Source organism: Sprattus sprattus, assembly GCF_963457725.1.
Source record: "Sprattus sprattus genome assembly, chromosome: 4".
NCBI classification, from domain to species: Eukaryota; Metazoa; Chordata; class Actinopteri; order Clupeiformes; family Clupeidae; genus Sprattus; species Sprattus sprattus.
The window spans coordinates 39,979,211-40,040,158 of record NC_137923.1 but is presented as its reverse complement, the minus strand read 5'-3'; the positions used below and the strand labels follow the sequence as shown (position 1 = coordinate 40,040,158).

General features: G+C 41.8%; 3 protein-coding genes across 3 annotated transcripts; 2 read left to right on the top strand and 1 right to left on the bottom strand.

Moving 5' to 3' along the window:
- The first annotated feature begins 15,801 nt into the window (after positions 1-15,801).
- On the top strand, positions 15,802-27,490 carry ndrg1a (N-myc downstream regulated 1a). Its single transcript, XM_080838032.1, has 16 exons — positions 15,802-15,920; positions 18,944-19,018; positions 19,164-19,199; positions 22,183-22,288; positions 22,693-22,813; positions 23,331-23,393; positions 23,507-23,567; positions 23,897-23,983; positions 24,123-24,179; positions 24,282-24,385; positions 24,495-24,557; positions 24,648-24,699; positions 24,892-24,939; positions 25,339-25,374; positions 25,670-25,721; positions 26,017-27,490. The coding sequence occupies exons 2-16, from the start codon at positions 18,962-18,964 to the stop codon at positions 26,271-26,273; spliced, it is 1,200 nt and encodes a 399-aa protein (XP_080694158.1). The 5' UTR covers positions 15,802-15,920; positions 18,944-18,961; the 3' UTR covers positions 26,274-27,490.
- Positions 27,491-28,479: 989 nt separating this feature from the next.
- ccn4a (cellular communication network factor 4a) lies at positions 28,480-33,842 on the bottom strand (the record flags this gene model as incomplete). Its single annotated transcript, XM_080838152.1, has 5 exons — positions 28,480-28,780; positions 29,042-29,235; positions 30,866-31,120; positions 31,657-31,939; positions 33,795-33,842. 5 exons carry the CDS (start codon positions 33,840-33,842, stop codon positions 28,481-28,483), a joined length of 1,080 nt encoding a protein of 359 aa, XP_080694278.1. The 3' UTR covers position 28,480.
- A 19,662-nt stretch (positions 33,843-53,504) lies between these two features.
- sla1a (Src like adaptor 1a) lies at positions 53,505-58,043 on the top strand (the record flags this gene model as incomplete). The annotated part of the gene is made up of 7 exons (XM_080837518.1): positions 53,505-53,577; positions 53,991-54,090; positions 54,246-54,332; positions 54,654-54,757; positions 55,260-55,391; positions 57,422-57,551; positions 57,839-58,043. 7 exons carry the CDS (start codon positions 53,505-53,507, stop codon positions 58,041-58,043), a joined length of 831 nt encoding a protein of 276 aa, XP_080693644.1.
- Positions 58,044-60,948: the final 2,905 nt, after the last annotated feature.

Genomic DNA, 60,948 nt, shown 5'->3' with positions numbered 1-60,948 from the left:
GCCGGCTGTTCGCAGAGTGCTGTATCCGAGCATATTCATGGAAAGTTGACTAGAAGGGGGAAAGTGTTGTAGGAAAAGGTGCCCAAGCAACAGGGATGACACCGCCTTGAGAGGATTGTCAGGAAAAGCCAATTCAAGAACTTGGGGGAGCTTCACAAGGAGTGGACTGAGGCTGGAGTCAGTGCATCTAGAGCCACCACAAACAGACGTGTCCAGGAAATGGACAAAAGGTGTCGCATTCCTAGTGTCAAGCAACTATTGAACCAGAGACAACATCAGAAGCGTCTTACCTGATCAAAGGAGAAAAAGAACTGGACAGTTGCTCAGTGGAAATTATGCATTTAATTTGCAAATCAAGGTCCCATAGTCTGAAGGAAGAGTGCAGAGGCAAAGAATACTAGTTGATTGAAGTCCAGTGTGAAGTTAGTCAGTGATGATTTGCGCTACAGTGTCATCTGATGGTCTTGGTCCACTGTGTTTTATCAAGACCATAGCCAAGGTAGCCGTCTACCAGAAGATTTTAGAGCACTTCATGCTTCTGTCTGCATGACAAGCTTTATGGAGAGGCTGATTTCCCTTTCCAGCAGGGCTTGTCACCTGCCCACAGTGCCAAAACGACTGGCAACTGATTTTCTGCCCATGGTATTACTGTGTTTGGTTGGCCAGCCAACTGGCCTGACCTGAACCCGATACAGAATCTATGGGCTATTGTCAAGAGCAAACTGAGATCCACCAGACCCAGCAGTACAGACAAGCTGAAGGCCACTTTTAATGCAACTTGGGCTTCCATACCACCTCAGCAGTGCCACAGTCTGATTGCCTCCCTGTCATGCCGGATTGATTCAGTAATTTGTGCAAAAGGAGACCTGACCAAGTATTGAGTGCATAAATGAACATGTTTTTTTGTGTTTTTAGTTAATTAGCTGATCAGAGCTCGGCATTTCTGTATAGTGAATGTTTTATTCTAATATTTTGAGATACTGGATTTTTTATTTCCATGAGCTATACGCGGTAATAATCAACATTTAAACAAAAAAGACTTGAAACATGCCACTTTTTTGTGAAAGTATTTTTAGAATATTGAAGGTGTCCCCTTTTGAATAAAATTACAGAAATGTTTTAGATGCATCTTTAGGCTATATCTGTGTTGGCACACCTTAACTAGCCGTATAAAAATAATCTGGACTCAGGAAACTGGCCAGTTCTGTTTTCCGATGGGTTCCTCAGGTTACCCTAATGGCATAACGAATAACTGATTGACACACTAAGCAACATAATAAATACCTTTATTTTTCTTGGTATTGCCTGAACAAACAGGGTGGTAACAACAGGGTGGTACATCTCTTGTTAGGTTCACAGCCTAGGAAAGTCCCAGATGCACATTTGTTTCTCACAGCATCTGTGCTGATGCAATCAAACTGTAAAGACAGGTTGCTTAAGTAATCCAATAGACTAACACTTGTATCCCAGTTATGAGGTTGTAAAACAGTAAACCACTAGATGGCGCCCACATCATAGGACACAAAACCATTGTTTCTCAAATTCAGATATGGCACTGTCAGCTAGTGAACACTAGATGGCCGAAAATGCACTATTCACAGAGCAAAATGGTTCATGACACCTTGCCAACTGTCCTGGGAAAAAACTTGCTTCCTTTTGAACTGGTCAAAAAGGCGAGCTCAGTGGTGGGGCAGAACCTGGACTCACTGGGGACTGTGGTTGAGAGACGGATGCGGGGCAAGCTCTTGGCCATCATGGGCAATGTTAATCACCCCCTCTACCATGTCCTGGCAGGACAGTCCAGCAGCCTCCGTAGCGGGCGGCTCAACACGCTACGTTCAAGGACTGAGCGACACAGGAGGTCCTTTGTCCCAGCTGCCATTAAACTTGAATTATTATGCACTTTACACCATACATCAGGGCTCTTCAATAGGCGGCCCGCGGGCCGGATCCGGCCCTTGTGATGCTTTGGACTGGCCCCCAGAGTGAGCTCCGGTAGCTTCATTCAGTTTGTGACTATTGGTAATTGTACACTCTCACTTGCAGTGGGTGGTGGGATGCACCCATATAGGTAGTGGTATATTTTCTCTGATATACAGTATATGGCCAGAAAACCTTTGCCTGTAAGTATTTTCTTAAACAGTTGATCAGTTATTACTTAGAAACATTACTTCTTGTGGAAACCACTTGTAATTAACCGTAGTTTGTTCGAATTGTTAACTTTGATGAATATGCTAAACGCTAGCGCGGGCTCTATGGATTTCCCCCTATAAGTTAGCATTAAGCTAACGTAATTTCTATCACAGTTAAACATGCAATGCTAAGTGATTGTTTTTAGAAACGAATTTTACGAGATGATTTTACCAAGATTACTCTGTATGTCTGCTCAGTTTTACAGTGCTTCTTAAGTAAAGGTTTGAAAAGAACTTCAAGTTTCAGACTTTCTCTTGGGAAAACTGTTATCTATCTGCCAAGCCAATTTAGCAGGCTAGAGGGACCATGCCACAAACAGAGAAGCACGGGCAGAATAGTAAAAACAAAAGAATTGGTGCACTTGGAAGTTGTTTGCCAGTTAAATGAATGAAATTCTAAAGAACTGATACAATTCGCCTGAACTGAGTGAAATTTGAAACACTTTTCCTTGATATAATACCCTGCACTTTTAAGTTGTTGCAATTCTATTCAGTTCCATGCAATGCACTTTGTTGGTGGAGATACATTTGATCCAGCCTGTCACTCAAATCAAATCTTAAATATTGAGGATAATGACCAGTAAAGTTGTATTGGTGCATCTATGTACAATGAAGTGCATGTTTTTTGTTAGTTATTTGCATTTCTTCAATTGTCTGTTAATATGGCTTGGTTGTTGCTCACCTGGTTTGATTTTTGAATCCTTGGGCCTATGCGCCTCTAGCACTTACAAAATAGAATATATTGACTCCTTCAGTATGTTGTTGTAATTTCTTTATAAATTACCGTGATAACTCATATCCTCCGGCCCCTGACTTTGCCTCAGTTTCAAGAACCGGCCCCAGCTCCAAACTAATTGAAGAGCCCTGCCATACATCCTTCATCCTACACTGCACATAGCTGAATTGTATTGTTTGTATTGTATCATATTGTCTGTATATATTGTTTGTAATTATTGTAAATATGAGAGAGCTGCAAGATACCAGAATTTCCCCACGGGATTAATAAAGTATCAGGATCCTGTAATGGCCAGTGTGGTGGAAAATATGTAAATGAAACCTCACTAATCTGTGTATATTATTAACCAACACTATGATAATCAGCATGTGTATGATCTGAATAATTAGAGTAATCAATAGGATGTTCATGATAGTAAGCTGATAAAAGTACAACCACAGCATGAGCCACTCCACTGACATAGCCTAGATTGCAGAAGCCCTACACACACACACACTAGGTAGGGAAAGTTCCGTAGACTGTGTAGATTTTGCTATAGGTCATTGTCTCCCAATCTCCTGGGTTACTGCCAAAAAACAATTTCAAACCGAGGTTGAGTTAGTTCAAACGAGGTTGAGTTAGTGTGCATGTGTCAACCAGAGTCAGGTAGACATCTACTGTATATAAGCCATTGCAATCTTTGTTTGGTCAGTATTGTCTCGAGATATGCTCAAGTTTGTGTGGTTGGTTTTGCACTGACTGAATAAACCTTTTTGCTTCACACTCTGCCGGTCTGCTGGACTTTGTGAGTATTTTCACCACACATAACAAGAACTTGGAGTTTTAACCAGATCAGAAGACTGTATATTTTTCCTACTTTCAAACTATAAATCTGACACGACACCAGCCCAATCTCCAGACCTGAATCCCATTGAAAATCTCTGGAATGAGATCAAGAGGAAGATGGATGTTCACAAGCAATCAAACAAAGCGAGCTGTTTGAATTTTTGCGCCAGGAGTCAATCTTAAGAGCATGCCAAGATAGCATGAAAGCTGTGATTGTAAATCAAGGGTTTTCCACCAAATATTGATTTCTGAACTCTTCCTAAGTTAAAAACTTAGCATTGTGTTGTTTAAAAATGAGGATGAACTCTCTGCATTATTCGAGATCTGAAAATACTGCATCTTTTTTGTTATTTTGACCAGTAGTCATATTTCTGCAAATAAATGCTCTAAATGACAATATTTTTTATTTTAAATTAGGTATAAATGTTAAAAGAAGTAGTTAATAGAATAAAACTGTTCATTTTACTCAAACACATCTGATAATTTTGAAGTGGAGGATTTTATGTCTTGGGGTGATTTGTAGCACTGTTTGTTCTCAGAGATTCAGATTCATAAAGATGCAAATAGCTGGCAAGAAATGCTGAAATCCCATGTGCTGAATGTGTCTGTGCCGGTCTTTGGCAACAAAACATAATCAGCTAAAGTACAAGCTGTTTGAGCAGTGTAACTGACTGAATGCCACACAAAAGCATCAGGCAGTGCTTGTTCTTCAGAATCCAACTGCCACTGCATACTTTAAGCAGGCCTCTGCATGTGTTGACAATACTAAAATAATTAAAAGTCAGACATTCCATTCCAACTACTTGTTCATTTCAAATTCAAAGTCAGACATTCCATGCCAACCACTTGTTCATTTCAAATTGTAGTTTTGAGATCCGGTGCAAGAAGTACCACTGTCGCGTGTCGGTCGTTGTGCCACTGTTGTGATATGATCGCCAGGCTCTTGGACCTAAGGGGCCACCAGGGCAGCAACAGTCTTAGTGCAGAGCTCGTCAGGAGACATGTGTGGGAGCTCAGGCTGCCGTGGTCAGCATTCACTGCCTACAGCATTCTTGCATTGGACAGGATTACTGACGACTGCCCTAGATTAAGACACCCCTCCAGCCCCCCCCCCCCCCCCCGCACACAAACAAACACAAACACACACTGACTGATCAGTAGAGATTACAGAAAGAGCCAGCCTGGCAAACATTCAGATAGACTGGCCCATGTGAGTCTTTGACGGGGGAGCAACACTGACCACACAATTCCTCATCCTGCATTCTCCATTCTTGGTGCTGATCTACAGCTTTTACAATAGATCATTATTTTACTGTTCCCCCTCTTGCACATGATGTGGTACAGTCCATTGTATCACAGGCATGCAATACAAGTGTGTGGTATGTTTTTGAGTCGAAAAAGCATGGTATTACTGATTACATTTCTGTTGTTGCCAGATGGGGGCATCAAACAGGGGTTTTGTTTGGGCCCCAAATGTTTACAGACATGTTTACAGAAATGAATTACATGAAATAGCGTAACTCATATGTAATATGCTCATGTGCATTCCTGAAAAACTGATTCATTTATTTGACTTTCATAATCCATAACAATACATTTCATAAGCGTTACAGTGACTGCAGTTCTAGGTAGTGTCTCCATTATCAAACTTCAAAGGATAATCTTATAATGCATGAGTAGACAAATTCACAAATTCACCAGCTAATCTCCTGTAATTTGTAAATGAGAGGCAAGCCTGTGTAAACAGTAAACAAATGATCATTATAACTAAACAGATACATGGAAAAGGATCTATGTAGTAAACCTGCAGTAAATAACCTAATCTTGCAGTGCTGTACACATGCCTTCGCCAACCCATGGGAATGGCTCAGGCTAATGTCAACACAGCTGCATCAGAGCTACTCCAGCCAGAAGGACTGTCTGAGACATACACAGACTCCCCTTCAACAGTGGTGTCAATTCGTAGCCAGACACAAACTATCAAAAGCTAAACCGACCCGAAAGTAGGCCATGTGCCCCAAGGCAACGGGAACGAAACCGCTTTTGTGAGATTCGGTCGCTGTCTTCACAACGGTAGGCTATACAGTATTACACATGGTTGACACGAGTGCAACTGCCCATTTGGATTGTAACACTTTCGTTTCACTCTGCTTCCAGCATAAACAGATAGGACATCATTCTCGGATATCATACCTAAACAACACTATTATTTTTTCTAAAGGAGAAGAAACCTTTAAATTTGACAGCATGTTTTCCCATATACATGACATTTCTGGTACGTGAAGGTTGGTGTGATATTTGTATTTTTGTATTTGTATTATTTCTATTATACACCTGAGTAATAAGTTACTTTCATGTTTTAATACTCTATGGGAGACATAAAGACTAATGTGATTGATATTGATCTATTTCTTATAGCACCCATTTGCTATGGCTGTTTTCACCACAGTTTTTCAAATGGCTCATCATGGTGGGCAGGGCCAGCGTGGCCCTCCTGTGCAAGGGTGCCAGATATGGCAAAAGATGCTAATCAGACGATGAGCTGTTTAATAAGAAACTTTTCTATTCTGCCTCTCGGTTGGTAAACACCAATAGTTTGTCCTCTAGACGATTCCCTTCTCAGTCATTGGAATAAAGCCAGTCTTTTAGAAAAGCTTGACTATGTTACATTCGTATTAGTCAGGTTTCTGCTTTTGAATTGAATCGAATAGAAGTTAGATCTCTACCTCAAAACCAATGCAACGGGTAAAAGAAGGCTTCCGTGAGTTCTAATTTCTGACCATTAAAAACCTTTGCATATGCGGGATGCGGCATAAAGGGCCAAAATGTTATTCAGAACAACGCAATGTGGGACACCAAGCCACATTATTCATGCTGGAACAAACTGAATTTGTCTGTTGTGCGTGTCACGACTTGATCACGATGCGAGGTTATTCATTTTTGGGCCCACTTTAAGACTGAGCCCGGGTGCGTCTGCTCCTGATTGTGAGCAACCTGTACGAATGTGTCCAGCTTTGAGAAAAGCAGGTAATATGTAGACACTGTTGCAAGTTAATGACAAGTGTCAAATTATGAGCCTGTGTCACTTTCATCAATCACTTATTCCATATAACTCCGGCTTGTGTACTGTTATCACAGCTTTCTCAACATCAAATACAGTTACGCATGAGTTTAGTTTCCTTGTCAAAGTAACATGGCATTAGCCAAACTGTGCGCATTGTATTGTTCCCATGACCGGTGGGTACTGAAACGTAGTTTGCCACAACAACACGATCAAAACACCATCAACGAAAAATTGGTCACTTGTGCACGAGGTGTTTTACACGTATTCACTTCAACACCAAAACCACAAAGTCGGGAAGGTCAGACAGCCTTGGGACAAAAACACGACAGACCGCATTGTAAAATGATCAACTCTTCTTCACACACTGGCGCTGGAGCAAGACGGAGAGTTGAAGTCTGCCCCGCCCCATAACACTACAGTCACGTTGTGCACGTCTTCATCAAGCTACGACGTGTAGAAAGTCATGTCCGGGAGACGCCTTTAGCACATGACCATACGAGGAAGATGACAATAACAAGCGTGGGTAGGGCGTAGGTATGGGCCATTTCAGAAGAAACGTTGGTAGTTATTCTTACTTAATGTTTGTGTTGTTGTCGTCCCTGTTCAGATCAGTGTCAGATGCATTCAACAGAACTTCCTCGTCATATTTGATTGGTAGGCGCTGGCTGATGACCTTCATGTATTATCAGAAATCTCAGTGTGATCTATATTTATTAAAATTCATGTTGCTACGCTTGAAACTGTAAAAGAAAGAATTTGAATTAGGCTGGGAAACTTCACGTCACTTCACTAACACTTCTGCACCGTGCAAAATAATAGGCCTCGTATTTAAAAAAATAAATTGTATGACTAGAGTATGGCCATTCTTAATTATCTCTAACACACTCATGCATTCAAACTTCCTAACGGACCATTTCTGTGTTATAAGTGTCGGTATGTTCCACCAATGTAGAATTGGTTAATCCAATACATTGTACTTCGGTTTATCATTTACATAATTTTTTTTTAATTCCATGTATGGTCGCCTCACTGTAAACCTGCACAAGTTCAGAGTACTTAAAACTTTTGATGTAACCGATTACACAATAACATTTGAGTACATATATATTTTTAAGTAAACTTACCTTAAAAATTATACATTGGTTATCCTGATCTATTTTGTTATCGTTTTCATAATTTTTAAGTTCTCTGAACTCATATTATTCCAAAATCAGGATTTTGCCTCGACGGATATTTGTGTTTCTCTGGGTCTTTCACAAACTAGTTATTACGCCTTAAGTTTTTGAAAGGGTATCTCCCTTACGTTCCAAATTCTTGCGCAAGCTCTTACTGTAGAGAGAACTGTCATTGGTGGACCGCCTCCCCAGTGTTGACAGATGTACATTTACATTTACATCTGTGATTGAGATGCTTTTATCCAAAGTGATTTACGAGAAATTTTGCATTTATAGATCAGGAACAGTTTAGGGGTTCACACTTATACACTTGGTAATGATGAGTGCGGAATCGAACTAGCAACCTTCTAACCTCTCGATTACTAAACGACTCATCTACCTTAAGTCTGCTGTCTCCGTGGCTCATCACAAGAACTCTGCAATGGTGTTCTCAAAGACGTTGATGAAGTCTGATACTAAATAAATATGAGTTATCAGGCAATGTTTACTCAAACAAATACATTCCAATACAATTAAAACGTCTTCACTTGCTCAGAAAACTAATACATTTAAAGTTGTGTCAACTAAATACCAGATTTTAAGTACTGTATACATAATGTTAATAAATTAGTAGAACTGTTTGGGTTTACAGTGCTGTGAAAGACCATATGTTGCTGTGCATTTTTGCTCGTCCCTGAGTGCAGAGAGCATCGAGTTCATTTCCAAGCCACCGAGGAATGTGATTGTGCGATATGGTCAAATGAGTCACCCTCAACTGTGGTCCTGTCACACTACACCAGAGTCCAGAACATTTTCTTTCCTGTAAGTATCATGCTCTGTTAAATTCATGTCCTCTTTGGATTGTTGGGCACATTTGTAGTAGGTACATGTAATTAAAAAAAAAAGATTTATTTATATAATGTATTTGAAGAATGAATGGTAACACTTTATTTGGATAGTCAACCCACAGATACTTCACAGATGTCTTGTTGGAAATTCAAGCTCAGTCTTTCTAATTGCTCAATGAACATCACAAACCCAATCCCTAACTCTAACCTTAATCATACATTGTAGTTAACAGAGTTTCAACAGATCCAAACAACAGTTTGTTTATAAACTGAGCATCTTTAGATGGTCTATAATGGACCATCCAAATAAAATGAGACCAAAATGACTTTTAACTCTGATTTACTCATGATAAATGATTGTATCTTGGTTCAATATTGTGATTGTAGTTGTCATTTGACTCATTATTGATTGATTGTTGACACTCGTTTGACACTATTTTTAACATTTTGTAACCTTGACATTGGATATTCTTTCTGCATTACCAATTTGTTATCCTATTTTTTTAATTTCTTTAAAAATCACCTTTATGTGTTACATTGAACTGCAACTTTGATGTTATGTGTTATGTCTGTCATGACTGAGTTTCTCCAGGTTAAATAAAGGCCAAATAAATAATAAAATAATAAGAAATGATTAGAAAAATTAATAAAAAAATATTGCTTGTCTCTTTATGATTAGATTAACTAAGCTAATGGCGCACCTCTGACAATGAGTAACATCTGATTTACAACCTTGGTGCCTGTAATGTAATGATGATATTACCTTGTTTCCTGAGGTGGAGTAAGAGGGAAAAATCGCCAAAACATCACATGTATCAGCTAAGATATCAACAGAATGATTAACAGACTCTAACCCTTTTTATAGGGCATCTTTGTTAAGTCTCTGGTGTTTTGTTATACATTACGCCAGTTTCTGGACTTAACATTAGCAACAGCCGTGTTTGTTTATCCCAGTCAATAGCAGCTCTGATGCTGCACAAGACTTGTTTTGAGATACTGAGCAATTTCTTATTCTCTGGTTCATGAAATAAGAGATCATACCCACTGCTTTCTTAAGCCTTTAGATCTCTTTCCACCCATCCATCCCTGCAGGCTATAGAGGACATCATCTTTTTAGATAGACTCCTCCTCCCCCTTGATGTGGGAGGTGAGTGGCCGTTTGACCAGACCAGGCCCTGGTGGTTGCATAATTGTCCCCTCACTGACCCTTCTTCTGGGGGCAGTTCTACAAGCCCTGGACCCTGATGCCCCCTGCTAGTGCAGAGAGACCTGCAATGGCTCTTGGTCCAGCTGTGCTGGAGAAGACGTGGTGTTTACACATGTGCTTGTTTTCATCTGAGATTCCGGCCTGGTTTTCCTGTGTGAGGAATAACAACGCTAGAACTCCACCTGTGACACAGTGGGAATGCGATTCTTTTATATTTGGCTCTGTAAGTCCAGCTCCCTCCTCAAGGGCATCCCCCTTTAATTGATACATGATGGTCTAAGGGGCAGATGAACATTTTATTTGTGGTTTTCTCCTTGTTAGTGACATCAGGGCTGAAGCCTAATTCTGCATTCCCTGGCATTCAACTTCTTCTCTTTCATGTGGCACAAACCACAAGGACTTGATGGTATATTCTCCAATAATAAGACAAGATACACAAGCAAGTTCAAGGCACTCTGCATTTTTATTATTTAAACATTTTGTTTATTTAGGCACACTTTCAAAAAGTTTCAGACAGTTTTTCTGCTGTCAATTACATATATCTTTTTTTACAGTATAAATGTTTGGTGTACTTTTTCCAAACATTTTCAAAGGCTTTTACTTAATGTTGTTTCCTGTCTCCATCTGATGGGATTGTGGCTGTTATGTAAGATCTCAGTTTGCATTGATGTCAGCTTAGTGCTGCGAAACCCTCCTAATGGAGTTACGGAAAGGCCAGTTGTGACTGAGCCCCCTCTTTCTGGTGAGGAGGTAGGCCACACCTGGAAAATCATGTACAGGCCTACCGTTAAAGGTCAAAACACTAGGTAACAACACAGCTAGGTAAGGTACATTTTCCATTTCAGTAAATGGCAGTGTCTTATCTAGCAACACAATGACCTGTAGTAACGATGCATAACTAGCAGCCAGGCCAGGTTTGTACGTGGGTGAAGGGGAGCTGTGTTCCTGGCTTAGTGTTCTCCCTAAAAGTAACACTATGCAGGAATTTGCCAGTTTTTGAGGTATGTTTTTATAAGCAATTGCTTTTGATATCATCTTCAAATTGATGTTGATGATACCTGGTCATGTGAAGGGCAGATAAATGCGCCGGATGCTCCCAATAGCCCTCCAGGCTATGTGCCGTCTAGTTATTTGGTGCCGGGGGGAACACCCCACCAAAATGTAAGAAAATGTTTCACAGTGCAACATTGCTAGCTATTTTACCAAAAGACACCGGTTAGCATGTAAGCAAGCTTTAATCAGTGCCAAATGGGCTGTTGGTCGTGTATGTATGGTTTTTGTAGGCTCTTTAGGTAGTGAGCTTACTTGTTTTAGACCAAACCTCCATAATGCTGCTTTAAATTCTCTGCACCATAACCCAGAATGGCTGGAGAAAGAGTCATCCATCCATCGTATGTAAAATCACTTGTCAAACCAAGTGTGGGTAACCACAGCCCTTAGGACTGAACAGATGGCAGCGTGCCATGAAACTCAAATTGTGAGCAGCAGAAGTTATGGGTGGGAATGGGAGCCCACAACTGTCAGACGCAAAACTGACTAGATTAAAAAAAATAAAAAATGAGTTTGTTCAGAGTTCAGAGTTGTATTGATTCTGCTTGGGAGCCCTACGTCCAAACTCCACTTGCTCTCCATGCTTACCATTGTCGAGGAATTGCAGGCAGTATTGTATTTCTGATCTTGTAATTTCTAGGTATTTTTGGATTTAAAATCTAAAGTGATTCCATTGTGACTGCAAAGACATTTTAAAAAAATATTTTTTTAGGTTAAACTCAAATTAAACTAAAAAGACCTACAATAGTTTCATATTTTCATACATACAATGTAAATAATTAATCAGTCAGAGCAACATGGTTTACAGTTTCAAAACAATTTGGTTTATAACTAAACTGATAAACTTTAAACACATTGAAGTGCAAGAAGTCATTCAGTAACTTAAGTGAATAAACATGAAAGTTGTAGCAAGATAGCAATTATTTACCATGTTATCACAGTTGTTTTTACACCAACAAAGAGGGCCAATTGTTGTTGTAGATTGGTTGGCAAGACTATGTTATTATCTTGAAACAGCCTTGTCCCATATCTATAGCCAATCTAATTACAGGTATTTCATCAATAAAATCTTTATTATATATGGGTTAATATAGATCATGACCCATGGGCAAACCATTAGAATTACCCACACGAATTTTACCAATTGCTCACCAATTTCTGGTCGACATTATCAATACTTAGACTTCAAATATAGTCAGAATTCTGCAGCCAATACATGCCTGTGTGAATGTACAATCTTAATGGAAAACTAAATTCATGTCAGGAGACAGCCCTGATACCTTTTCATTAAAAAGCATTTTTTTTTTTACATACCTTTGCAATCATCCTTTAGCATACAGACATGCAAATATACATGTAACATGCAGTGACATTCATCATACAGTATCACTTATCTACAAGCAACCCCAAACAAGCCTTGGTCTAACACAAACACTGCTCTTGATCCAAACTGACAGATGAGACTTTTTGTTGGCCTGATAAACAAAATATATACAGACAATATTGAAACGAACGACTAGCCTACTATATGAACTGTAGGTACAATATGCAAGGTCATACAGGATGATGTGAGAGGACGTATTTGACTCAGTCACTTAATGGCTCTGTCCCTGTCTCCCTAACAATATTGAAAACACAGAGAGGCCCTTGCAGCTCCTTCTAGAGAATGACTCATGGCAAGAACTGTGGACGTGAGGTGGGACAGTTTTGAACTGTTGCAAAATGTTAGCATAACTCATTACATGGCACCAGCTATGTTGGCAAATGTGTGTCAAGTGACAGTCTGCTGATTTTCACACAGCTTGCCCTAAATTTTCTGGTGAGGCGTTAATAGATTATCTAAACATCCTGAGGACGTCAATGAAAAAAACAGAATGCGGTTTTGGCTTTTCATTCTGTAGTTTATTATTCACCTTCCTTCAGCTATTTTACAATGCCCTTGATCTAACAACATTTACAACCCTGTCTGGCTCCAAAAAGATAACAACAACTTATTGCTTTTCTCCATGCCATACAATATGTTTTTGTTTTTGATGTCTCTTGAACCAATTTTTCATTAGATAGATTACCATGTAATTCTGGTGGGTGGTTCTAAATTGGAGAATGGTTTTGTAAAGTGAGTTGTACAGGCATTAATATAGGCCTTGATTTGGTTCCTCATTAAAAGTCATACTTTCTGAAACTCTGTTTATCAATGTATGCTACAGGAACATCAGAAAATCACTTCCTGTCAGTCTCTAGACGTGTAAACTCATGGCGGGGCTTTCCCATGCAAAATATTCTGACGACAGCCACATGAAATGGCACGTGCTGAAAATCACAAGAGGTATTTACCTATCAGTGACATACCACGGCCAAGGCTCACCCATTCAGTGCTTTATCCACCAAGTCTCACTGAAGTCATGTGTGTCTGAATCACTACAGCTCAGGATGTTACACCTACATTTCATCACATTTCTTCCGAACTCAAGCAGATTAAGCCAGTTCTTAACACTTCTCAGCCACCAGCAAATACGTGAGAAACATAGCGTTAAAGGGTATTCAATTTGGAACAACCAGACCAACAAGATAAGAGCACACAAACAAATAAACTTGCCTTAAGGAGAAAAAAAAGATAAAGGCATTCAAAAACAGTTGGCACTGATAAAAGTCTTTCTAGCATGCTTATTCATGTCTTATGGCAATGTAGTTGGCGATACAGTTGGTGATATAGTTAGCGATATAGTCGACAATATAGTCGTCCATATAGTCGGCCATATAGTTGCTGATATAGTTCATCCAGGCCACGAAACTGCACAGCGTATAGCCTCGGTGACTAGTTGGAACCACGGGTGTGTTTATCTGTCCTTCACATGACCATGGCATCTACCATGGAAGTTAATGTTAAGATAATACCTGTACTAGTTGCTCATTAAGACATGCTTCAAATCGTGGCCATTAATGCATACTGTTTCTTTAAGTATTGAGTCGGACACACTTCTGGTTAGCTCTACATAAAGTGTGTTTATGCTTCCTTTACTCTTTATTGTCATGCAATTCAAAACAGCCAAGTCTAAGGTCATGAGTTCTGATTTGCACTCATAGGTTTTTGGTAATTTGTCAAAAACCAGTGGAAGAGGGAAAGGTCGGTGTTTATCTCCTATCTTTGGGAACCCCTCTGTGCAACCACAAAACTTTGATGTCAGTGTTTGCGCTGGAAAAAATAGAACTGGGTGGTATTTGCGCTTGTAGGACAGTGCAAGCAGGAGATCACCTTTGACTTAACTATCCCAGTGCCGGCTATGCAATACAGATTTGCACTGAGACATTTTTTTAAAGATTTGTTCATGGGGAAAAAGCATGTGTTAAGCGTATTGAGTAGCTCAAATGTTAATGTAATCTTAAATCAACCATTTATTTCAACATCACAACAACGCAGTCAAAGTTTATTCAACGTTAGGTATGGTGATAGAAATGGTGCCAATTCAATGGTTGGCTGCTTCTAGAAACTTCTTCTTTACTGTCCTGAAATGACAGGTGTTGCTGCCAGGAGTATCTCATGTGAGAAAGAGACCCTGTGGTACGTGATGTATCGTGGGCTGAGAGAGGCCTTCCTGTTCACACAAACCAAATAATCAGTTCAGGGTAAAGTCTGCTTCTCTTATCTGCAAATTTTCACTCTTTGGCCCACATTCCAAGCTCTCATACACTGTAAACTTAGAAAAATAATGATAATATATGATAAATCATGAGGGTGCTACCTCTGAATCATAGTGTCCGACCTTTAGCAGACACAGGTACTGCAGGCATCGATGGGTCACGTCTATAGTCCATCATTACTATATGAAAATGTAAAAAAGATATTTTGCACAAGTCTGTTTCAGACATTTATGGTTCTCTTGTTACTTAAAGACTATTGTATTGCCTATGTGTGTGTGTGTGTGTGTGAATGTGTGTGTGTGTGCCTGCTTGCTAAACGCCTGCACTCTGAATGCGTTCCTTATCAGCACCTCACATTAGCAACCCACAGAGGCAGCATTGTATGGAAACAGAGGGTTTTCTCACAGACATTCTCATGCAAGAGTTTGATAATGGTGCCATGGAAGAAACAGCACTATATCCAATAGATGGCATATGAATTAATGAGTTTGAGCTCAGGCGTGAGAGGGCTTGCTCATGACTGCCAAGCCAGAGATAGAAATAAACCAGTGTGTGAAGCAGTTCAACGCGTAGAACACAACAGGTGGCTCCGCCACACAATCTGCTGGCTTCTCACTTAAATTAACAGTTTCAGAAAATATACCAGTTGAAGTGGGTGTATATGCACGCGATGCTCATTATCATTAAATTAATTTGCTCGGTTTGGATTCCCTTTCATTGTGTTCGATGTTTTGGTCAATCAATGTCTGACATTTGTTTAAAACTATATCACGGCAAGTTCACTATGGATAAAGCAGAACGTATTTTCTAAGAGAGAAAACATAAAACTGCTACAAACATGATACAAGCGCACTATAGTCTGAGAGGAGAGGGAGTTTTATAATCTCTGAGGAAAAAGGCGCAGTTGTCAGACATATTGCTACACACTGTTGTAGCTATGTCATCACTTGACATGCAACTCCTAGCAACGCAGCTATTACAAAATATAGCAGAATTGTCCAATAGCAGTGGGATAGGCGCCGAGTGGGTTGGGCTCCACAGAATCAAGCCTTTAAAATTACCAGTTGCGGCCTGTGGCAGTTAGTAGTGAAATCAGCACCACAGCTCTTCTGCCTCTTAAACGATAGTTTATATTTCGTTGGTGGCTTTACCGTCCGTTTGGCGAAAATTTAAGGACTTTCAGTGCGGATATTCCCGTATCTCTGGTAAGCAAACACATACCTGAAAAAAACAAAACGTAATTATGTTACATTGTGTTAATGTGGCAAACATGCATGCACTGACATGTTTCTCCTGCTGTAACTAGAAGACTAACAAGTTTTTGTTGTTTCATTTTGCGCGGAAATGACCCAAGTTCAGCCTGCTGTATACATGAGTTATGCCAGAGTATGTTCCTTAGAAGTAAAATAAAATGCGATGACTTGTCATGTTTAATCATTTCACCCAAATGCATCCTTCATACAGGCTCGCAATTTCAGTGGGGGGTTAATGACTTGTGAATATTTGTAATAGCCAATAACAAGTACGCCTAGGTTGGCACGTGTGCGCACTTGTAGCTGCGAAGTTGTTGTTTACACGCTTCGCCATTCACTGTGTATTCAACCCTTTGTTTTGTCTGTTAAACTGAGACCCCCTGCAGACTATTGTAATGCTTCTGGTCGCCATACCAACATTTTCTGTATTCTCCTCTGTTCAATGTAGGTCTCAACTAGCTAAGCTGTTTACTGATATTTTAGAATTGAGGATTTGCCAGATTAAAATGGACTTCTGTAAGATTAAGGAAGCCATCATTGTTCCTGCAGATGCTTTGCTTGCTTGGATTTAACCTATGCAACTGACTGCTGTGCAAGTCTGGCCAGAATTGAGATTTTGTTCAGGGGAGGTTTTGGTCTCAAATCCAGTCCCGGGGTAAACACGTTTGTCTTATAAGAGCAAAATGGGTGCATCTCAAATAACTGACACGCATCTTTTGAACTGCTGTAATGAGATTATACTAAAGTCTTCCAATCTTGTGCAATACGTTGTAGTATTAGGATTACGGCAGTAAATATAAACCAGTCGGACCAGTCTGGATAAACAAATAGGTTGCTACAATGTATTTGAGTTCATGTGAGTGGTGCAAGGGGACTTTAAGTTAATTTTGTGAAGAATTCTTGTCTCCTGGTTTTATTGTTTATTAATATAAAGCAACATCTTTGTTGTTTTCTGACATCTACAACTTTGACCTAACGTTTACAGTGCTAAACCTAAAGCACTTTTGAATGTCAGTAACTGTTTTAATTTTAAAATGGGATGCCCCTTTGAACAGGCTGTTTGAGTGTTTTCTGTTAGCAACATCATGGACATCAGACATACTCCTCTGTTAATGATAAATGACACTGTACCTTTATAACAGTGCTATAACTACTAATATCCATCTCCGGACTGTTAGCCATATATTCATCCCATCTATCAGCTGTCTCTGATAAAGTACCAGGCCCTAATCCGGCCCTGCTCTGGGCCAGGGTGGTACCGGCGTCAGCTACTCTCTGTGATAAGGCGTGTTTATGAAGCCGTTAAGGACCATGCCCAGAGCACGCACTCCTGCAGGTGCTGTACTGAGACATCGCAGACCTGTTGCCAATTGCCCTGGGGTTGTTGTCTAGTTCCCAGGTAAAATATTAGCCAGGAGAGGCCATAAAAGCACAGCGTATGATAACAGCAGTTGACCCAGTTGATTTAAGACTGCCACCTAAGCAACATTTACAAGCTACCCCAGACACTCAAAAGTGTTTGTTTTTATTATTGGTGCAAAGCCACAGACTATATTGTTGCTTTTGTCAGTTTTCCAGTAATATTTCCAGCCTCTCATGTGAACATTGCCACCCTTCTCACATGGTTCAGCTGTTGAATTTGTGTGGCAGATGAGGCCCAGCTCTGCCCAACAATATCGTGTTAAGTCACGCATGTTTTTGTGACATTTTAGTTTAGTTTTGCGATAACCTCTCAAGCGACAAAACAAGTGCCTTTAATTGTGACCTCAGATGTCTTGCAGGTTGCGTAATAGACCACCCCCCTCTCCCCCTTAAAAATAGAGAGCAATTCTTTCAATTCTTTTTTTCACCCTCTAATCTGTGGGCAGATAAAGCACAAAAGCGCTCATAGTTGTTCCCGCACGCGGAAAACAGTGAGAAATGTGGAAAGAGAGAGAGAGAGAGAGTGCGGCTTGAAAGGGGGCAGCATGGAAGTGGCTGTGTCACTGGCTTCCTGTGTGCTCTGGCCAAGCCAGCCGCAGAGGAAGAGCCTGACTCGTGACCTTTCCAAACCTCCTGCCAAACAAAGGGCCTGTTCAGACCTCTAATTTGATTTACATACACAGGCAGGCAACTGTCTCCCTCTGCTCTGATTACCACCCATCTCTGCTGTTAGATTTAATTTTTGCCCGCTCTCCCTCTCTTTCAAAATTAGCTTCCTCTTGAGGAATCGAAAGGGGGGGGGGGACTTATGGAGCTGCATATAATGCACTTTTGTAGTACGACAATGGAGTAGATTTAGCTCCTCATAAAGTCCTTAGAAACAAATATGCTTCTCCTGTCATGTTCTGAGCATTGGCTAGGTCACCCAGTAATTCCATGTTAACTAAGTTATTTAACCGAGTTTAAGTCAATAGTTCTGTGTCAAGCATGGCTGCAACCTGCATGCTTGCATTACTTTGTGCTGCTTCTCTATGTCTACAAATATGTCGTTACACATATTTCAGAATACATTTTTTTTACTTGCTACGACCACCTTTATTTTTTAAGATAGTTCTCTAAAAGCACGTTTAATTATATGTATTTGTAGTAGTGTGGGAATAAACCCTTAAAGGAACTTGCCCCTACAATGTTGCATTAAACACAGCTGTTTCTTTTCCTTTGTTTACAAGAGCATTTTGACATTTTGGACGCACTTCCTCAGATGGAAATGCCTAAGTGAGTGGGAGGATAGGCTAGCCCCATCCCAAATGCAAGTGAAACGGGTCAAGTGATTCAAGGCAACCTTTTTTAATGCAGGCATATTTTTTAGTTCGGGCAAAAACTGAAAACAACACAAACACAGCACACAATAGCAGTGTGAGTGCATTTTGAAACTTCCTTTTGTTGCCTTTCAAGGTTGGGGTTGGGGGGTGTTGGATAATGCTCCAACTTTCCATTCATACGAGTTTGGTTCTAATCTATGCATGGCTTTGGGCTTCTTTCTCTCTCTCCAGGCGACTACAACACTTAACATGGATGACATCCAGGTTGTCGAATCAAAACCTCTGCTTGCTGACAAGGACTTGCAGGTATGTTTGCCATTTCTGTAATTGGTTATTTGGTTCACACCTCTCTCCACTTTCACTGCATTTATGTGACTGTACAGGTGTTATATGTCTATCTGTTTGTGTTATTAAAAGATTTTTGTTGTTGTTGTTGTTGTTGTTGTTTTAGGGTCTGAGAGAGGCTGTTCAGAAGCTTGCAATCAAGGTGAGGTCCTCTTACACAGTGGCAAATTCCTATCCGAAATCAAAAGCATCCAAAAGTACATACACACGTACAAGGGTCCCATAACCGTAGACCACTTGGTATATTTTACAATATGCTCAAGGCTTTGTTGTTTTCATTTGTCTGGTGCCCTCTGTTGGTCAACAAGTGGAATAGCAAGCATTGCCTGTGAGCCATTTTTGATGAGCTGACATGGGAGTTTAAGGAGGGCTTCCTATGAGTACACACATAAATACACATAGCAGCAGTGATTACATTGTCAATGGTTCTTAGAAATGCTGTTCCTCACAGTTATATCATGCTATGAAGAGCTTTTGTGTACCAAGGTCATGACAGATTTGAATGTTTTTGCACACACAGCTTTGACATTTGTTATGATGCACAACTCCATGTATGGGAGATGGTTTGTAGTCTCCACGTGAGGGGGTTATCATTTTAGACTACTTTCCAAATTTCAGGACCACGGACAACACCCCACAGAACAGACCCTGTCACTCTGTGGGGTATTGTCCATTCTAAAACTGATTGTTCAAATCGTTGATTGTGATTGGCTAAAAGCCGTTGTAAAACCCAGCATAACCTTACAATTTGACCTGATAACCTTCCATATTACTGCGCAGCGAATGGCAAGGCATTCATATAGCGCATTTCATACCCAGTGTTCCATCTGGCTGTTGCGTTGCTTCAAGGGTTGCGTGGCAACGATTTATTTAGGAACTATAATTTTAAGTGGCGGAAGAATGACGGTTTATCATTAAACTATTGTTTCTTAAATTGAATTGTCTTTATTTATGAAACCATATCAAATATTTGTAGTAACAGTTTTAGAAAAGCAATAAGCCCCGCGAGTCCGTGGTTTGCGCTGATTTTAGAACAGGTAAAGGGGTTAAATGGCACTCCGCTTTGCGTCGTGCCTAACAACTCCCCTTACCTGTTCTAAAATCAGCGCAAACCACGGCCTCTTGAGGCTTATTGCTTAATTTGTGCATGTTCTGAGGTAACCAGACAATTATCCACAGAATGAGGGAGTTTTTTTCTGTAGGGTATTGTCCATGTTTTTATTTTCAGAAAAGTTTTTTTATTTTTGTCAGAGAACCTCAAATAGCGAATAAGACTCTGTTAAGGGCTGCTCACAAGGCTCTGCAGACGCGCCCATCTGACCGGCATCCCCCGTGCTGAACCCCGTGGCAGATTATCGCTCTCTGAGGTTTCCAGGGCAGGCGTAAAGTCGGAGGCCGTCTTTAGAGTGTTGCAAGAATTACAGCGAAGCGACGCAGCCATCTGCCAGAGCCTCATTAGGAGCTTCAGAAGAGCCACTTCTCCTCACCTTTAAGGACTTGTCAGTTTAAATGGATTAACAGAGGCGGAGGCACGTTGGGGTAGGGTGGAAGTGGGGGTGGTGTTAGAGACGAGACGAGACGTGTTTACATCATGGGGCAGTCAAGGAGAACTATAAGATGTTTACCTCGCTTCTGGGTTATGGGTTGCAGAGCCTGGCTGAGGTTGGGGTTGCGTAGCTCTTTAGCCAAAGGCTGATAGAACCGGTTTGTGTCTGTTGTTTACTGTGTGTTGATAATTGTCCAGACCTCATGGAGTGCCACACGTGCATTGGCACAGAGGGTGCCCAGGAAGTTGTACAAAGAACAAAAGAAGAAAAAAGACTAACACATTTGCTTATGTTGTTTTAAAGTGTTGGTCAAAAACACGAGTATTGCCAAAAAGGCAGCTAATTTTTGTGCTCATATGTGCAGTGTCTTTACTTATTAGTGCCATCATTACATTTGTTTGTGCTGACTGTTCACTGTTTCTACATTCCATTCATTTTGAACATTAGTGTTTTTCCCAGTTGATGTTCTGGTTCAAAAGTCATACTTTGACCTCTTGACATTGCCAGTCAATTGAGAGGGATCCAGAACTTGCACTTGTCACAGTCAATGACAGTAGCATGGAACTCAATTATGTTGTTGTTTATCGTTCACATGATCACATGACGAGTGCGCTACTATTAAACCAGATTCTTCCTGTGTCCCTGACCGACTGAACTGTCTGACATTCACGGCTGATCCAATTTGCGGATCTCTTCAACTAGAATTAGCTTGTTTTGATCAGGCTGCAAAGCACCATGGGAGTCAGGGGCTTATGCAGAGGAGTAAACAGCCGGAGTATAAAATGCAGCGCACAGACTTACCAGCTAAGAACTCTCTGAGGTTTACTAGCAACTGGATCTTAACCTCGCCTACCTATCTTCATCCATTACTTCATACTACGAGTTCCACTAGTCAAACAGACAGTCAAAATGGTTCTTGAAGACTCTGAGATGGACCTAGACTTTGACATTGAGTCGGCGGTGAGTACCGCCCTTCATGAATCTTCACGAGAATGTGTTTAGTAAGGAACAAGATGCACAGAGAGTCAAGTTGCTAATACCTTTGGATGCAAGTTGTCTTTGGAAGGGATGGATGTTTATGAAATGCTTAATTTGGAATGTTGTACTGTATGTTCAGTGTTGGCATGGGTTGGTGGCCCAGATATGACAAGAGCGGATAGTTAGGGTATGCTGTTATTGGAACAGCTTTGATAAACAGTATCTCTTTAGAAGGCCCTGTAGATGTTTTTGAAATTGTATGTTGAGGACTAAAGTCTGCACACCTTTGGACTTGTAGGCATTTCTGATGAGTAAAAAGTACTTCCTGTGAGTGCAGATAGATTATGCATCGGACAAAGTTGGAACTCATATTTTGTCACATCTTACAGTGTCAATGTATGGAACATGATACAGGGTGGCATTGAATGGACTGTCTATCCTGATTGATAAACTTGAAGTGGCATATGGAATGGGAGATGGAAAAAATGGCTTAGCTCAATTTTTCAATATCAATACCATCCGTAGATCGCTGCTTAGAAAAATGAAGATCTAAAGACGGAACAGTGGCAGACTCTTATCAGATTGCGTTTGTGTTTGCAGGAGCACGATGTGGAGACTCCTCATGGCCGAATCCACTGCACCATGAAAGGAGTTCCCAAGGGAGACCGGCCGGTCATCCTTACCTTCCATGACATCGGCCTGAACCGTAAGACATCTCATTCTTTGCATTTTTTAACAACACTAAAGTTTCCTTTAGGCAAATAAATATCCTACAGATCAAGCCTATTAACTCTCAGTTGTTTATTTATTAATAGTATCCAGATCTCTCTATGTGTGAAGTCTCACCTCCATATATAGTCTTTACATTAAATTATTGAACTTTGTATCAACACATAATTATATTTAGTGACATATTGAACGCATATTTGATGGCATATTGAATTTTTTACATTAAAGTCTATGCCAGTATATTGAGTATATGTTAAATGCAACTAGCAGTACTCTTAACTCTACAGTAGTTTTTGTTTTTTTAGGAGCATTAATTGTTCATGTTTTGTGTTTAGCATCTAGACCACTAATTTCTAACTTTGTATTTGTCTGTTTTCCCAGACAAGACCTGCTACAGCACCCTGTTCAACCATGAGGACATGCATGAGATCATGCAGTACTTTGCCGTCTGCCATGTTGATGCACCAGGGCAACAAGAAGGTGCCAACACTTTCTCCACGGGGTGAGTTGGCAGAGGAAACCGTCATGTCAGGGGGGTCAAAGTCAAATGTATTTCTAAAGCACATTTAAAAACAACTCATGTTGACCCAAGTGCTGTACAATGGGGTATTCCAAGTACCTGGTTTAGTGATAAACCTGGGTAAGTGGTAAACCTCCAAATAGAAGAGCCGTATGGCTTCATTCTCCTAGAAACACAAAGCCAAAGGGCTCTTCTTTCAGGAGGATTACCACTTATTCTGAGGTAATTTACCCCGGTTTATCACTAAATCATGTACTTGGATAACCCCCCTGACCTACTGTGCTTATCTGTCTATTGCCACATATGTACTCTTGTACCATAGAGTGATACGAAGCCGAACTTTGTCCGGTTTTTGTTTAAGATTATTTTGGGCATTTACACTTAATGCTGACCTAAATGAATGAACTGTCAACGAGAAAAGATAACTTAAAGTCGCAACTTAATAAGGATGTTTTTCTGTTAAGTTTTAATAATTACTATAACCATTCTTGCCCTTAAGGTATGAATACCCTTCAATGGATCAAGTGTCTGAGACACTTCCCCTGATTCTCAAGCATTTTGGGTAAGTAACGCTGGACTCAAACTGAACAGACATGTGTCAAGCAGCCACTGAGGTGTTTGCTTTGTTTACTTGACTTGGTTGTGAAACCAGCTGTTGTTTGCGTGACCTTGCAGGGTTAAGAGCGTCATCGGAATGGGAGTCGGAGCTGGTGCATATGTCCTCGCTAAATTCGCTGTGAGTTGTGACGTCCTCTCCTCTCTCGCTCTTCAACGATTAGAGTTTTTAATCAAACTGGGATTAAAAGTCCCGCTTGTTTTTTTCCAACCCCTTCTTTTCCCTACATATTCTGGCAGCGGGATGCTGCATATTGTTGTTGGCCTGTGCTTGAGCCTGTGGAATGTTCTAGATCTGAGAAACACCGAAGGGTCCTCACACCAGGGACCCTTTGTCTGTTTCTACTTAGCTTCCACAAAATCACTCATCCTGGTGCACAGGCCCATCTGTAGGCTTTCAATGTGATGCCTTGATTATCAGAACAAACTCAGTACTCTTCTCCCCTCCAGGTTGATTACCCACAATTGGTAGAGGGCTTGGTTCTGATCAACATCAACCCATGTGCTGAAGGATGGGCGGACTGGGCCGCACACAAGGTAGACAGCACATTGCCCTTCTAGAGCCATTTTCCTCACAAATACCTACACTTAAACCAGACAGACTATTTCAATATATATAACTATATTGTTCTCTGTGGGTTATATATTGTTCTTCTAATGTAATGTTGCGTTTCAGATCACCGGCTGGACCCATGCCATGCCAGACATGCTCATCTCTCATCTTTTTGGCAAGGTGGGCATGATTTCAACATCCTGCATGTCTCTTATGTTTGGATATAGTCCCTCAATAATTATTTTTGTATTGATGGGTCTGGTTACTTTTTGTTCGCAACAGGAGGAAATTCAACAAAACCATGATCTGATTGCGACGTACCGCCACCATATCTTGAATGACATGAACCAGTTCAACCTGCACCTCTTTATCAAATCCTACAACAGGTAACATTCTTGATATCTGCATAGTTTCATCATCTAATTTTCATCACCTAAATTCCAAACAGATGTCTGTGTGACAGAAGCTAACACTCGTGTTTTCTTGCCATGTTAGCCGCAGGGATCTGGAAATTGAGAGGCCAATCCCTGGTGGACCCATTAACGCCAGAACACTGAAGTAGGTAGCCCAATCGAATCTGTATGGGTTGTGCTACCTTATATTAATGTCAACACTGTGAGGTGCTAAAGCTGAATGCCTGTGTTCCAGGTGCCCTTCTCTTCTTGTGGTTGGCGATAGCTCCCCCGCAGTCGATGCTGTGGTAGGTTTGAGCTGGTTCTATTCTCTATATTACTTATTGAATGCTCTCCAAAACACTGCACTGTTAAATAAATGAGTTTTTTCAAGTGGCCAAAGTCAAAATGTTTTAGAGGCTGTTTTCACAAGTTCTTGCTGGCATGTTTTAATTAATCAGTGAATCAGATTTATTGGATTTTTTCCATGTGTCCCTCAGGTCGAGTGCAACACCAAGTTGGACCCAACTAAGACCACTATTCTCAAGGTGAGTGTCCTCTCTCCCTCGCGGCGCAAATTAAAAGCCCCAGTGGAAATCGCTCAAGCTGATAAGATTCCGATAGCTCAGCACACCCTGGTGACTTATTTACTTATGTTGGGCCAGACCGGCGACAATAACTCGGCCCTGAGGTCAAAATCTATCCTCGCTGACCTACTTTGCATTCGAGAGTGTCGGTGTACGTGCCCAGAATTGGGTTTATGGCACCCCAAACAACATGTCTATCTGATTCTAATAGGCTGTTTGGGAGGGGGAGAGTGGCGACCAACGGCCATTGAGAGGGCAGTGAGGGGTGACGAATGTCCTTCTTGCTGTATTGTTGAGCTAACATGCGTGTTCTATTTTGTCTCTTTTTTTCCAACCTCCATTCTCCCTCTCTTTTTCCAGATGTCAGATTGTGGAGGCATGCCCCAGGTTGACCAGGTGTGTTGACTGAGTTTACGACAGATCTTCACACACTAACACACACCCCCACACACAAACTGGGCTAATGATAATCGCTTGGGTAGTAGTGCTGTTTAAGAGCATTAGCAAGAGTAGTGGCGTAAAACTGTAACACCTGTTACCAGCACCTGCCACTGCCTTGCCTAGTGTCTCGAATTACAGGAGACAGGATAGACAGCATAGGTATCCATTCACATTGCGTCTGACCCACAAACTCAGTGATAGCCAGACAAAGTAACGTTGAGAGGCTAATCTGTAATCTCTTTCTCCACAGCCTGCCAAACTGACAGAGGCTTGCAAGTACTTCATTCAGGGCATGGGCTACAGTAAGTCACACAGACACACCCCAGCACATCATACACATCCTTGATGTGGTCCAAATCCAGCCAGTGAAAATGTTTTGTGCAACATATTGACCCTATTTTGGGTTTATTTAATCTGCCATCCTGTAGTAATACCATTCTATTCTGTTCTATGAATTAGAATATTTTTTTCCCTTGACATCTTTGTTCAGTTAGACTCAGTGACTCACCTTAGTGAGTCCATACCCCACAAAGGCTGACTTTAAAGTCTGAATGACTTTTCTTACGCTTCTAACTCTTTTTTCCCTTTTCTCTGCAGTGCCTGCCGCCAGCATGACCAGGCTGGTCCGCTCCCGCACAGCCTCTGGCTCCAGCGTCACCTCCTTCGATGGCAACCGCAGCCGATCCCACACCAACGAGGGCAACCGCAGCCGATCCCACACCAACGAGGGCCCCCGCAGCCGCTCACACACAGGCGACCACCAGCGTGTACGCGCCCACACGGAGAACATGGAGACCCCCAACAACAGCACTATGGACAAGGCCACCCTCAAGTCCGCCGAAGTGTCCTGCTAAGCCCCTCTGAGACCCCCCTACCTGCCCCCACTCTCCTTCACCCTTCCCCTACCCCATTTTTGATTTCTGCTGCACTGCCACTAACCATCAACACCCCCAGGACTGGATGCTATGAGTCTGGCTTGAACCCCCGATTGACTCCCACAACACTTCAAGATGTGGAAAAGAGTCTCTATGCCAAAGAGTTTTTATTTTGTTTTATTTTGTAACGGGTTACTCTCTCTTCTAGCGCTAAGCTAAGGGAGAACACCATTGTACTGCTGTCAAGGGCTAAACCTCTAGGCCAGAACAGCTCCCTTTGTCTGCCTCTCTGGAGGCAGCGATTTTGTTGTTGTTAGCGGCAGTGCGGTACAGAGATGTGGAGAATGCCTGAGAAAGGTGTGCTTGCGTCACTCAGACTGCACACAAGCTTGTACATTTATCTTCCTCTTTAATTACCGATGTACTTTCTTTTGGATTCTCGTTTTAGCTGACTGTAGTGTGGTGTCGGACATCACGGCTTTCATGATGATCTGTAAAGGACTGACATTACTGATAATTTGTATACGTAATTCATTTTCTGTATATGTAGAATTGAAACTCTGAAAGGGAAAAAAAAGGAGTTGAGCAAGCTTTGGGAAAGTCGCAGTTTCTTCAATCAGTATTCAACTCTAAGCTGTAAAACTAAACACACTAATGTTTCCATCTGAAAACTAATGGAAGTATCTTATCACTTTTAGGCTAATTTCCACTGGGGTACAGCCATTCTTAAAGATCGCTAAACATTCCTTATCACTGTCAATTCTGTTTTGCAATCAAACAAACTAGACTCCCAGCACAAATGTCGATTACCATTCGTGTTCTCAATCAAACAAAAACTAAACTTAACGACTGTAGACTGCACAGCTTGCTATTGTATGTATGCTGAATTTCCGGATTATTGCTTCAGGAATTGTTTATATGTTAAGAAAGTGATTATTTGCATGTATATGCAATCAAGCACAAGAGAACAAAACAAATGTGCCATGGAATCCTTCATACAGACTTGCTAATTTTCTATTTTATGTTGGTTTGGGAAGAGCAACCGATAAAGATCTTGTTGAAATGGATTAGCTAGTGAAGTTACTTACCAAGTATGCACCTCTGTACCTTCTTCTACTTGCACTACAGCAGTACTTGCAAGCTTTGTAGAACACCTACCCATGTAAAGACATAAAAAAGCCTAATGCAGAAAACTGTATGTATTTTAATGGTTTAACAGTTTGTATTTATTAAAAAAAATTAAAAAAGATGTAACTACACTTGCGGTATGGAGTGTTCTTCATGTTTATATACTAGATGAGTACCTTTAAGCAACCTTTCACCTTCAAAATATGGAGGTAGGAGAGTTGGTACATAGAGATTAATAAATAAAATAGTTTTAGGTTTTGATTTTTCTAGCTTTTATCCGATAGCACAGTGAAAATACAACAGGAAATGATTGGGGTTGATGTGGAGTGGGCTCAAGGAATGACCTCAGGCCGGAATCAACCCTGGGTCCTCTTGGGGACTGGATGCGTGTGTGGTATGGAGCACCGCCACGGCCGCAGCACTATGGCTCCCTACTATAAACACTTAAAAGCACGCAGCTGCATGAGGTAAAAGTAAAGGAGACCGAACATTATAAATCTTAACTATAAATCTTCCTTTACATAAAAAAAAGTTACATACATTACACTGGCACTTTGTCTGGCACCTTAAGTCACCGAACTATATTTCTTTATAGTATGTAAATGTACACAGTAATAAATTAGAGCTCGAGTGACTTTATTAAAAAGTCAAGATGATGCACTTTCATTTTTACAACTGCAATACTTACTACATGAGCTGTACAAGGTGGGGAGTATATACTTTGTTATACTTTGTTTGGGGAATGAGCATCTAAAATAATATAACAGAGGGCTATCTGGACTAACTTAATGATCTTGTCTTGTGTCATTAGTGTAATTTACACTCATAAACATTTACATAGCATTTATATATTTATACATTGAATATGAAAATGATATATGAAGATGAACACAACAGAAATATAACAAGAGGACATGGCTCTATCTTTTCCACATAAGCCTCCTAAAGGGAAAAGGGATCCATGTCCTTATGGTGTGGGTATAAATGCACTTGCGGTGGACGACAGCTGGCGTGTAAAAAGGCTTAGTGGGTGCATACTCCCCCTACCACCTCCTCTGTCAGTTCATAATCTCCGAATACTCAAAGTACTGCTGCAACTCAGCAAAGAAGTCATTAGGGTTCCTGCAGCTGAGGTTACAGAAGCACGCGTTGATCCACATGACCTGCCAGGTGAAGGAGGCTCCATTGGGGCACACAAACTCCACCTCCACCGTCTTGGACTTGTAGGGGATGCAGCAGCGGTCATCCGTGCAGACCCCGCAGTACTTGGGCCAGTAAGCTTTCTTGCTGGTACAACCTGAGATGGTGAAGTTGGATGGCCGAGGCTCCCGGTAGATGTTCAGGCACTTCTTCCCTGGCTGGGGAGAGGAAGGATATGGGTGGGTGGGTTGTGTGGGTGGGAAAATATCAGATGATCAATGGTCCTTTCTGTTCCAGTGACAGTTTACAGAGACTAATATGGTCAAGGTTTTGTTGACAGGTGGCTGTATAGCAAGTTTCAGCAGTTTAGGTGTACGTATCAAAAAGTAATGTACTCCCTAAAAAAACTAAACCCATGACCTTAAAGGTGAGGTCACTATCAATCCAAATACACAGTCCTCAGGCATTTCCTGACTTACCCTGAAGTGTTTGGTGATGTCCACATCGCAGGGCCTGATGTTACAGAGTCGGCTCTCCTTGACCATCTCACAGCGCTTGTTGGCGTTGGTGACGCGTGTGGACATGCCTCGACCGCAGGTCCTAGAGCAGGGGCTCCAGGAGGTCGTCTGAGTCAGACAGTTCTTGTGCCAGCCGTCATTCTGATAGGGGGGCGCTGGAAACCAACAGGGGGGACATGCCAGTTACAGACCCGCTGTTCACGGACATGGCAGTCACACTTCTTCTGAGGGCCTATCAAAGTTACAGGTCAAGCAATGCCCAGTGGAAGTGATATTCTCACGTGTTTCGTGTTTCCCTCTCCAGAACTGTGATTATAAGATAGTTACAAAGCTACAGTACCAGGCCTACTTCATTTGGCAGATAACTTTCCTGTGGTTTTCCTCAACTTGCAGGCATAACAGCAAATACTAAGTTGATACATTTAAAGGTGTCTAACAGAACATGGAGAAGACACGATTTGCACAAAGTACATGAAATATAGCTAAGAACCCACTGTCCTTATTCTCCCCCCGACAGTTCATCTGCACCATACCAGGGTGACCCAACCCCTAGTTTAAATCGCACCGCTCATGGGACGTTTGAAAGAAGGAGGTTTAGAATATCCCTTCATAACACTAATGTTGCATTCAGTAGGCTATGTAACCTTGCAGTAGCAATCCATTGCCTACACACGTTTTCCAAGTTTACTGAGGGAGGGAAATGGGCACTGAGTGGCTTTTTTCCCCTTGTGTTTGTTTTGCAGCTCCACCCATACAGCTCCACTCCCAGTCAGCCGCTCCTACTCAACATGTGTTGGCTTCACCCTCTCCGCTAAAGCAACAGCAGAGAACATTCTGGAACGGCCCCAAACAACACAAACGCTGCGGCACTGATCCATCGCGTCTGCGGCTTGGCATCGCATGCTGTTCGGATTAACGGCTCTCTCTTTTTTTAATCTTTTAGTGCAGAACCACCTGCAAGTTTGTGAAACTTTGATAAAAGATTCTCTGAAGAAAAAGCATTCCTGTGCAGCTTTACAGCAGCACTCAACACAACAGGACCCTATTCATTTCCTTCTTTCTAAGCAGAATGACTAAACTGTTTCAGATAGAGGGCTGGAAAACCAGCCCAGAAAAACAGGAGGGAGAGAGAGCACACAGGAAAGGGATTGGCTGGCCCCTAGGTAGGAAGATCAAACTCCCATAACCCCTCACACCCCACCACACACAGCCATGCTGCAGTATGGAGCTAGGTCATGCTTTCACGATGAAGGCAGTCCTATGCATGAAGGGTATGTAGAGATGTGCCCCTGCCTGTTTAAACATCAATACTATTTCCACCTCAGAGTCATCCGGAAACAAATCAAGATGGTGGTATTCATCCATTTTGTGCTTGCAGCTTCGGCTGCTGACATTGTTTGGAAGATTGATCAGGCAATACCATGATTTAGGCTAACAGTTAAGGACGGTGTCTTTCCTTAGCAAAAGAGCAATTAATCTGAAAGTCTACATTTTAGATTTGAGCTTCCTTTTAGCCTGAAATCAGTGGTACAACATTTGTATTAGAGAAAGCAGGCCATAGAACATCTTACATAAAAAGTACGTCGACTGTCATTGATAAACAAAAAAAAAACATTTGTAATGCTTGCTGGCTTTGTTGGCCTTTGATTGTTGTTACCGTGACAACTGTCGCTGATCTTAAAGTGTAATAAACATGATTTTGATTGAAAGGATATTTCCAGAAACTCACACTGACCTCTCCAGGCTATGTGCCCAGGGTCAGAGGTCAGATGTGCTCAAACCTACCCTGCATGGCGTGCCGGGGGGCTGTCTTGCGCCCCCTCCTGGGCTCGTCGCAGATCCACGTCTCGCAGCACTGCCCTGGGATCTTGACCCGGCGCGGGGTCTGGCACCACACCCTGGGTGGCAGGGACTCATTGCACAGACCCAGGCAGCCGATGGCGCCGTTCACGCAGAGACATTGGTATTTGCAATTGGGCTGAAAGCTCTGGCCATTGCGGTAAATTACACCGTTGTACTCACAACCAGTGCCAGTTAGATCTGCGCAGACGAGAAGAAGAGCACAGTCATGCAGGAACAGATAACACCTACATTAATATAATTTTCAACTTCAACCTCATTTGTTTATACTGCACAGATAGCATTGACCATTCTCTCAGGCTGTGTACAAAGCCTGTCGGTAAAACAAACTGCTATGTGAAAAAAGAGATAACTGAAGCACTAACATTAATTGGCAACATATTTAGATATCATACTCAGCAGTTTTGTATTTTTCCACTTAGAGATTAATGTACGAGAATATAAGTAGACAACAACTACAATAACACAGATAGTACACCTGGCAGGTCAAATACTATAGTGTCCTTAGAAAAGGTAACTGATAAATGGTTTACAAACCCAATTCATCATTCAAGTTGGTGGAGTTCACTTTAATAGAGACTTTTGCATACAAAGGCTTAGTCAAAAGGATGAAAAGACGCTATTAGCATAATCTCTTAATTTGACTGACATCCTTGAACCGAATAGCTGTACTGACCCCCCCTCCCAGTGTGTCTATATTTTGTGTTGACACTTACATGCACACACTCCCTTTTCGTACCTAGGCTTGTCTGCGCTGTAGTCACAGTACAGTCCCTTGTGGTGGTCGCAGGGGTCTTTCTCGTTGCACTCCTCACGCAACTGCTGAGCGCAGGTCTTGCAGCAGTCGCAGCCGTCCGTGAGTAGGCTCACACCGAGAGCGCACGTCGGGGCCCTCTTGGGACAATCGCATGGCCACTTGCAATACGGTTTACGGTTGTACGGCTCCAGGGCAGTGGGCTCTGGGGTGGGCATCGTAGCGTTGGAATTTTGTGAGAAGGCCTAGATGAGGAGCAAAACGAAACAAAGTTTTGTTTTAATGTGTCGAATGTGAGGTGAAAGACGCCAATAACCGTTTAATATTTTGTACTTCGTGTCTGGTTCTGCTTTGAGATAGCTTTCTGTGTGTTTCTCAGCAGAAGATCCAACGTCAGTGACCTCAGTTATCCCCGAACTACGGCAGTGTGTTGTACTGTGCCTTTTTCATATTCATATTCGGCATGGTGCTTTTGAGAACGAAAACAAGGCACACCATTTATTGTTAAGCAACACCCAAATATTAATCACCTCGCACCTTATGGGCTGTTTACCTCCTGAGCCTGTTATTGGCAGGCCATGGAGTGGCTGTGTTTAATAATCCCTGCTCCGCCGTGTAAGTGGCTAATAATAAGGCATATGAGACTGATCAAGGTGTATACCACTGAGCCTACACTTCGGGGAGGGTGGTTTTCTCTGCGGCCACCAAACTTTTCAGCCAATAATCTAGTTTTGCTACCCAACACTCCCAACGCTGCAGTCAGACATTAACACAGTTAATATTCCAAATCAGCACGATTTAATTATAAGCCTGACGTCAACGATTCTTTGGAGCTCTATATAAATGCAGCTGTTTCCTAGTTTTGGCAGACCAAGAGGGTGAGAACAGTAGCACAGAAGAGAGCAGTGTTATATTTTGTTCCCACGACCACTATAATGTTTTATTAGCTGTGGCTTGATTGGGCGCAGCGAGACAACCAAAAATTAGTTTACAATCTAGAGCGCATTTGGTGCCAGCGTATATGTACGGGTCACGGCTGCCGGGCCCCTGGTTGATGCCTACTGAGACCTTTACATTTCAGCAATATTTCAGTGATGGTATGGTGACGAACCTGTGCATCAACATGTCAAATGTCAACAGCTCTGAGAGGTCATAGCCGCGGGCCGCAATGACAACCTGCTCACTGCGTCGGTAACAAACACATGTCTTCCAGCGACTCCGAAAAGCATCGTCATTCAACAAAGTGAGATGCATATATTTAATTGAGAGTCGAAAGAGAATGGCGTAAACTGAATAGCTTTTCAACTGTCACGGCTCTCATTGTAAACCGTTATTAAACTATAGTTGTAGATTTGGCTATTATATTTAACCACGCGGTGGCACTGTAATCTAATTTACTTAACATCCGCAACACCTCACATGGCCCCGAGATGACACGATGCTGATTCGTTGGAATTTTAGTTTATTAATCCGTGTCTAGTACGTTAACGTTTTCAATTTCAGTATTTACTAAATAATGTATTGCAAAGTGGTTATACTGCATAACATAGGCCTACTGTTTTAACAGCAAGTATCCGTTGTTAAAGTCCGTTTTTTTTCTAAAAAATAACTGGTGATATAATAGACAATGTGTAGGCCTGCATCCTTTCAGTCTGAGATGCGATAGGAGGACATTTTATAGGCTGACTTCCTTCTTAGAACGTTTTAAACATTTTATGATAAGATAACACGTCAAGAAAATCATAGAGGAGACTAACGTTTCTCCAATGTTTTGTTGACAGACAACAGATCAATTCTTCACATTATTGTTCGCAACCACAATACACTAAGTTATTCGACTGCCGAAATATCTAAATATGAGCATAACAATTGGATGATTGCTTTTTAATGTCTAGGCTACTTGACAGGTTTACCACCCACTTATGCTTGTTGGTTGGGGCCACACGTGTTTGCACACTGGCTACAACAGTGGATTATTCGAAAACAATCATTAATGTTCTCCTTATTAATAGTTATCCTAAGTGCTTCCCGCTAACCACAACATCGTCGATCACAAGAAAATTACAGCAATGCAATTACAAAACGCCTTTTATCTCTCACCTCATGAATTCCCGCTACAAGTAGAATCCACGCCAGGAGCCAACTCATCACTGGATCCCAGTATCAAAGTCATTGAATCCAGAATTAGATCTCCTTGAAAAACAAATGCTCCCTCTCTTCACAGGAATCTTTCATTGTGCAAACTGACATTTTCCTAAAGCGCGTCTTTTGAGCAAAGGCAGTGTTATTAAAGTCTCTGTGACGTCAGGGGCAAGGACAAGCCCCGCTTTTTTCCCCCTGCGATGGGATAATATTTCCTCAGCGCTCTGCACCATAGACGGTCTCACTCAGCTTCTGACATCGTGTGAGACGGTTAAACGGTATTGGGTATCCAAACTGAGCTCCTCCCGTGAGAGGAGAATCACGGCAAAACAAAAAGGACGAGTGCGTTGTCTGTTGACTCCACTGTGAAGGAGAACGTATTTATGATGATAAAATATCTACTATATACAAGGAATAATATTTAATCCTAGAATAAGTGTGTTCTTTTACAAAGCATTATACCTGCATGCAAGACTTTTTCAGAGGTTAGGCATACCCCAAGGTTAGGTATCTTATTGGCTACATGGGCTTTGTTGAAGGCAAGCCCTTTTGGAAGTAAAGGAAGTAAAGTGGATGGGCCTTCTAAAATAAATAACCATATGGAATGACCTGATTAAGCATGAGGACATAACTAATGTAAAAATGTCTGTCACTCATAAAATTGTGGCCACCATGCTAAAAAGTATGTACTTTATAGGAATCCCTTTGTCTGGGAGGTTTAACTGTTCACTCATCACAAAGCTAAAATCTATCTGTTTGTGTGCAGTGTCAGTTAATATAACACCATCGTATGCACCACCTGAAAACCAGATGGAAGACGTAAATGTGGATGATGTCACCCTTTCTTCATGCGTGTGTGGCTTTTTTATAACCCAAAGGGAATTAAGTGGTATAGTAGTTAAATGACATCCTTGCAAGCTGCGAAAATATCCAACGCTTGTTTTCTGGGGCCTATACTACCAAGTTCAAGTTCAACATGCTGTTGCAAGCTAGCCCAGCAGAATGGAGGCGGACACAGAGATCTCAGGTTTAAGGGCAAACATCCATATCCCACATTCTGCACGATCCCGAGGGTGTCATTTATTAATGTTCCTGTGGTGCCCGATGCACTGCATGACCCTGAGAGCACCAAAGAACCATACGGAAGGCAAGGAAGGCAGACAGTCTGATAATGTGACTCAACACAGTGAGTAATGGACACATACTCTAAAGTACATAACCGGGCTAGGAAATAAACTGCACTATTTGAGAACATGAAACATTTACCATGCACGCAAATAACTACACAAGTCCAGTAAGTGCTTTGATGTATTCTTATAAGTTAGTCAATATAAGAATCACTCTTTCAGCTGCAACCCTGCTTAACTGTCCACCCACTAGGTCCACAGGATCTTTCAAGAATGGTGATGCCATTTTCCAAGAGAATTGATTGGTCAGTAGGCAGTGTTTTTATACGTTTATACAATCTGTTATCTTAAACATAACCTAGAGTTGGTAAGCCGTGCAGCATAGGTTACCTTGGTGATGTACCCCAGTAAAAAGTGAACCACTGAAAACCTCAAAATCCTGCTTTGAAGTACAGGCCACGGATCTTCTGTAGTGTGGAAAATGGCTTGAGGGAAAGTAATTAAGGTGATGGCTTAAATGACAATTACTCCTGACATCCAAAACCTCATGAGGACAACCTCCCAAACACCCCGAGCAGACGGCGGAGATTTCTCCCAAGCAGGCCCACAAAGCATCCCTCTACATCCAGCAGAACAAAGCTGTGTAAAGCAATACTCTCCAAAGGACTACCCCAACGTTAAGCATTCAAAGACCACCAGCCGACCTTACGCATCCAGGGTCAAAGTTAACTGAAAGCCAACGAACAAAAACAGTAGGCGAGGAGGAGGAGACGAACCTTAGGGGAATAGCCAGAAGCTGAACCCCCCTATTATTTACACTCATCAAGTTAATTCCTTCATGGCAGGCTGACTTTGAACTGTGACCTTACCACTGATGAACACACAGCCCATCGCCAACATAGTTTTCCAAAGACTTCAGAGGAGTCAAATTCTCTATACCCTCTAACAGTACAGCTCTGTGTCTGGAGACAGTGACAAGTTAAAGGTAATGATTTTTGTCTTTGTTGGCCACACAACAGAGATTTATGTATCCAGACCCTGGCAGGGAGAAGGGAGCTCAACAAAGAGCTTAAGGGGGAAAGTGGCTGTGTTGGGGTTGTCTTATATGTGTGAGTGGATTCTCACATTGTCAGGTACGCTGTATGTCCGGAGCACAAGAGCGCCGGTTGGAATGCAGTATGCAGTGACACCCATCAGCTGACCCCCTCGAGAACAGGAAGTGACCCCCCTCCAACACACACACACACACACACACACACACACACACACACACACACACACACACACACACACACACACACACACACACACACACACACACACACACACACACACACACACACACACACACACACACACACACACACACACACACACTCACACACTCCACCAGCTAAATCCATGTTTGGTAAAACCCAAATCCCTCATTAGGGTGAGCAGGGATCTTCGGTGCTCTTTGGTGGGAAAGGCCTGCAAAGTCAAGCCATGTTTAGGAAATCCTCCCCGAGCTTCAAAGTAAACTGAAATTCTTAATCCCTGTCAGAATGAAGGCCAATCAATGTTTATGGTGCCAAGAGGTGCCTTGGATGGAGAAAAGTGAAGAATGTTTTTTGGTGGGTGAAGTCTCCTACCCTCAGTCATTTTGAGCACAATGCAGGCTACATCATCATATCATCTGTTCCCATATTAAAGTGGGAAAACCATGACAAATCTAATCGTCATAGGCCAACTCATGGCAGATGGACACACTATAGTGATTCAGATGAATTCAAACCTCAAAGTCTTAGGACATCCTTCACAACAATAATATGACAAGTTTGTAATTTGACTTACTTGCAAAAAAGAAAAAAAAACAAGCATAAACACCCAACATGGCTTAAACAATATACAAATGTTTTACTCTTCACTTTGTGAGTATATATATATATACATCACATATTGGTCTGTTCTGACACCTACAGTTACTTATAACTGTGCTCTGAGACCGCAGGCTAAGTGAGGCCTGGGGTATTTTCTCTTCTTCACCACAGCAAGCATTCTCACAAGGCAATATTTAGATCCCCCACTGTGGCTTCCTCATAAAAAGGCAAGGTTTGTTATAGACCCATAAAACTACACCCAAAATCATGACGGGACAGGATATATCCTCTTATTTACTGTATAATACAGCACATTATAATAATGTCACATACAGAGGGAGGATATCATACAGTGTGCGCTGTTTTCCAAACAAATTGAAAACAAATATAAACTCATTCAACTCGATTTAAATGGTGAATAGTTAACCTTTGTTCATAACCTTTTAATGATTGTTGCTTCTGGCCATAAAGAACACGCTTAACCATTCACTATCAGTGCTAATAATATAGGCATGTGAAGTATTGTAGTGTGCAAGGAGGGTTGTGTGTGTATAGTTAACCCCATAATGCCCATAATGTTAAAATTCAATTCTGTGTTTAATGTTAGAATGTATTAGTGTCTCTCTGCTTGTGTTACTGTTCGCATGTATTTTTGTTGTCATTTGGAGTCTGTGTGCTATATGTAATTGTTAGCTGTTAGGATATTTGTCCACTCTTACCTAGTGTGTCGTGTAAAGATTAGGCTCCCCTAGCAATTTTACCCTTCTGAAACAATCAGACTGAATGATGTGTTCTGTCAATGAATGGCAAGATACCAAAGAACAGTGTGCTTCCTGCTTCCTTTGCAACAGCATGAGTATGATATACTCGGAGGTTGAATATGAAACATAAGTAGCTAATCAAGATCTGTCCAGAGCGAGAGTGAGGAAAAAAAGAATAGAAAACTCTGACCTTGTCTTAATTTGTTTCTGATTGCAAATTCTCAACACACTGGGCAAACATCCACAAACCACCAGCATGCCAAGAACAGCAGTTATTCATTGGGAGCTCTTAATATAGTCTGTCTTGCTATGCCCTGTGCCAAGCTGTTCTTCCCATGATCCTGCTGGGCTTGGGAGGGTAAAGCTGAGGTGGGGGCCGGGGGTGAGAGGTTTGGCATCTTTTCAGTCCAGGCTTAGGACATAGGAAGATTTAGAGTTTAAAAATTAAAGTGTGGTGTTTCCTCCACTACCGATGTTGAGGCCATGAATCCTACCACAAAAAAACTTAGATAACGGTGCAGTTTTCCATTGATGTGAGAGCAGCATCTGAAGTTTGAGCTGGCAAGAGATTGCTACACAAGAGGCCAAGTTGCAAAAAACTGTAATGTTTGATACTTTGTTTTTTAACAGATATGTTGCATCACCTCTCAGTGGTTAATAGCTTTTTAAGGTCACAGGAACGAGCTATTTTGTTTATAAATTTAAAAAAGGCTTTTTGGAACTTCCTCTGTCACATGAATAGAAAAGGCACTCTCATATCTGCCTTTTTCATAAAACTTTCAAAGTTCCAGTTCCCAGTTTGAGGTCTTGCAAAGCAAAGCAGGCAAAACACTTACGTCTATTGTTGCATCAGCCCGCCTGGAATGTACAGTTGTGTAGATACAGGAACTAAACTACAGCAACTTCTCAGATAAAGATCAACCAAACATTCCCCTTTTTTGCAGTTTAAGTTTAAGAGTTTAACAATGAAGGGGGATTTCATGTAAGCATTCACTTTCTGTTTCACGAGACAGAAGCTTCACAGACAGGTCTTTATCAATTATTGGTTGTGCTCGGCGTCTCCCTGGGTTCATAGCTGAAGGGTTGACACTGAAGGTCTTCTTTCTTGGTCAAAACTAACTGTAAATGGCTCATTCAGCAAAATCAGATGAGCTCTGTCCTTCTGTCCCCCTGAATATGCCTATGACCTGACCCTCCCAGGCCCAGGCATGGGTTTGGGGTCACAGGGTCATGGCCGGAAGTCAATACTTGACAAGTAAGGGAGTATCACCCATCACCCATCACCCATCACCCATAATCTACTAGGGGATGCACAAATGTTCCTTTCACACAAGCCACATGCACATGCGTACACTAACAGACACAGGTGGACACATGCACTCACACAATCACCCCATTTACAACCACATCTCTCTCTCTATGTCTCTCTCTCTCTCTCTCTCACACACACACACACACACACACACACACACACATACACACACACACACACACACACACACACACACACACACACACACACACACACACACACACACACACACACACACACACACACACACATACACACACACAGCTTTCAGATCTGACTAGCTGCGTCTTCATCCTCAATCTATCCAGCTTCTCGGCTTTGTTCTCTTTGTGGCCTTGGCAGGAGTGAGGTGACATGTGCACAAAAGAGCAAAGGGGATTTAGGAGCCTGCCAGGTCGCCAGAGGCTCAGTTTATTCTCTCCCAGCCTCTCCTGCAGGTCTCTTGGAGCATGGGCGAGCCACAAGAAGCCACCTTCCTGGCTTCTCAAGTGTGGGAGAGTCACAGACGACCCCCTGAGAATGGAATGAGTTTGACTTTCATTTAAAGAAAAGAAACACTTACTGTTAAAGAAAAATAAAACACTTAATGTGAACTCACACTGTAATGTAACAAAATCCAGACAAGCGGAACAGGTTAGAATTCTCTCAAGAAACGAGAAACTAAAATCAGGAAAGCTTATCCTCTTATGAATCTTAGATCTCCACAAGCTGTATACCAGCTAGTACGCAGTGAAAGCAAACTTAATTAAGTGTAATAAATCCAACATAAACACAGCTGACAATGTGCTATGTACGAGTAGGTAATAAGTTGGAACAAAAAACTGTCATGTACTCTTTCATCCAACCAAGCCTTTTCCTGGAATGCATTCTTTCCCAAGAATGACCCAGCATCTCTCTTAGTCTCTGACAGGAGTTCAGCCGTTGTGGGTGTACAGATAAGAGCTATCGTCAAAGGTCATCTGTTGGCAGCCATTGGAAGGGAGGGGGGGTCACATGGGTACATGGCTCATCAACCTGTTCTCTGGGCTTTCAGCAGCTTCTTTTTTTTTTTTTTTTAAATAATCACAAAAACTCCCCTCAGTTCACCAGTGTCTTGTAATGTTATTCAAAAGGACCATTATATCTTTGACAGGTTAAGTGCTTGTAAGAGAGCCAGAATATCTGCATATCTCTCTCCGTCTTTCTTTAATCCACCCTTCAGCCGCAGGGATCTGATCATTCCTGCTGTCCTTTTCTGAGCTTAACAGAGTGACAATAAGGCTGTGAGTGATGAGGAAAATGTCTCTGTGTAAAAGCCAGAGAATGGCACTTTCATGCACTTGATTTATGAGTACAGCAGTTGGCTTTCAAGTATTATTGGGAGACTTTAAAGTTATTATTGTGAAAAGGAAGATAAATTATTTTTCTCCCAAAAACTTGTAGGTAGCCTCCACCCCCGCCGTCCTCTTTTGTCTAGTACAAGAAATACAACCCAGGCAGATTAAAGAAAGCGGATTCTCTGAAACAGAGTGACATTTCTCAAAGTGAACAAATAAACAGGATTTAGTGGGTCCTGTGCTCATTCCTGTGTCTGAGGGATCCAAAGCCGTGCTTTAAATCTGCCTCTGTTACACAACTGCAGTCCTCTTAGCACGTCAAGGACTTATTTTTTCCTACAGCATCTGGACTGGACCTTGGACAACCTCTCAGAGAGTTGGAGAGAAGGAATCAAAACAATCCAGAACTCTGACTGAATTGGCTCGGCTGGAGAAATAGTCCTCCTCACAATTTTGTGCAGACGAAAATGTCATGGACTGAGGATTTTTCTCCTCCTAACCTGTAGATGTCCTAGGTCTTCGTACATCTGTGTGTAGACAGTACTCGTTTTGTCCAGCTGATGTTTGATGTCTTGTTTGGTTCTGTGTATTTAAGTTGCAATTTTTGCACTGTTCTTTGCCCGGCCTTAGTTCTTACCTCTGTGTTAGCATACCACAGTTCTTAACTGTTTATGACTACCGGTTCCTTGAGTTCTGCTTATTATTGTATTGGACTTTACCCGACACCTCCCTACTGGAGAAGCAGCCACCTGCAGTCCAGCATCTCTCCCTGCATCCCTCTCACTAGCCACCAGTCTGGAGCCAAGGCTGCCTGCTCCCCAGAGGTATTGACAGTAAACCAGGTGGGTGCTGGCTTTTCTCACTCTTTAAGCACCTTGGCGGGATTCAACTATCCTAGACAGAGCATGACCACCGTCTGCAAGAGGGATGTTGATGTTGAGAGAGTTTAATGCTCTTTTTTTTTTAAACGTTTCAACTTCACCCTTGCCTTTAGGCAAGGCCCTTAAAAGAATTAGCCACCAAAATCTAGGCACCTCTTCACTGGGGTAGTGAAAGGATGGTCTGTCAAGCCCAGTGAGAGGTATTTGACCCAGGCAATGGACCTATGGGCTGTCAACAGTGCTCGCTCTAAAGTCCTCCAGTGGGGACTCTACTCACTGCTCATCCTGCCAGACTAACCAGAGTTTTTGAGCAGATTATGTCAGTGGTGTTCTATGAAGAGTGTGGCTGTCTGCGCTGCTTGTGCCCAGAACAAGAACCCTCAGAAGCCTCCTCAGGGTGTCCTTCACCCACTACCCATCCCTCAGCACCCTTCATCTCTTTAGACACTTGCCTACCAGCATCTGAAGTAACACTGTCATCCTTGCTACTGTAGACAGATTTACTTTAGCCTGTAAATGTATCTCAAGCTGCAAAACTAATATGTGAACATGTTTGCAGAGTTTTGGTCTACCTCTAGACATAGTTTCCATTAGGAGCTCCTAGTTCACCCTTGATTCTGTCTGGCCTTCTGCAAGCTCATTGGGGCCTGTGTCAGCTTGTCCTCATGCTTCCACCTCCAGTCTAACAGGTAAACAAAGAGGGTCATCTAGACCTAGAAAAGACCTTAAGGTGGGGGAAGCTGTGGCGCAAGTGGCAGCAACCCCAACCACAAATGGGTCCAAACGGGGATCACGGTTCGAATCCAACTCTCTGGTCATTTCCCAATCTTTCTCCAGCTCATTTCCTGTCTCTCGTCACTGTTCTGTTTGATTAAATGCAAAAAGCCCAAAATAAAAATAAAGAAAAGACCCTTAGGTGTCTGGTGTCCTCCAACCTCACCTCGTAGTGCTCTTAGATTCCCTGGGGTGAGTATGTAAGGCTTTTGCTTGCTCCACTAGCATGTCCCCCTGTGAAGGCCGGTTTGGTTAAAACCCACCTTTGTTTCTTGAGCAGGAGATGGAAGTGCCAGTCCAATCAGCACTCCACTTTGCGCGGTGCTGCAGGAGAACTTGGATGAGGGCTCGTAAATCTGTCCTCCAGCTCATCTGGTGATACAAGATTCAAGCCAATCGCCCAAGAAGACCAGCACCTTACTGTTGGCCAGGTCAAAGGGTCTGATTATCTGCCAGAGATCTCGCTTTGCGGATGGAGTCAGACTAACATCAGCCTTGTAACTCAATGGTAACGCCGACTTGGCCGCCAAAAACCCAGGTTTAAGACTTTGTATGACCTGGTCTCCCGATACCATATTTGCGAATATCCACAAAAACAATACAGAACTTTTCATTTATCTCCATTTCTTTCATTTCTTCATGTTAGAAATTGTCTCAGCAGCCCCCCTAAACAACTGCCGTGACTGTGACTATCAGATTGAAACACAATCTGTCGACCAGTGATAGAATGCCTTATCTTGCAGCCTGGGGAGATGAGGGACAGTTGAATGCTTCTCAAAAAGTCAAGGACCAATTACAGTGTATGGCTGGAGAAAAAGCCAGATGAATTCCACAGGTAAGGACACAGGACAAGAATGCAAAGATTGGGGAGGGAGATCTGGAGTCTTCATGCATTCCCCCCTGTATCTCCCTTCATATCTCCCCAGTCATTTTTTTTGCTGCTCTCAATCCAGACAGAAAGACAAGTCTGGCTAGCTGTTGGTTGATTTGTACTTTCACATCCAGCAGTGGTCTGAATATGTTTGTGCACCTTGGAGTGCACAAACAAAAGGAACATTTGAAAAGGAAATGAAAAATAAAGTCTGAAGCTTAACCAAATCTGTGGTAGATTGACTTGAATAGTTTTGATGTGTGCTGTACTCTAAGGTTTGTCTTGAAGTTTCTTTTCTATTGTGTATTTGGTAGTACTGTCAAACGATTAAAATATTTAAATGCGATTAATAGCATTTTTGTCATAGTTAACTCAAAATGAATCATGATTAATCGCAAATTTGTATCTATTCTAAATGTCCCTTCAATAATTTTTTTTCATCATTTTTATTTTATTTTAATGCTCTTATCATGGAAAGTGGATTGGCTTGCTTTATGCAATGTTTTATTTAATTGAAAACAGTTAGGTTACCAATAAAAGGTAAGCCTACTACTTCTGTGCTTTCAGGCAGCTGCCTGTTTACATTTTCAGACAAATGTGAAGCTCGCTTCTTTTGCACAACACAACTTTTAAAGGTAAACTTTCTATTCAGAAGCTTTTTATCATCCATTTCGCCGTATCGCGCTCACCATTCACTCAAACCGTAACGTTAGTCTACTACACAGTTTGCGAGGCCAAAAAATCTAAAAAAAAATAAATTTAACAACGCGCTAATTGCGGGATAACAAAATTGACGGCATTAAAATGGGTTTATGTAACTCCGTTAATAACGCATTAAACTGACAGCACTAGTATTTGGAGAAGAAAAGGGTTGTTATCAAGCTCAGTCCCCATGGAACCTATGACATAAACCAGGTTATCTGGGACTGACTGGCCACATATTTCTTCAGACACCTGGTAAGGATCCCCTGTACAATCAGCCCAGCCCAGAAAATATATGTTTATGTGTGTGCCTCTCTGCTTTAGAGCCTATTCAAAAGCACATCATAATTTTTCACCTCAGATAAACTTTGCCTGCCCACTTAAAATTCATGATGCTCGTGGCTGCTGCGACAAGATCTGGAAATGTCTAAATTTACTCAGAGGGATTTCTCTGGCTAAGATAGCCTCATAACCTTTTCCCCCTTTATCCAAACTTCAAACTTTAAGGCCTCTGAGCTTGAAATCCTCTCTGTGTTTGTGGTCATTTTTCATTGGTTTATGAGTTTGGACTCCAGTGGCACACACATTCAGCTCAGTTTGGCTCCCAATTTTTTTTGTATTGTGGCCTTGAAGTTCTAACCAAAACCAATTGGTGTCGTCTGCTATTTTTTTATTTTTTTTGCCGCATAAATCCAGAGATGCTCCTCCACGTTTTTTGGTCATGGCAACTTTAGGTCTGGGGACAATTAGTTCACACAGAACTCATCCATTCCAATGTTACCTTCAAGCAACGTGAAAGCAAATTAGACTTCAGACATACCCTTGAGAAGTTCTGACTGAGTTGCAGTTAGTTCTGAAACTGGTTGATCGGACCAGAACAGGGCCAGAGCCATTTTATAGTCATCAAGGACATCAATCTGCATCCTGCACTCTGTCTGCATGACCAGACCTATCTCCATGGCAACCACATAAATGCACTAAAACTTTAGAGAAAATGCTATTACTGTGTACCAGTTTTGTTTGGGTAAAAGTGATACTGTAACTGGCTGTAGACTGGGCATCTTGCAGTTGAGTTGGCGTTTTGAACATAGGTGATGGAAACCAAGATGGTTTTCTCTGCAAGCCTCCAGTGTGTCTGGCTTTTCCCTCACTTAAATTCCAAATGAATATGGACAAGTTATGTAAGGCATATTTTTTTTCCCCGGTTCATCAACCATCTGAGGAAACCTACCGCACAGCACATGAGGATAATAGAGAAATAGGAGTCGGACACCGGACCGGACACATCACCACGGCAGCTATGTGGATTACATCATACAGGATGACCTGATATGGCTGTTTTTCTTGCCAACAATAACATTGGACTCATTTATGAACACTTCCTTATAGAAATGAAATTTCCTTTCACTTTAGTCTGAGTTCAGTTTCAGCAGGGAAAATGTTAACAGGTGTATCTGCTTGGGTGTGTGCATACATGCATGTGTATGTGGGTGGGTGTTCAGATTTTTAGAGAGGCGTGTTTATACAGCAGCAGAGGAGTAATGAAACTACAGGCCTGCTTTCCAAGGAAGGGTTGGGCCCCTCTGTAGGTGCTCTGTGAAAAACAGCTTAAAATAGTGAAGGTGAGCAGACCATAATAAGCAGGTAATAGCTGATGGGCCCACAAGATAGGGCAAGACTCCATGCACCTCCATGCAATTAGGGGGAGGCTCGTGATGGAGAGGCAATGGCTGTCATTATGGGCAGAAATTGAACCAGACGCTGTAGTTTGCCATTCTGGTTGCATAAGCCTGGCATAAGCATAAGGGCAGTAATAGGTTGGAGAAGGGAGTTTTGGGAGGGAGGTAGGTTGTTAGAGAAAGAGAGAGAGAGAGAGAGAGAAGGGCGAGAGAGAGGGAGTGAGAGAGAGATTGAGCATATGCAGGTGCATAACCACGTTAAATAACTGTCCACGCTAATTCCAAGACATGCAATTAGGGCCACTTTCACTGTCTGGGCCCCACCTGTATTTGCTGGAGTTGTCGTTGCTGACATTATGGTAGGCACACTGGGTTCATTCACACGAATTCTGTTTGTGTGAATTGAAAACAGACAGGAAGTGGGTGCCTGGACAGACCTCCATAAAATAAGATGTTTGTGGAAATACAGTTTTATTTTTGTGATTGCGTAGAAAACTTAACCTGAAATGCATTTTAGTTACAGCCACCGTAGTCCCCTCCTTATGCTGTTTAATTTAGTATAGAGAGGATGGCAAAATGGGAAGTCTACATATATTTCATTCTTTAATTACCAATATTTGTCAGAGGAAACGATTACTGTGATTTCAGTTCCTTTCAGGAGAGCGTTTATATGATACAGCAGTGTTTTGCACAAAAATGGCCTAAAGCCCTAAACTGGAATAAGAATTATTCAAGTAAATGTTCAGTTATTCCTGTATCAGTATAATATGTACAGCAACCATATGATTTGCCTCAGGTAGACCCAGAGGTTACACAGTTAAACCACAGTCTGGGAGTTCATAGACACAGAGATTACACAACGTTAAAAAGTCACAGACATAGAATTGTATATTATGTATCTGGAGTGTTTTTTGACTCTAGCCTGATGTATTTTATTCTAAGAGAGAGACACGCTCAGACGGTAATGGGAATGTTTTTTCCAATGGCTGCCCCAGGCCAGAACTGTGTGTGTGAGTGTGTGTGCCCGCGCGCGCGTGTGTGTGTGTGTGTGTGTGTGTGTGAGTTAGTCACTAAGGACTGGCCCAGACACCAATGCCACGTGGTTCAGCTGCGGCGGTCTCCCAGATGCCGCTTCGATGAGTGGCACTGCCGTGCTCGAGCCGTGTGGCGCAGGCAATTTGCATGGTGACATAATGCCACCCTCCCCTCCCGCTCCCCTTTCCTCCCTTCCCACAATTTTTTTCCTCCCCTTTCTTCTCTCCCTTCTGTAAGATTTTCCACTGCGGCTTTGCGGGAATCTGTGACTTCAGGAATCCAGGGATCCGGGAATCCAGGAGCTGGTCCTGCTGCCGTGGAGTGTCAGTCATTCACATTCACATTCACACTCACACGTAAAGCCTGTGCAAGGTGAAATATCAAGGTGTGTGCGGAATAAGTTAAACCCTTCTCGTTTTCACTTGAAATAAGAGACTTCTAAAAGGCTTAATCAGTTGATATCCAGACTGACCGGGACGGTCCTATCAAAAAGAATGTGATGCCCCTCGGCAGACACTTGAGATCATCACCAGAAGTTAGTGGTTAGCAAATGAATGGTTGAGACGTGTGTGTGTGTGTGTGTGTGTGTGTGTGTGTGTGTGTGTGTGTGTGTGTGTGTGTGTGTTGTGTGTGTGTGTGTGTGTGTGTGTGTGTGTATGTGTGTGTGTGTGTGTGTGTGTGTGTGTGGGACTCTGTTGGATTCTGTTGGTATTTTCATGACTTTATTCCCCAAAATAAAGACACACATGACTTCTACTGTAGCCAGTTATGTTTTATTAATCCAAGTTTGCCATCCCTCATTACATTAACAGCCTGAATTATTCAAATAGCTTGTACTAGGTTAAGTAATTGTTGGCTATCTCGTATAGTGAAAAGCTATTTTGGTGTGCGCTTATGAAATACAGAGGGGACTTCTGAAGCATCTTCCACAGTAAAAACAGAAGAAAAATGTTATGCATACAGCCATTAGTGTTTCAACAAAAAATACCATAAAAAACTGATGATAATGGCAAAATTACAGTCTGCTTTCTGACATCAAAGTCAGCAAGCATTTAGCCAATGAGTGTGCAGCGTTTTTTGGAAGATTCTCTCTTTTCGTGACATGCTGTTGCAATTTCATCATTGCTCTGAAATGTGAATGAAGAACTTGCAGATGGAAACTGTTGGGGTTCTTCGTCTGAGACTAAAAAAAGGGAAACGTCTTCTGAAAAAGGTTTAACGCTAAACATAAATTTACTTAAAAAATATAGCAACAAGTACCACAAAATGTATTTGCACTCATGTATAGTTTTTATTCTCTGCATAAGAATTGTGCACATGTGAGAACCAAAAGATGTTTGTGAAGTTGGTCATTCAGCCTTTAAGATGTTTGTGAAGTTGGTCATTAAGCCTTTATGATGTTTTGAAGTTGGTCATTCAGCCTTTAAGATGTTTGTGAAGTTGGTTATTCAGCCTTTAAGATGTTTGTGAAGTTGGTCATTTAGCCTTTAAGATGTGTGTGAGGTTGGTCATTCCAATCAGAACTAACAGAAGGCGTGAGAACTCACTTGCAGACACAGAGGCTAAAGTTGCATTGGTCTCCACTCGATCACAAGCACAAGCAAACAAAATGTTATCTATATAAAAAATAATGTTTTTTATTTTTTTATCTCACCTTTAGTCACTCTTTAGGGAGGATGCAGTGTCTTTTTTTTGCAGTGTCACTTTTAAACATTTCCTGTTCGGGTGCCCTTTGTTACATTGCACAAGCTGTGAAAGTCTGTGGTATAATTAGGACTACAACTAGGGTGTCTGTGGTGTGTGTTTAGTTTTGTTAGGTTTCCTTCCTGCTGGCCTAACTGACACCCAACCCATGCCATCAGTCACAGAATAGATTGGACAGCATCAACTGCCGTAAAAGGACACAAATACAGCAAACTGAATTATCATAGTACAAAATATAAATAACTATGGATTCATTTGAAAGAAAATTACATATTGATTGTTCACCCAGTATTTCCTACAGTACTGTTGTGCTGTCCCTGTCCTCGCATTGACTTGTGAGAATTACAATCATTGAATTTTGACCCCCAAAACCAACAAGTGACATTACTCTAGATGGATGGGGTCATGTTTCCATTACATTAACTCAGGGGTTCCCAACCCATTTTGGCTTGTGACCCCATTTTGAGCAAAAAAGATGCAGTGTCTTCAGATCTCGAATAATGCAAAGAAAACAAGCTCATATAAATTTTTAAACTACACAATCCAAAGCGGACTGGAGGGTCTCCTAGTTCGTCTTCTCTGATGAGTCCAATTTTCAGCTTTGCCCAACACATGGTCGTCTGATGGTTAGACGGAGACCTGGAGAGGCCTACAAGCCACAGAGTCTTGCACCTACTGTGAAATTGGACTCATCAGAGAAGACGAACTAGGAGACCCTCCAGTCGGCTTTGGTTCAATCCTTATGGTCTTTTACAAACCTCAGCCAGGCAAAGTACAACGTTGTCCCGGAAGAAAAACTTGCTTCCTTTTGCTCTGACAATGTTCCCCAACTCTGAGAAGTGTTTTTTCCAGCAGGGCAATGCTCCATGCCACACAGCCAGGCCAGTAAAGGTGTGGATGGAGTATCACCAGATCAGGACCCTGTCATGGCCAGCCCAATTTCGAGACCTGAATCCCATAAAAAAAACTCTGAAATGTGATAAAGAGGAAGATGGATGGTCACAAGCCATGAAAAGAAGCCGAGCTGCTTGAATTCTTGCGCCAGGAGTAGCATAAAGTCACCCAACGGCAATGTGAAAGGCTGGTGGAGAGCATGCCAAGACACATGAAAGTTGTGATTTTAAATCAAGGTTATTCCACCAAATATTGATTTCTGAACTCTTCCTAAGTTAAAGCATTAGTATTGTGTAGTTTAAAAATGAATACGAGCTTGTTTTCTTTGCATTATTCGAGATCTGAAGACACTGCATCTTTTTTGCTATTTTGACCAATTGTCATTTTTCTGCAAATAAATGATCTAAATGACAATATTTTTATTTGAAATTTGGTAGGAATGTTGCCAGTAGGTTATAGAATAAAACAAAAATGTACATTTTACTTTAACACATACCAATAAATAGTAAAACCAGAGAAACTGATAATTTTGAAGTGGTCTCTTAATTTTTTCCGCGGCTGTATATACAAAACTCTGAATATATATATACAAAAGTCTGAATATATATACAAAAGTCTGAATATATATACAAAACGAAGTCTGAATATATATATACAAAACAAAGTCTGAATATATATACAAAACGAAGTCTGAATATATATACAAAACTCTGAACTCTGAAGCGCTCAATCCGTCTTTGTCCGCCATATTGGATTGAGCGCTTCCTATTAAACCAATGGTACCAAAATGTTTGTAATTACGTATTTCCTGCTTCATGAAACTCTGTTTTTCTGTTATATTGTTCAATTTTGACATTGATTTCTCACTAGAAATGCAATAATAACACGTTTATTTTACACCGTTTGACTTCATATATTTAGAGGCAGGTTCCCCATTGACTTGACTGGGGTCTTGTCAAAATCTTCGTAATTCCTTGTTTTCTGCTTCATGAAATACTGTTTTTCTGTTATATGGTAGGGTGACCAGACGTGCTCTTTTTCGGACATGTCCTCTTTTTGAGACCTAAAAAATGCAGGGATTCCCAAATCGTCCGGGATTTTGCCTCGTCGGGTGCTTCACAAAATGTTGTGTCTGCGAGTATGTAAGGGTAGACAATTTTCTGGAAACACACCCATGACCAATGGCTAGTTGTAACATGATGAAGTACCTTATGTTATTTATACCCTTGGAATGGCCAACCTATCTAGGTCATGGTGAGTATTATTTTGTAGAAGGGAATGGTCAGTAGCAATTTATAACACAATTATATGCTTATCCTACATAAACTATGGAAACTATAAAAAAAAAAAAAAATCAATTCAATGAATAATGTCTTATTTTCATTGGTATATGCAATGAGGATTTCTGGGTAATCATTTTTTGTCCAATGTCAAGTCCCTATTTGATCATGTGACGAGAGGATACGATGTAGGCTATCCCATTTAAACGTAAAAATGTCCTTCGTTAAGTCAAACGATGCAACATGAACGTGTTATTATTGCATTTTTTTTCTCCAAAAATCAATGTTTAATTTTAGCCATATAACAGAAAAACAGTATTTCATGAAGCAGAAAACAAGGAATTAGGAAGGTTTTGATGAGACCCCAGTCAAGTCAATGGAAGACTTGCCTCTAAAAATATCCTTCGTGAAGTCAAACGGTGTGAAATAAACGTGTTATTATTGCATTTCTAGTGAGAAATCAATGTCAAAATTTAACAATATAACAGAAAAACAGTATTTCATGAAGCAGAAAATACGTAATTACAAACATTGTGGTACCATTGATTTAATAGGAAGCGCTCAATCCAATATGGCGGACAAAGACGGATTGAGCGCCTCAGAGTTCAGAGTTTTGTATATATATTCAGACTTCGTTTTGTATATATATTCAGACTTCGTTTTGTATATATATTCAGACTTTTGTATATATATTCAGAGTTTTTTATATACATTCAGACTTTTGTATATATATTCAGACTTTTGTATATATATATTCAAATGTTAATTTCCTGGATGGCATGCCATATTATTAATGTTTGATGTTTTTATATGGTATACTGTGTTGGAAATACAGCGAAACCAGTTTAGTGCACAATTTTATTTTATTTAGTTCACATTTTATTTTCAATCAAATAGCCTACTAGGCAACATTTCAACAACAACAAAAATTACTTGACAAAGTGTCTCTCCACTCACCACATCTAATGAGATATCTGAGCCCTCACACTGCAGCCTTTCAAAGTCCGGTTCTGTGGTTGTCAGACAGAGGTATCACTTTTAATTTTTTTGCCTGTTCTTCCCCATACATCGCTTTTGCCATTTTCATAGCACCTAATGTCTTTTAGGTGTCTGTTCGTCGGGTATGGCTTGTCTGTTCTTTGAGGTGTCAGGCGGGCGAAGAAATCTTTCCATTTTGTGTCGTTTTCAGTTGTTACTGCCCTCGCAAGGTAATAGATGTGACGTCGCTTGTTACTTGTGCAGGCAGGGAACGGAACTTAGTTACGTTATCCTTGTGGCATCATCGGTTTTATAAAACGAATTTATAAAAATCCTATCGATAATATATGTTACTTTAGGGGTGTATGTGGTGCTTTAGTCATAATAATACTTTTGATAGAATTATAATTAATTTTTTTTTTCAACAGTATTTTTTTCCTTACACTTGGATATTTCAGGCGACCCCATTAAGATTTCAGGCGACCCCTCATGGGGTCGCGACCCCAGTGTTGAAAACTCCTGCATTAACTGTCGAGTAATTCTAAAGCTTCTGCCTAAAGTGTCTTAAAGTGTGGTCAGCACGCTTTAGCACGCCAGAGGCCTGTGCAGTATTAAAAACCAAAATTGTAGGGTTATAAGGGATGAGTGGTCATTTGTGACCCTCGCTCGACCCCTGGCTCTGGTTGTCCGTCTCTTTGAGCTGTCTGTGTCTCCCATCATCTGGAGTCCCTTCTTTACAACAGAGGTAGAAATGAATGTCCTCTTTAACAGTCCTCTCATTTCATCATCGCCCTTCTCACACATTCTCGTGGTGTTAAAAGGGATGTCAAGATCTCTTGTCTTCCTCATTCTGGCAGAAGTGATGCGTATGACAGGGATGGTCATTCTGTCACGTAGATCAGCTTCAGAGAGCCTCTGCCAAGCCAGCCATAACAGTATTGGAGAGGCAACTGCATGTGTGTGTTCCCCTTTATGAGACGTGAGAGCCGACTGAGTCGTGTTCCTGTTAGAGGGGTCATCTGTTGCAGTTTTCGGTGAGTTCTCTCATGTGTGGCGAATGTGGCCTTTTGAAAAACACAGAAACAAAATGCAAAATTAAATCACATAATCTTGACAGATGCTAGTCTATTTGTAAAGCACAGGTCTACATATGGAAAGTCACAGAGTGTGTCCAATGAAGAGACAAGTTATTCTGAGGGTGTGGATACAAATGTTCCAAGGAGTTAAGCTACAGATATGTTCGCCATTAAAATGTTACCATTGCAATTTACTGTACTTGTCACTAAGAATCTAAAATCTGACTAAAACATGTAGCTTGAACTTGAACTGCTGCTTCATTTCATAACTATTTCAAATGATTTATTAAAAGCCTAAGAAACTGGAAATGATTATGATTATGATTATGAATTTTAAGGTGTTGCTAAAAATCCATGGAAGTTTGTATGTTTAAACTATAACGTTCATATTTGCACTTGGTTTTCCACAGACAATTTCTGTAAAAAGCACAAAAGACCAATTTTTTTTATAAATAAAAGCATAGTTACACATGATAGATCAAAGAATGATCTGAGAAAAAAAAGTATAGTTTGTGTTATTCTTCAGAAACAGCCCTTCCTCATTCACAGTGATCATTGGTGAACCTTGTGGATAGGTGGAGAATTCTAGCCAACTAGCAAGTCTGAGACTGCAGTTACAGTGAATACATTTCACTGACTTTGATACAATGACAAAAGTGTTTTATGTCTCCAACTGGAAATGTTAAAGTCAGGGACTAATTCATGGAGAAGCTCCTGTGTTCAGTTGCATGAACATTCTGAAGAGTCCCCTTCACCCAGTCAACACATACCCTCACACTACTGATATGTAAAACGTCACCGTAGATGTGGAACTAATGGGAGCTAAATATCATTAACAGTATGAGCAAACAAAAAGAGGAAGCTCTGTGGACGTAAACACCGCTTGGCCAATATCACATTATTTCTCGATTCATCCCTTGCGACCAACATTCTCTGACAGTTTTGTGCAGATCAGTTTGAAGATTTTTCAAAAAAATGGTCAGCAATGGTGTTTAAATAGCAATAGCATGGGTCTCTCTATCTTCTGTTATCTCTCGAGCAGACCCAGTGGAAAATTGTGGTAGTCAACACCTAGCCACAGCTTCCCCATTCAGCTGAGTGTGTCTCAGTACAGATAATACTTGCGCCGTTTGGAGGAAGTTACAAAACTTGCAGCACTGAAGCGCTGGTCAGAGGTGTGGAGCTTGTGCTAATAAACACAAGATCCATTTTTATATCTCTTTCCTTCTCTTCTCTTCTCTTCTCTTCTCTTCTCTTCTCTTCTCTTCTCTTCTCTTTCCTTCTCTTCTCTTCTCTTCTCTTCTCCGTGTCTCCTTACCAAACTGAATGGGAAGTCTGGTTTGGAGAATGAGCTCCGACTGCTGACTGTGGTCGACCGGCAGAGCTGCGTGGAGATCCACCAGACGTGGACAGTCAGACATGGGAAACGCCAAGAGCAGGACTGGGGACTTCCAGGAAGACGTCCTGGCTGATGTCGACGCTCAGCTGAAAGGCAAGCCCTCATTGTTGTTGTCCTGGTGTTGCCGATGGTCTGTCTTGTTCACTTAGTGTTTTGTTAATCACAACTCTTGCTAAAGTATTATCTGCCATTTTAAAGGCGCTTCAGAATCAGAAATGGGTTCATTGGGCCAAATAGGTTCCCACATGCAAGGAATTTGTCTTGGTTGTGTGGCATCAAACACGTTAAATATTATAAGGCGACAAAGACAAAAGGATAGAAGAATTCACCAGCAAAAAGTAACAGAAATAGAATCCAGTTCTCTGTGTCTCTTCTCTTCTTGTTATTAAGTGAAGGGTTCATCTTTGTTTTGAGTTTCGTAGTGGATTCACTTTAGATACTTTAGTGGTTTAGTAGCTTTGGTTAGTAACTTTTTAGTGACACTGTGTGGCATCACCATTCTGCAGCAAATGACGATGATGTCCTGGTCGTGCTCGTGGACTACCCGTCCCCAGACATAAGCGAGCCTATCTTCAGGATGGGGGAAAGACTCAAGGGCCTAGCAGAGTGAGTCTACATTCAGAAGAAACTCTACACCTACATGCAATACTAGGTTGTGTGGATACTTTGTGTTGTGGGCCTTGAGTGTGCTTCGGCATGGCCATGTTGTCATGGTGCTCTCCTCTCATATGTGTGTTCTTGTGTTGTTCTGCGGTTCTTAGGGAAGGTCCCTGGTGGAAAGTCCGGTCCCTGAAAACAGGCAATGACAACTACATTCCAAACCTCTGCATTGCAAAGATTTACCATGGGTGAGCTTTGTCTTCTCTCTTTCATTTCTTCTCTGTGTGCATGGCAGCTTTCAATTCCATGTGGGCTGTCATGTATCATATTTACAAATTTATAGACATATTTACAGATATAATTTACATCCCATTCAGTCACAGTGCTTGATAGCCGTGTGAGAATTTTGTGATAAGTGCATTTCTGGTTGTTTTTGCAAGTGTCGCTACAACGTCCCATGACATAAAACCTTTTGCCAAAAGAAAAAAAACAGAACCAAGTTTAAGAAAAATGTGAAACGGTCACAGGATAGATTTTTTTTCTCTCTCTGCGCTCGTCTCCGTGCCAAGATGGCTGTTCGAGGGGGTGGTGAGGCAAAAGGCTGAAGAGCTCCTGCGCTTGCCCGGAAATGTGGTGGGGTCCTTTATGGTCAGAGAGAGCCCGAAACAGAGAGGTAAGATAAGGGCTTTTTATAGTACCAAACACATCCGCTTATAGCTCCACACAAGTCTGTCTGCTCGTCATGCAATGACATACACATCTGCAAGATTATCATCTGCAGCATACACATCTTATTCTAGAATTTAACAATTTAGTTAGGAAACCAACTGTAAACTCATAATTTGTTACATCACTAGAGACATACAGTACATGCCTGATACATAACTGCAATAGAAATGCTTGATCTCATGATATGATACACCACTTGACCAGAGATGGATTACCGAACGGGCCTACTTACCCAGGGGCCCATGAGCTCAGGGTGAAGGGGGGGGGGGGGGGTCATTTGCATGTGAAAAATATGAAAAATATGGGAACACTTTGTCACGGGCCATGGATTAATAATCCGTCCATGCACTAGACAGATACCTCATATACACTGCAGTAGAAATGCTTGAAGTTGTAATATTAGTAAAACAGTTCAGTATCTCTAACCGGCATGGTTTCTCTCAAAGGGATGTACTCCTTGTCTGTGCGGCACCGGGCCATCAAGCACTATAAAATCTTCCGCATGGACAACAGCTGGTACTACATCTCTCCCCGCCTCACCTTCCAGTGCTTGGAAGACATGGTGAACCACTACTCAGGTCAGTGCAGGTTCCGACTGAATGTTTTTCTCAGCAGTTACCCTCTGCTTACCATGTATATGTGTATGTGTGTGTGTTTCAGTGAATGTGTGTGTGTCAGGGTGAGTGAGGAGATAACTGGCTAGTTCATTTTTTTCCAGGAGTGACACTTTCTGCTGGAGCTAGTATCATGAATAAAACCATTAGAAATGTGCATAGACATGAGGTTGACATGGAAGAACGCACGTACACATTCATTTTACTCTTGATACATCCAACCGAGAGCGTCAAAGTTAATTTTTTGTGCTTGTGCAATTTTTGTACATGAGGCCCCAGGTCTGGGAAACGATGATAGAAGTTTTAGGGCCAAATTTGTCCATCTTTGTGTACAATTTGTCAGAGGACAACCTCGACTGAGGTTTTTCGTCAGTTATGAAACACAATGTACACACATCATAAGCCTGTTCTCTTCATTAATCTGAATGTGAGTCACATCCAGCATCAGGTCATGTGCAGATGAACGTGCTTAACGTCCACTCCCACAGTTATCCTAATATGGGTCGAGACGCACCTTAGCATTAGCATGTTAGCATGTACATCTTCCAGGTTAGCTACCCATGGAATCCGCACCTATTGATGAACTTTAAATTCTCTCGCTGCGCATCCTGTGGGTTGATTGGAGGAATCAGCTGCCGTGTGGGTCACATCTGTGTTCAAAGTTAAATTAGGACTAATGGGCAAAACAGTGAAGGATAAAAGTGAAGGATAGATTCATTACAATGACAATGTATTCTTAACGACATCACACACTTCTCCATTTGGCAATTTGTGAGAGTGGAGAGTCGGAGGGGAGTCTCCAATTACTTTAGTACTGATTTAAAAGTTGTGTTTTTTATCAAACTGATCATCCTCTCTTGGTGAGGTGTTTCATGACTGCAGTGAGCAGTCAATTACGCTGACTACGTTGGGAAAATGCATTTTACTATTGCCCGCCATACTTTTAAATATACCTTGAAGTCAACAGGGTGGTTCCTTCTCATACAACTGGCATAATAGCTATATTGACACTTCTGTCACAGGCAGTAATAGGCTTACACAATACGTGCACAAGAATTCCGCCTACTTAACTGTGTGTGTGTGTGTGTGTGTGTGTGTGTGTGTGTGTGTGTGTGTGTGTGGATGTGAGTGAGTGTGTCTGTGTGTCACTGAATGTTTACAGGATTATTCTTGTAAACCTGTAAATCATAGGCAGACCGTTTAGCCTACTTGTGTGGGTTTGTCTGCGCGTTTGTGTGTATGTGTGTGTGTCTGCATGTGAGCGAGTGTGTGTGTGTGTGTGTGTGTCACTCATGTTTACAGGATTATTGCCTCGTGCGTCTTTGGTTACGTAGGTTCTACGTATGGTCAGAGCAGTGTGTTTATGTGTGTTTGACAATTAAAAGGAGAGAAAGATGATATATTCCCTGAGTGTATGTGTGTTTCGTGTCTGTTAGTTATCTGTCTGGTCAGTATGTATGTTTGTTTGTGATCATGCAGGCAAAAGAACAAGCTGTACATGTTGTGATTGTTGGACAGTGTGTGTTTACAAAATGATTAGTGTGTGTATTTGTGTCTGTAGTTTAGTCATTCGTTTGTTGTATGTTTTGAAAACGGCTGATTTCCTATGATTTTGTTTTCAGTTTTAAAAAGACTCGTATGTGTGTGCGTGTGTATGTGTTTGTCTGTGAATATACTCTATGTCCATGTGTGTGTTTGTGTGTGTCTGTGCATATGCTCTATGTCTGTGTATGTGTGGGCATACATACCTCCATGTGGGTGTTTTTATCTGTTTTATATGTGCTTTTGTGCGTACACATCCATGTGGTTTTGTGTGTCCCCACAAATGTCTTTCTCTACGTGTGCATTGTATGTGTATGTGTGTGTGTGTATGTGTATGTGTGTGTGTGTGTGAGTGTGTGTTTGTGTGTGTGTGTGTGTGTGTGTGTGTGTGTGTGTGTGTGTGTGTGTGTGTGTGTGTGTGTGTGTGTGTGTGTGTGTGTGTGACCCCACAGACGCTGCAGATGGCCTCTGTTGTGTTCTGACCATTCCCTGTCTGGCCTACTCATCCAGCACCCCCAGCTCCATTACCCAGCCCCCACCTGTGGTGATGCGCCGCAACTTCGAATGGAAGAACGTGGACAAGTACGCCCACCATCACTCCTCATTTCAAGTTTCATTGTTATTTATCACTTTGTTTGTCTTCACATCTCTTTACACACACACACACACACACACACCCACACACACACACACACACACACACACACACACACACACATACTCACTCACACACACAGAAGATATGGATCCATCTCACACGCCATCCATTCAGTGACAATCCTTTGCACTGCACAACAAATGTCTTTTCTGATGTGGCTTGGCTTAGCATGGCATGTTTTAACCCGTCTTTTCTCTGACACTAACCACAGGTCACAACTTATTAACCCGAACTGTCCAGACAACCAGCAAACCAAGAACATGGTAAGCTATGGAGTGAGGAACAGCATAGCCTCGTACCTTTCCCTGGCTGAAACGGCAGGGAGCAATAGCACCAGCAACCGCAAGAAGAAGAGTAAATCTGTCTACGTGATGTCAGACACCAACAACACACTCAACGAGGAGGACTATGAATGACAAACTTTGTGGAGAGGAGTGTTTTGATAGGGAAGAAGGGAGGAGCTTTTGGATGGACTGGTTTTGTACCCAGAAGGAACCGACCTTTCTTAATGTTGGACTTCATGTTGAATGTTGTCTAGTTGAACACACTTGACATACGCCTGGCATACCAAAACCAAGACTAAAACCAAGGTCTATGCCACAAATGTGAGGTTTTAATATTATATGGAGCAAAATAATAATATTATATACAGTAATTTATAAAAATGATATCAAATTTTCTATCGCATTATTCTCAGTTGATACGCTGGATCTTGGTGAGAGCTGAGCAAGGACGCACAGGGGAGGGACCAGTCAGATTAGTCCCCTGAGGAGATTGTCAGCGAGGACTGAAGGCTGAATGTTTGCTTTGGCATGTTGATTACCATTTTAAACAAACTCACTGTGTGTGTGTGTTGATGTATGTGCAAGTGGGTGGGGGGTGTGGGGTGTCAGCTGTGTGTACTGGAGAAATGTGTGAGTATTTCGTGAGATGACCTTGCCATATTTTCAGACACTGTCAGCTATTTTGGCAACATGATGAACATACTCATAGCTGGCCTTGTTAGGGTTGCAACAACAACAGCTATGTCAACTCCAGGGCCTTTTTTGGTAACATCTCGCTGCTTCTGGCATTTCAACTGAATTTGCTGGGAGCGATCTGCTGTTGTTTTCAGATGGGGGCTTGGCCTGACTTTTTCAAACTCTAATGCTAGTGCAAAGCCAAGGGGGAAGAGCCCGGGGTTCTTTGCTCCACGCAAACATCCGTGCAAATGGGGAGCTGGAGCCAGGCCGCGAGCAGCCCCGGTCCCTTTGTTTAATGCTGATGTTATGGCATACTCTTCAGAGCTGCTGAATCTTTATGGCCACCATCTGCACCACTGATTAAAGGCATTTTTTAGGGATTAGGAGCTGCATCCTGATCCAGCTCGCTAAACTGCGCTAAAATGGCTTCCGAGACGCCTGCTGATTGGAACTGACTGTCAGGCAGATTTCTGTTATTGACAGTCTTACTCTCTTAACTGCTCGCAACAAACCTGTAACTTTTTCTTTCAAAGACAATTTTTTGTCTCACTTTTGAGTGTAAATGACTTGTTTTGGCGATGTTTGAGTGCATTGATTGTAAATGTTTTGGCGATGTCTTCCTAAGCTTTGATTTCTGTATGTGTGTGGAGACACGAACGTGGTCTGTTGTCGATCTTTCCCTTCGGGGACACAGAATAAGAACAAGTTTAATCAATCTGACTTCCTGTGAATTGTTTAGCTGAGCAAGCTAAACAATGAGGTGTGGTCTGGAAAACAGGAAAAAACTACATCTCAGTCTCCAATAAACAACAAAATGGAAAAAAAAAAAAAGTTGCTATAAGGCTACATTACCCAAATGCCTAACCTATGATGTTGCATGATGGCTTTTTTCACTCCAAAGACTACACTTAGCCTTATCTCAGAGAGAAAAGTCATCTTATTTATGATCGACTGTTTAACATCTGCCATCGTGGAGAGCGTGCTAGAAAGAGAGAGAGAGAATGAAAACTTGCAACTGTGCTTTTTACGAGCAGGTCTCTTTTTTGGCCCACACATATAGCAAAGCTACACTTCTGTTGCATGAGGATGTAAGTAAGCAAAGTAAAGCAAACAAATACACAAACAAACAACTATAAAAACTCACACAAAGTACAAGCACCACAACTGACACAAGGGCCACTTCTAGGCCAATTTTATCTTGCCCTGTGTCAGACCTGTGTGAGTTGTAAAGAGATAATATTAAATCTAAGTGCCTGTTTACTGCCTTACTTTCAAAAGGTACTTGATTTAAAAAAGAAATCTGCTCTGGGGTCAGTTGAGACTTCTTATAAAGCTAATTATTCATATTTGTTCAATATCAATAAAGTTCACAGCGACTGTAAATGTCAACATACAAGTGATTTGTGTGTTCAAAAGAAGAACCTTGCTCTTTAGCACGATACACCAGAGAGAGAGAGAGAGAAATGAGAGAGAGAGAGAGAGAAAGACACAAGCAAAAACAACTTTTCCCTCTCGACATGCCAACGAACACACGTCCTGAGATGGAAGCGTGTGAGTCGGCACAGGGAGACAAAAGGCCTGCCTGAGGAGAGGCTAGCGAGGGGAGGACGAGAGGCCGCTCAAAATGAACAAACTGGATACCCTCTCAGGACGGCGTCCCTCGCCCACGGGGATCCAGGTCAGTAATGTTTCAGATGGGACAAGAAAGATAGAGTTCTCTCTCTCTCTCCCCCTCTCTCTCTCTATCCCTCTCTCTCTCTCTCTCTCTATCCCTCTCTCTTTCTATCCCTCTCTCTCTCTATCCCTCTCTCTATCCCTATCTCTTTCTATCCCTCTCTCTCTCTCTCTCTATCCCTCTCTCTCTCTATCCCTCTCTCTCTCTCACTCGCTCTCTCCCTCTCTTTGCTTGCCTTTCTGTGGCTCCCCTTTGCTCTTAAACTCTGTTTGATGTTACAGCAGATCCCAGGAGCAAGGAAAACCTAGAATATGTACCATGCTAAGTGTACCACTTGCCCACCCTGAAAAGCACCCTCCTCTGAATATCAAAACTATCAAAACAAGGGGCAGCGGGGGGGGGGCCTTTGTATGCAACCAGGACTCTGGGAGCGAATGTTTAACTTAGCCTGTTTTTAACATAATCAGCGCTGCTGTAATCTACCCAAATACTCTGCTTAGGAACGACTGCAGCTGTCCAAACCTCTGGCGGTATCAGGCTGAGATGGGCCTCCATTCTCCACGTGTTGGCTCCCCTCGCCTGTGACACCATGTCTTTCACTAGTCACTGTTATGCCTAAGTCTCTCTTTTTTGACTTGTTTTGCCAGCCCTTATTTTGCCTATAATCTCTGTTTGGGTCTGTTT

Excerpts from the sequence above, each read along its gene's own strand:
- ndrg1a (XM_080838032.1), top strand. The coding sequence starts at position 18,962 with ATGGATGACATCCAGGTTGTCGAATCAAAACCTCTGCTTGCTGACAAG. Across the intron at positions 23,984-24,122 it reads CGGACTGGGCCGCACACAAG|ATCACCGGCTGGACCCATGC; the intron begins GTAGACAGCACA and ends GTTGCGTTTCAG. Across the intron at positions 24,386-24,494 it reads TTTATCAAATCCTACAACAG|CCGCAGGGATCTGGAAATTG; the intron begins GTAACATTCTTG and ends TTGCCATGTTAG.